This window comes from Coenobita brevimanus, chromosome 69, assembly GCF_032717465.1.
Source record: "Coenobita brevimanus isolate Jiangsu-jjx chromosome 69, ASM3271746v2, whole genome shotgun sequence".
Taxonomy (NCBI): Eukaryota; Metazoa; Arthropoda; class Malacostraca; order Decapoda; family Coenobitidae; genus Coenobita; species Coenobita brevimanus.
The window spans coordinates 3,040,710-3,112,798 of record NC_137022.1 but is presented as its reverse complement, the minus strand read 5'-3'; positions in this window follow the sequence as shown (position 1 = coordinate 3,112,798).

The window sequence follows — 72,089 nt, the reverse complement described above, 5'->3', positions numbered from 1 at the left end:
AAGGGAAAAAGAGGCAAAAAAACAGAACTGAGTTAGAGGAGAGGATAAAAATCACTGCAGATGAAATATTGACGTGCAAATATAAAACTAGGCAAAGAAAGAATAATAAAGAAGTAGAACCAGCTTGGATAAACGAAGAGATACGAAAAGAAATAAAGGAAAGAAAGAAACTAAATAGAAACAGAAATAAATAGTACAAAGGAGAAGGAAAAATGGAAAAACATGTATGAAGAACAGAAGTGTAAAACACAGAAAATTATAAGAAATGAATTATTTAAACATGAAGAAAAACTAACCTGAGAAATCAAGGAAAGCAAAGACAGTGGAAGGAAGATGTGGAAATACATAAATAAATTGAAAGGAAACCGAGAAAAAGAAGATAATGTAAGGATATATGGAGAAGATGGAAAAGAACTGGATAAAGCTGGTATAAGAAAAGAAATAGTACAATTTTGGAGCACAGTATATAGGAAAAATAAAAACAATATAAGTAAGGTATCTATCTATCTATCTATCTATTGCCAGACGCCTCAATCCCGTTTGGGGTGGCCACAAACAAATCGCCTCCAAGTCGCCCTGTCCCCCGCCATTTCACTACCCTGCTCCCAACTCACACCCCCCTCTCTCATATACCTCTCCACCCCATCCCTCCATCTCATCCTCGGTCTCCCCCTCCCTCTTCCACCCTCCACCTCGCTCACATACACTCTCTTCGTCAGTCTTTCACCCTCCATCCTCTCCACATGGCCAAACCACCTCAGTGTGTTCCTCACAACGCTTCCTATCACATCCACATCAACACCACAACGCTCCTTTATATCCTCATTCGTCAGCCTGTCTCTCCACGTGACTCCACAAGCTCCTCTTAAATAACTCATTTCCACTGCTCTCACTCTTGACTTGTGTCCTTCCAACAACGTCCAAGCTTCACTTCCGTACGTTAGAGTTGGTATCACAATACTGTCATGTAGTAACTTTTTTACTTCCATGCTCACTTCCCTGTTTCTTATCACTGCTTTCAAGGAACCAGCAACCTTTCTTCCCTGCTGTACCCTTTCAAGCACTTCACCCTCCAAACCTCCATCCTTACTCATCACACTACCCAAATACTTAAACGTACTCACATTTTCCAATTCCTCACCATCCAACCTCGCTATACATTCACTGACTTCACCTCTCTCAAAGACCATCACTTTACTCTTCCCTACATTCACCTTTAGGTTCCGTTTCTTACACACTCTCTCAAACTCATCCACCAAGCCTTGGTATGGAACAGTAAAAAAAAAGAGGAATATGAAAGAATATGAGGAAGTAAAGAAAAATATACAGATAGGCAGAGAGGTGTGTTTTCAGAGTGAACAAAATGGTAAAGATAAGACCAGAGGTACATATATCAGGAGCTGCAGTGTGATGCAAAGAGAGCATTTTGAAATTATAACAAAAATGGAAAAGGGAATAATTCACATAAATAATAAAATCGTAAGTGAGGACAGAGTGAGAAAATGTTTGAAAAAGATGAGGTGTGGGAAGGCAGCAGGGATGGATGGATTAAAGCCTGAAATGTTCAAAAGCTTAGGGGAAAGCGAGCAGTTGGTAGAAGAAATGATAAGAAGTTTAACAGGGACAATAGCAACAGGAATTATACCAAAAGGATGGAAACAATCACGAACAACTATGATACCAAAAGTAGCAAAACCAAAGGTGCAAGAGCTAAGACCAATTGCATTGACAAACCAAGGATACAGTATAAACTAATGATGGGTGCAGTGAGACTGTATTTAGAAGATCATATAAAAAAGAACGAGCTAGAAAAGGATGTACAAGGAGGGTTCACAGAAAAAGCAAGAATGGAAAATAATTTATTTATACTGAGATACTGTGTGGAAAAGTCTTTTGAAATGAAAAAGCCGTTATTTGTGGTAGCAATTGACTATAAAAAGGCTTATGATAGTATAAAGAGAGAGGAATTGATAAATATACTTAGGAAAAACAAAATGAACCCAAAAATCATTGATCTGTTGGCTGAAATATATAATGAAGATAAAACAATAATTGAAATTGGGGAAGAAAGAGTAGAAATGGAAGTGTCAAGTGGGATACGTCAGGGCTGTACAGTGTCTATGACATTATTCAGACTAGTAACATTTGAAATAATTAAAAAGTTAGAGGAAGTGGACAAAGGGTTTCAGGACGAATACTTTAAGATATCATCTCTTTTCTTTGCAGATGATGGAATGCTGTTGGCAAGTAGTCAAGAGGAGGCAGAAGAGGTGATAGATGAAACGATTAGAGTGAGTAGAAAATATGGATTGGAAATGAATAACACAAAGTGTCAAATATTAATTTATAATTTGAAAGAAAAACCAGACAATATTTGAGGTATAAAAGTTGGAGACAAAATTAAATATCTGGGCCTAATGATAAATGATAGTAAGAATTGTTTTAAACAAAAGAAAGTACTGTTGGACAAGGCACGAAAATTAGCAAATATGACATATCCTGTGATAAAACAAAGCTGCTCAAGATTATTAATAGGGAAAACTTTCTGGAAAAGTATAGCATTACCATCGATATTATACGGAGTCAATGTGATGGATATGACTAAGAAATAGACCAACTACAAAGCGTGGGAAATAGTGTTTTTAGAATGATTTTGGGAGCATCTAGCTACACTCAAACAGCAGCTCTGAGGGGAGAGATTGGTGCAGCATCCATGAAGGCTAGAATACTAGAGGGACAATGGAAATTTTTAAGTTACAGCATGAAAGAAGAAGGAAATGATTTGTTAAGAAGGATAGTAGAGGTCACAAGAGAGGAAAAGAAAAATAGATGGATGAAGGAGCTGGACAAAGAGTTAAAGAAAATAGGAGTGCAGGATCGAGCAATGAAAAATAGTATGGACGAAGAAATAAGAAGAAAAGTGAAGGAATGGGACAGGATAGAATGGAAAAAGATTATGAGAAAGAATGCTTAAGTATTTATAGAGAATGGAGAACAGAATTAGGAAACCAAGAAAGTGCATAAGACAATAGACAGAACTCTGTTTTATTATTTAAATGCAGAACTAACAACTTAAATTTAAATGATAGGAAGAGGTTTAGAGGAGAGGAGACAAAATGTGACCTATGTGACAGTATAAAAGAAGATTTGACTCATTTTATTTTGTGGTGCCCAGCATACTATGGGGAAAGGAGAAAGTGTATTAGATTACAGCAGCCTTATGAAGAAAGTGTGAAAAATGTTATTGGAAAGTTCTTATTTGAAAATGAAAATATAGATGAAACAAAGGAAATTATTTATTCTTTTTGGAAGATAAAGGAAAAGAAAATGGGACATAAACAAGACTAAAGAAAAGTATAACCAGACAGCGACAATAACATCAGGGAGTGCCGTTAAAAAGGCTATACTCTCGAACATTACCTGAAGCCTGAAACCTGAGGAGCAGCCTAACATAAAACAATCAGCCTAATCCATCTCTTATTTTGATGAATAAACATCATTAATAAATAAAATGCATGATTACTTATCCAGTTTACTATTTACAATGTTTCCTCATTTAACCTCACCTTCAGGCCTTCTAAGAACTAAGAATGGCATATATTTTTGATGATTTAAACCAAGATCATCAGTTACATGGCTGATTCCAGATCTTTATTGAAACATTTCACCTTTCAAAATACCCAAAATTACCCTACATCACTTAATATTCCCCAGTCATATTGATCTCTAGCCTTCGTCCATATTCTGCATCACACTCAAATCTTCCATCATGTTAGGATGGAGGATATATGAGAATTCAAATGACACCTGTCTGGTTTAAAGGTAACATTTTGATCACCTAGAAGGCAGGGATCATACACCATCCTTAAGGCCACTAATTATAGGCTATATCAACCAAGTACACGCCTCTGCAATGGCACCAGACACTAAAAACTATATGGACATGTAAGTTACCATGACAATAATGAGACTAACAATGTAAAAAAAGGGATTTACCCTAGGTCAAGAGAATTAATAAGGTCTCTCCTCACGCAGCTTATCCATGACGTCAGCAGAAGTGTGTGTGAGAGAGAGAGAGAGAGCAGAAAACGGGAATGAGAAAATTATAGGCTACAGAGAAAACGAATATGGTGGAGTATGTTTAAGGGACATTGTTTCAATCTGTGTACTGGAAAAGTATGAACTTAGATTTTTTCTTATGTCGGCACAAAACTTTTGATAAGAAATGTCCAGTTGTTTTCTCAAGTTAGCTATAAGTTCTTCACATTTTTTCTTCTCCACAAGAATTCTTTCTTTCTCCTTTTTTTCCTTTTCCAGTTCACACTGTAAATTTCTTATTATGCACTGTAAAGCACCAACATCTTCAGCATCTGTTTGGGGTTGTTCACTTGTCACCACAACATCAATTTCTTCATGGCATCTTTTTGTTCCCCTTTTTTGGCCGCTCAGTGTAACCGTCGATTGGCCTGTGGTAACAGAAAAAAAAAAAAAGTGTTTACCTAATCTCTCACTCTAACTCAAATTATATATATATATATATATATATATATATATATATATATATACAGAGAGAGAGAGAGAGAGAGAGAGAGAGAGAGAGAGAGAAAAAAAAAAATCGCACAAACTGCCAACATAAATATTAACACCGAATTTTTATCTAACTTTACAATATTTTTGGGTGCAAGGAAATTGTATGAAAATGAATACAATAAGAATATGAAGCTCTCACTGGCTGAACATATAAGCCTAAGGATGCAAAGCTTGGATAAATGGGCAAAATATTTCTTCTAAACTTCCAATATTTTTTTGGCAACACTCATTCCCATGAGACGACATTACAGGTGGATTTCCTTAATTACTAAACTTCCACGGTTAGCACCAACATGACTAAGTTCTTTGTGCATCCTCGAATACTAGATTTTCATTTTATGATGTTGCTATTCATATATATATTTCTTACCTCTCTGATCAAAAGAATCTAGTATGTCTCTAGTAACATGGGCCCCCTCCAGTTCTCTCTGGCTACCTTCATTGCTGTTTGCCGCCGCCTCTGGGAGGTCTGCAATATTTGATTTATTTTATTTTCGCCTGAGTTCACCTATATATATATATTCTCACACCAGTTCTACCACACATTAAATAAAATTATTTGGCATGAATCACAGTCACATAATAAAACCGAGGTAGTTACTATGAGGGCTAATAAAGTTTGTATATTGCCCATAGGTATCGGAATTTTTCTTGAACTGAAGAGAAATGTCATAAATAACACCGGTAATATGACTTACCAATTGTAGGTGCATGAAGAGTTGGTACTGCTCCAGGTTTGAACCTTTTCACACATGGAGGTTCAGGTATCCCAAGCAATTCATACTTCAGGTTTCTCTCATATGCAGTTGTTTCAAAGTGCTTACTACATATGTAGGAATTGGCAGGATTAAAACAAGGATCTGTTTTTCTGCAGAACTGGACCCATTTATTTCTGATTTCCACATCCTTAGGAAATCTGTGGAAGCTTATATTAATGCCTTTAACCCGAGAAGTTCTACACCCATTCACTGCACAAAAAGTGGGCATTTTACCCCCCCCAAACAAAAATAATAATAATAATAATAATAATAATAAAATAAATAAATAAAAATAAAAGAGACCCTCCCTCAATATTTCGTGAATTCACAGAAAACGGAGATCCTTCTTGGTGCATGGGTCAGTGGAGATGAACTGACTTCACTCAGGGCTTTACCCGACACTTCTTGTGACGTCATGCGCACAAGGGGTGAAAACTGGTACCTCGATGGGCAGACATTAATTCTCTTGACCTAGGCTTTACCCCCCTCAGCCTCTCCATTGCCATAACAACCGTGAGGCCGTGACGTCACAATACAAGCCTAACATATTTACTTTTCAGTGACAAATTTTTGATACAGAATTTTTTTTTAATTTATCATCAGTTTTTCATTCATTAAATTATGGCCAAATTATAGAAGGAAATAGTTAAGGTATTTCTCATTGCTTGAAATTTCGTAGCATTTCCTAATCAAATTGAATTGAAATATTTATTGTTGTAAAAGGTATACAGATCACTTCTACAACAATCGATTTATTTTCCACTTCAGACACTAGTATATCAATATAAAAATATATGAATGATATGACCACAATGCAAACCACGCAAAATTTATTTTAACAGTTTCTTCACTATAACTTGACATATATTTTCGTCCTATTGCAACTTACTTCATGTAACTCAGTGGCACGAAGACTCACATTTTCCATTTCCTCCTCATCCAGCCTCACTGTACATTCAGTGGCTTTATTTCTCTAAAAAATCATAACTTTTTCTATATTCACCTTTTGATTTTGTTTCTCACACACACACTCCCAGACTCATTCACCAAGCTTTTCAGTTCCCCTTTGTTTTCGCTTAACAACCTGTATCAACTGCAAACAACAGTACAGGCAGTTTCCAAATACTGCCCTCTCTCATTAGGGCCGCTCCAACATCCACTGCCCTACCTTGTATCTCTTTTATAACCCCATCCATATACCAATTGAACAGCCATGGAAACATGACACCCGTTTCAACCCAGCCTCCTAATACGAAAATTCAATGAGTCACTATCCACTTGCACTGCAGCCTTAGCACCCTCATACATACTCTTCATGGTATTCAACAACTTCCCATCTACCCCATATATTCTCAATACTTTCCACAATCCTTGTCTATTTACCCTGTCATATGCATTCTCCAAATCCATGAAGGCTGCATACAACTTCTTTCCCTTTCGAGAAACTCTTCCACTGAAGACCTAAGAATGAATATTTGATCCACACAACCTCTTCCCTTCCTAAAACCCCCCTGTTCTTCAACTAATTCCTCTGTTATTTCCCTAACTCTGTCAATACATATCCTAACATATACTTTTCCTGTTACATTAAGAAGGCAAATGCCCTTATGATTACCACACACTTCTTTTTCCCCTTTTCCTTTGTACAGGGGAATAATTACACCTGACTTCCAATCCTCCAGGACTTTACCTTCCTCCCAGGCCAATCTGCACATCTTCCACATCCATCCCATTACTCTCCCCCAGGGGAGCGCGGTAGCTCAGTGGTAGGGTGTCGGGCTCGTAATCGTGAGGTTGCGAGTTCGTGACCCACCCGGTGGCTGCTGTGCTGGGAGGGGTAGCACTCTCCTGTAACCCTAGCAGGGCTATATGATCTGATGAGGTCTAGCTCGGGGATTAATCAAAAAAAAAAAAAAAAAAAAAAATCTCCCCCATGCTTCAGCATTCCACCACACACTCCATAAATTCCTGGGGCTTTCCCCATTTTGACTTTCTTCATTGCTTCCACAACCTCATCCTACTGATTCCATCCTCTCTTCCCACATCCCTCCTCTTCCTAGCCACTTATACCAGCATTACTTTCATTCTCTATGTTCAGCAATTCCTTATGTGTTCTCTCCATTTGCTCACTTCTTCTCCCTTCTCCACTAGTGAGCTATCATTTTTATCTCTCACTCCCCTACTTACTTCTTCTTCACCCTGTCTAACTCACCTTACCTCATTCCAGAACATATTGTTACATTCCCTCCACCTCATACTCAAATTCCTTCCAAATTCCTCATCCACTCTATTCTTACTAACCTTTTCACCTATCTTCCTCGCTACATATAACTCTCTCTTCTGTCTCTCAACTCCCTCCACATCCCTGTTTCTCATCCACTCACTACATGCTTTCTTCTTTTGTGCCACAGCCTGTCTCACTTCTGCATTCCACCATGCTGTTCCTTGCACCCTCTTTCATCTTCTCTTCACTTCACATGCTGCACAGATCTTCTGTGAATATCTTGCACACATTGTGATAGGTGGGGGCGCCCACCATCCACTCACTCAATGTGCTGCTATCAGGTGTCTGCCCTTTCCTCTCCTCCATCCTTCTTTCCTTCCATCCTCTTCTGTCTTTCCTTCATTCTTTCCTTGTCCTTCTGCCTACAGGTGACTTTACACTTCCCCTTCTGTCTTTCTTTCCTTCATTCTTTCCTTTTCCTTCTGTCTGTGGGTAATTCTGCACTGAGTGACAAGCCAAATGGTTTCCTGTACACCAGGAAACCATTTACTATGCTGGGTGGTAACCATATACGATAACCAAATTTTGGCGCCTGATGGTTTAGTGGGTAATTACTGCGTTCCAATCAGATTGAGCCAGTGAAGGTTTATATCCAGGGATGGTTGGGGTTGATTGCTCATGTAATGCCACTCAGGGATGAGTGAGGCTGGTCACTCTCATCTAAATGTCAAGAACAACCTTCCTATGCTTCTCATGGGGCAACATAGGATTGGATGATGGTTGGAGGGATGGATGAATAATAAAAATAATAATAATAATAATAATAATAATAATAATGACAATAATAATAATTCATTCACTCATTCATTCATCATCTAATCCTATGTTGCCCCATGAGATGCAGAGCAGCCTAGGGCTAGGCAAGTTGGTCCTGACATTTAAGATGAGAGTAACCAGCCTCACTCATCCTTGAGTGATATTACATGAGCAATAAACCCTAACCACCCCTAGGATATGAACCTGTACCAGCTCAATCCAATTGGAGCGCCTTAATTACCCACTAAACCACCAGGCGCCATAGTATGGTTATATGGTTACCACCCAGTGTGGTAAATGGTTTCCTGGTGTACAAGAAACCATTTGGCTTGTCACTCATTGTACAGTCACCTGCAGACAGAAGAGGAAAGAAGGAAAGAAAGATAGACAGGAGAAGAGAAGGAAGGAAAAAAGGAAAGGGCAGGCACTCATGAGCAGCACTACATCGAGTGAGAGGATGGTTAGCATCCCCACAATCTCATTAACTCTCCTCCTCTTACTGACTCCCTTTAACCCCTGTCTCTTCATTGCACTGTTGCCTCTTTATCTCTTTTCTATCGCTACTTCAATGATCACTGCTCAACTGTCTGCTTGCATCCCTCCACAACTATGATGGGCGCACAGCACCCGTCTAGCAGCAAACTCTCTTTCCTTTTCTGTCCATCTCTCTAATGCAAGAGTTAACCGTTACTCCCAGTCCTTCATGTATGCAACAGGTCAACTCTGGAACTATCTCCCTCTGTCTGTATTTCCTGCTGCCTATGATCTCCAGTCTTTCAAAAACAGTGTATACAGGCATCTCGAAGTGAACAAATCTTTTTTTGTTTTTTTCTTGGAGGATACAATTCATGGGCTTCTGGCTTTTGGTTTCTTCTTCCTTGCATTAAAAAAAAAAAAAAAAAAAAAAAAAAATTCAACCCTCTAAAGCAAGAGTTAATCATTGTTCCAAGTCCTTTGTGTATGCTACAGGTCAAATCTGGAACTGTCTTCCTCTGTCTGTATTTCCTACAGCCTATGACCTCAAGTCTTCTAAATGCAATGTGTCCAGGCATCTCAAAAGGTATGGATTTTTAATCAGGCTCTCTAATATGTTTTTTTTATTATTTCTTAGAGGGAACAGTTTGTGGGCTTCTAGCCTTTGGTTCCTTCTTCCTTGTATAAAATAAGCTAGTGTAAAAATAAAATAAATAAATAAACAAATGGAAAGTTCAATACCTGCACCCATTTATTAGTCTAAGTTCTGTAACCTTGACTTTTTACTGACTGCTTTCAAAATCAAATACTTCATTCTTGTCTAACCCTTAACACTTCCACCAAGTCTGGTCCAGATCACATCAAACCTTTTGAAGTTAACCTTACCCTGTGATGCTGGCCTTTGAGTGATCATTCTCAAAACTGAGTCTCTTTATCTTTCTGTTACTCAGAACCTTCCCATAAAGTCTGCTTTGAATGGGATAGTCAGAAGACAATAATACCACCTGACGTTGACCTTTGGCCCAACATTCTCAAAACCAGTAGATCAACCCCATGGATGATCCTAAACATTTCTAGCAAGTTTGGCACATATCAAATTGAAACTGTTTTGGCAATATTATTCACACACAAAGGTCAAACCCTTACCTTGTCCTGTGACCTTGACCTCTGACTGACTGTTCTCAAAATGAAAGTCCTTTGTTTTTTTCTTACCCTCAACACTTCCACAAAGTTTGGTCTAAACTGGATAAAAACTGTTCAAGTTAATTTTTCTAGGTTAAACTTGACTTATCCATGACCCTGACATTTGGTCAATTGTTCTACCAAATAAAGAGGTCAAACCCTTCACTATCCCTCTGAACTTCTCCCCAAATCTGGTTATTATGGGAAAAAAAAATCTTACAGATTTTGTTCACACACACACACACACACACACACACACACACAGCAAAACATAAAATCCATGTGCATGTAAAAAAACAAAAAACATGAAAGAGGAAGACCTGAATAGCAGCAAGACCAATAAAATGGGCCCAATTTCATTAAACAATATCAACACTTCACAATGAACAAAACAATACTCAATGCTTTATCTATGGCAATTACATATCAATAGTAGCAAGCTTGAGTGGTTATGTAATTTTTGGTTTAATCAGTTTGTTTCCAATTCATAAAGGCTCATTTATGGTAAATACATTGCCTAAATGTTGCACAGACATAATCATCATCATCATCATCATCAACAGTACAGTACTCATTTATCTATGGAAGTTACAAATTAGGAGTTACATCATGAAAGCACATGATGTATTTAATACACATGGTGTCCCCCCCCCCCTTTTTTTAACAGAATCTCAGGAGGCTATTCTTTGACTAATTTAAAAAGCTATACCAACATAGTTTTAACTCACCTGTTACAGGGCTACAGTCACTGATGACCTTATGGGTAAAAATGAAAAATGCTCTCTCATAATTCACCCACAGGGTCATCTGTAGTTATACAGTAGTTTGGTAATGGTTGAGAAGTGGACCCATGGATTTTTTTTTTTTTTTTTTTTTAATAGCTCAAAATTAGCCCTTGAAAAACTCCTTGAAAGTTTCTCAAAAACCTTGCAGGACACCCTGTATTCTTGCTGCTACAAAAATTTTTTTAATCAACTTCGGAAAAGCCTCTCGTACTGAAGGGGCTTATTATGGACTACTATATGTGTCACCTCTCCAGTTCAAAGAATCCATCCTAAGCTAAATAAAGCTATCAGGAGATGGCATGAATACAATTATATATATATAAAAAAAAAAAAAAGTCATCAGGCTCAATAGGTTGACACTGTATAGTGGAAGTGTAATCTTTTGTACCCATACTGTACAATGTACTCTGTTCACTTTAACAAGGCATGTGATTTTTATCTCCCCATCTTGAATTTTGGGATGGAACAAGAGATTAACACTGAAATATGGTGAGATTAACACTAGAACACATCGTAGAAAGGATGTTGAGCCACAGTACAGTCTGGCCTCAGTATGTCACTTTGGTACGCAATAAATTGACAGAATGATAAACTAAGCTATACCCAGTTTCATGATAACAATGGTGAAATTTACTTGGATGATAATAGTGGTGGCCATGTATGACAAACCCGTGTACACGGTGCCTCCCACACGAGCTGACAATCAGACATTTGAGAAAAAAAGACCATCCAGTGTCTACACTTGATGTGATTGTCTCCTTTTCCTTCTGTTTCATGTGTGCAAGGCCACTGGAACACCACTGCTATTGCCAAATAAATGTCTATCTATCTATCTATTGCCAGACGCCTCAATCCCGTTTGGGGTGGCCACAAACAAATCGCCTCCACGTCGTCTTGTCCCCCGACATCTCACTGCCCTGCTCCCAACTCACACCCCCCTCTTTCATATACCTATCCACCCCATCCCTCCATCTCATCCTCGGCCTCCCCCTCCCTCTTCCCCCCTCCACCTCACTCACATACACTCTCTTTGTCAGTCTTTCACTCTCCATCCTCTCCACATGGCCAAACAACCTCAGTGTGTTCCTCATAATGCTTCCTATCACATCCACATCCACACCACAACGCTCCTTTATATCCTCATTCGTCAGCCTGTCTCTCCATGTGACTCCACAGGCTCCTCTTAAATAACTCATTTCCACTGCTCTCACTCTTGACTTGTGTCCTTCCAACAACGTCCAAGCTTCACTTCCGTACGTTAGAGTTGGTATCACAATACTGTCATGTAGTAACTTTTTCACTTCCATGCTCACTTCCCTGTTTCTTATCGCTGCTTTCAAAGAACCAGCAACCTTTCTTCCCTGCTGTACCCTTTCAAGCACTTCACCCTCCAAACCTCCAACCTTACTCATCACACTACCCAAGTACTTAAACGTACTCACATTTTCCAATTCCTCACCATCCAACCTCGCTGTACATTCACTGACTTCACCTCTCTCAAAGACCATCACTTTACTCTTCCCTACATTCACCTTTAGATTCCGTTTCTTACACACTCTCCCAAACTCATCCACCAAGCCTTGCAGCTCCCCTTCGTCTTCACTCAACAACACAGTATCATCTGCAAACAACAGTACAGGGAGTTTCCAAACACTATCCTCTCTCACCAGGGCCACTCCAACATCCACTACCCTACCTTGTACCTCTTTTATTACCCCATCCATGTACAGATTGAACAACCATGGAGACATGACACATCCCTGCTTCAACCCAACTTTCAAAGAGAAAAATTCACTTAGTTCACCATCCACACGCACTGCAGCCTTCGCACCATCGTACATACTCTTCACAGCATTCAACAACTTCCCATCTACTCCATATATTCTTAACACTTTCCACAATCCTTGTCTATCCACCCTGTCATATGCTTTCTCCAAATCCATGAAAGCCGCATACAACTTTCCCTTCTCTAGAAACTTTTCCACTAAAGATCTAAGAATGAATATCTGATCTACACAACCTCTTCCCTTCCTAAAGCCTCCCTGTTCTTCTCCAACTAATTTCTCTGTTCTTTCTCTAACTCTGTCAATAAGTATCCTACCATACACCTTTCCTATTATACTAAGAAGACAAATGCCCCTATGATTACCACATACTTCTTTTTCCCCTTTTCCTTTGTACAAGGGAATAATTATACCTGACTTCCAATCCTCCGGGACTCTACCTTCCTCCCAGGCCAATCTGCACATCTTCCACATCCATTCTACTACTATCTCTCCCCCATGCTTCAGCATTTCACCACACACTCCATCAATTCCTGGGGCTTTCCCTGATTTAACTTTCTTCATTGCTTCCACAACTTCTATCCTACTAAATGTAAGTGCACAATATTAAGTGACAATTTTTTTGTGAGAAATACTAAAACTTATGACTTGAGAATCATGTCTAGCAAGGATGCTGCCCCAGTGGAAAGCATCGTGCTTCTGAGGATGATGAGGGCAAGCCTGAAAGGTAAAGTTTTTGAGATTTTATGTTAAGCAGCCCTTGGCCCCTTCCCTACCTCCAGTGAACCAACATTATATTAACCATGGTACAACAAGCGCTCACATAACATGCATTCACAGAGCGCGAAGCTCGCATAACACGGGAGGTGCCATTTTGTGTCCTAAAAATGTTTCAATACGGAAAAAAAATAAAGCGGTCGGAGGAAGCTACTCATTTTTTACAGCACTCAACTATGCAGTGACGATGGACATAACGCAGTAGGAGGCCCCAATTTATGTTTCAAAGTCATACTACATGGCCAGTGATAGATAGAATGTGACACAAGACATAAAGTTACAGCTGGAATTAACACAACATAGCAGATGATAAACAGAGCGTGGATTGCATCAGCCTATGACATACTGCTATCAATAGTCTGTGCAGGGTGCCATCATGATCCACTGAGCTTTCCTGCCCCAGCTGGCTGCATACGATACGTGCTCTGTGTTATCTTTGTGACCAGCAAGAGTCCTGCCATTCCTCGGAACCCCACTCCACTTCCCCCCAGCAAGCCCACACCCTCTTCCACTCAAGGTGAGGAATCCTCCACTGTTTGTATGTAATGAAGTCTTTATAAGGTAGGTAAGTGTCCTGGGGAAAAAAAAAAAAAAAAATTTGCCTCAAAGTCTGAACATCAGGCTGGCTTAGGTACCATGAAACCTTTTAACATGTAAACATAAGGCCCTATAATGCAGAATTCCCATAAAGCAGGGGCTTCGGGGAACAATGTTCCCATGTTATGAGCGCGCTCGCTGTATATGAGAAATCGCTATGCGATAAGTTTTCACTTGACATAACCCCACCACATAACGTGACCTGACTGTAGCTTCTTTCTGCCACTGAGCTGCAAAAGAACAAAAAATCTCCGCATAACTAAAAATTAATGAACTTTAAGTGTCCTGAGCTTAGAAGTTATTTAGGGATCTATATAACCATTCCAGTTCAAACAGTTAACTCAAAACTAAATATAAAGGTGTGAAGGCAACAAGATCACAACCACCACCACCATCACCATCATCATCAAGGCAAACTATATATAAATCCACCAGTTCAAATGGTCTCCCCTAAGCTGAATACAACTGTCTGAAGGTAGCAAGAAAAAAATATAGAATCATTCTTAGGCTTTGGAAATTAAAGATGAGTGCTATACATATTTTTTATCCTTGGCACTTACAAATTAAATCTTACAAGCTAGAGTGGTAGAGTTATCTTTGGCTTAATCAGTTTATTCCCACTCTTAACTGGGTTGCCTGAGTTAAGTAATTCCCTCTGCCTCTGAATTTCATAATCATTGTAGAAATAAACCAGGTTGTTTGAGTGAGGGCTAACTAGTTTAAACACATCCCTGGCTGTTCGAACCGTGTTGACGCCTTTAGCGTTGATGGTGTCGCATATCAACTGAGTAATGCTGTTCCCTACAGTTTCAGCCACGCCGATCCCAGGGCCATGTCCAGGTTCGGAAAATATACACTTAACCTCTATATCATTTTTTAAGCCAAACTTGCGAATGCCAGCAACGTGCATTTGTGGACTGGTGACGAGGGTAATTGTTTTGACTCCCTGTTTGATGAGCTTATTAAGGATGGTCTCCAGACTTGCACAGACGCCTGGTGCAGTTCGATCCACAGAATTTGATATGGCTACAAAACCGGATGACTCCTTCTGTGACCACATATACCCACAGTTTAAGCTTACAACTCTTTGTGGCTCTGGTACCCCATTTTTTCCCAAAAGGTGCAGAATTATCAATGGAGACCATTCTGTTTGTATGACTGCATAGTGTGGGGACATTTGTGCCTCACATTTAGCCTTATATGTGGCTTCGTACTGTTCATACGTGCGTTTTAGATGCTCGGCAAGTAACAGCATTTCATTTTCCAAAGCACACACAACATCACCTAAAGATTTCGTGTACGACATTTTCTGTGGGACCTGTGTATTGTTGGTACCTGCGCTTATACACCACTCTGTGTATGTTAAAGGTGTTCGGCGGGATTTCAGTGGTTTCAGGGTGTTCATAAACGATATGATTCCCTGTGAGCTTAGTATTAAGTTCTCTATATTAGTCCTTATGCTCAGAAATCTCTGCTTGACCATGCTGTTGATTTTTAGCTCTGGGTTATGACAAACCATACAAACACAAACATCCATTTCTTCTGCCTTGCATTTTTTAACATTTTGTGGGATATGGCTAATGAATGTCTCCAATGAACACAACTGGCAGCAGTCAGCAATGAATCTCTTGTGTAAAACTGGAAGATAGTGAAGCCTGCATCTAACTGGGCCATCATCAGTAGAGTCAGGTGTCTTATCAACAAACACTGAAACATCATCCTGCATCACGAATTTATGAATGAAAGTCTTCAATTCCTCTTCCTTGTTGCTACACGATGAAATGTCCATATTTTCGCATGGGTTTTGAAGAAGTTTTTCAAAGTCACATGCAGCACTTACATTATTTGCACTGCAGGCTTCTCTATCATTTGTGCACTGTCTCTTTACACGATCCTGAAAGTCACTCTCAAAATTCTGAATACGTCTCATTGACCTAGTTTGCACTCTCTTCATAGATCTAGTTGTAATGAAGTTACATTTACTATTTAAACTTATATTAGTCTGATTCCCAGTATCACAGGTCTCTTGACTACTAATAACAGTACCAGTACTCTTATACCTCCTATTTAAACTAAAATTTGTTTGCCTCACAATATCAGAATCTCCTTTCCTAGTAATAACAGCATTCTTATACTTTTTCTTTTGAATTTGACTGTCTTTCGATTTGGAGAGCATGTACTGCAGTCTTCTATTCTTACTCTGTTCAAAATGCAGCCGTTTCCACAATTTTCTTATGGTTTTCTTTTGCGATGCCACCAGATATCTCAACCTCTGCATCTCTCTCTGCTCTGCGTCTCTAAGTCTCTTTTGATCCCTTTGTGTGCACGAGATATGATTCTGATTTTTTGGCCTGGCAGACTTGTTTTGGTGTACCAATAAGAATGTTAGATTTCCTCCATGCTGGATGGTACTACTTTGATGAATGGTTTCATTGGCCTCTCCTAAATTCTGATTCTGAAAATGAAGGATGTAGGTTAACATCTAGTACTATAACTGATTTATAGTAAATCATCATCACCATCATTCAGCGTATGAAAAAGAAATGAAAGCTCATGTGCAACTATCGTATCTCCTTTTCACTTTAATTTGGCCTAAAAATGGCATCTCTCCATCTTGAATGTTGAGCAGTAACAATAAATTAACAACATAATATGGTGCTAATCATGTAGAAGACCTTTGAAAGGATGTAGAATTGTGGCACTGTCGTTTTTATTTTACTGAGCTACATGAAATATGCTACAGAGGGATGAAAAGCTGGGACTATTTAATGTAAAAGTTTTCCAACACATTCATCATCATCATCATCCAGACTTCTTTTCCCATCTAAAGACAGGGTCCACAGAGCAATAAAAAGCCTGCTAGAAAGACAGTCGGCAAGTCTACTCAATGAAATGGACCACACTCTCATTAACTTACCACTCAAGTCCAAAGAATCCTGACTGGGGGCAATAGTGTATTTTATAGGGGGTCCATGGGGTAATCTTAAGCACACTATTTGGATTCAATGCAGAATGAACTTTATAATAATTTTCCTGAGGAAAGTTTTGTGACAAATTCCATTCTGTCAAAAATTTTATGCAAACCATTTCTGGAGGCAATGCATGATAAATTATTATACCTTATTCAATCTCATCTGAGAAGAGATGAGCCTTAAGCTTTTGAAAACTGGCAGCTGACTGGTCGTTACTTGGTTACAACAACCATTAGATGATAAGATTGTTCAAATAAGATACAATATTATATAGTTATTTGCTTAGATTAATTTAAAAATGAGGTCTTACAAAGTTTATTGGATAGTCTAGATATGTGTGAAATTTTGAATTCTCAAAAAAAAAAAAAAAAAAAAAAAAAAAAAAAAAAGACAAGGCTCATCTCTTCTCAGAACAGATAAAATAAACTATAGGCTGAAGTTGCTCATGCACCACAGAACAATCTAAGAGAAGATCTTGGTGAAGTCTGGGATGAAAATAGGATGCTGGCCTATTCTCAGGATACTGGCTGCCTAAGTGTTTCTGTTGGTTTTGTTTACCTGCCTTTACAAAGTTTTACAAGTTGCTAAGTATCACTCTGAAAGACTGTACCTGTACTCAGTTCCCCATGAAAGATGACTTCTTCTGTACCCTTACTGATTTTCTCAACAAAAACCTGCTGGAAGCAAATACCTTGTAATGTATGCAATTTGAACAGTTAACTGTTATTTTCATTTCACTTCCTGAGTACCGTATTTTTTAAGTGCAGGCATCTCTGTTTAATTACCTGAATAAATAACAGTTTATATCAAATGTGCTCATTCAAGCAATGTTGCTTTGTTCCTTCAAATAAAGATGTAGATGGGGGCCAAGAATATTATCACTTTGTCAGGAGGGCACAGAGGGGAACAAAAGTCTGGGAACAACTGGACTTCAAAATGTGCAGGCAAATGCGATCATGACGTGAAATATACTTGATGGTTCATGATTTAGTGCTTAAAACTGTCTATCAATCTATCTATCTACTGCCAGATGCCTTAATCATGTAAGGGGTCACTACAGACAAATCGCCTCCATGTCGCCCTGCCGCCTCCATGTTGCCCTGCCCCCACCATTTCACTGCCCTCCCCCCAGCTCACACCCCACTCTCTCATATATATACCTCTCCACTCCATCCCTCCATCTCATCCTCAGCCTCCCCCTCCTTCTCCCCCCTTCCACTTCACTCACATTCACCTTCCTTGCTTGTCCCTCGTTCTCCATCCTCTCCACATGGACAAACGACCTCAGTATATTTCTCCTAATGCACATCCACACCACATGCACTCCTTCACTTCCTCATTTGCCAGTCTTTCCTCCATATAACTCCACAGGCTCCTCTCAAATAACTCATTTCTGCTGCTCTCACTTGTGTCCTTGCAACACGGTCCCAGCTTCACTTCCATACGTTAGAGTTGGTATCACAATACTATCATGCAGCGACTTTTTTACTTCCATGCTCACTTCCCTATTTCTTATCACTGCCTTCAAAGAGATAGCCATTTTTCTTCCTTACTGTACCTTCTCAATCACTCCATCCTTACTCATCACACTTCCCAAGTACGTAAATGCACTCACATTATCCATTTCTTCATCATCCAATTTCCCTGTACATTCAGTGACTGCATTTCTCTCAAAAACCATAACTTTACTTTTCCCTACATTCACCTTTAGATTCCTTTTCTTTTGTACAGGGGAATAATTATACCCGATTTCCAATCCTCTGTGACTTTACCTTCCTCCCAGGCCTACATGCACATTTTCCACATCCATTCCACTGCTATCTTTCCGCCATGATTCATCATTTCACCAGCTTTCCCCACTTTGACTTTCTTCACTGCTTCTACAAATTCCATCCTACTGATCTCTTCCTCCCTTCTGATCACCCTCCTTCTCCCAGCCATTCCCCAGCCACTTATGCTCGCATTTCTTTAATTCTCTAAGTTTAACAGTTCCTTAAAGTGTTCTCTCCATCTGCTCACTTTTTCTTCCTTCTCCACTGTCAATCTACCATTTTTATCATTCACTCCCCTACTAACTTTATCACCCTGTCTAACTCTCTTTACCTCCCTCCAGAACATTTTCTTACATTCGCTCTATTTTACACTCAAATTCTTACCATATTCCTCATCCTCTCTCTTCTTAATGTTCTTTTCACTCCTCTCTTCCTCTTCATATATAACTCTCTCATCTGTCTCTCAAAATTTCCTCCATGCCTCTGCTTCACATCCACTCACTAATGCTTTATTCTCTTGTGCCACAGCTTGCCTCACCTCTTCATTCCACCATGCTGTTCCTTGCATTCCCTTAAGAGTCAATCCCATTCTACTCCCTTTGGGAATAAGACACCTGAGGCTACGTTACAACAGTCCAGAATACTATATTTAAGGGCAGGAGGCCAGACGATGCCCCTGGTAACATTTCACATAGCAAAAAAAACCTCCTGCCATCTCTAGGATTCAACACAAAGCAGTAAGACATAATTACCATCCATCCATGAGCTCTACCACCAGACCTCCAGGCATCTGTAACTGTAATCTTGTAAAATATGAAAAGAAGTTTGAGAGTACTGTGGTGTTGATGTGGATGTGTTGCTAAGCGTTAGGAGTAAAATCATGAGATGGTCTGGTCATGTAAAGAGAATGGAGAATGAAAGGCTGCCTTGGTGAGTGTATGTGAGTGAGGTGGAGGGGGAGATCAAAGATGAAATGCATGGATGGGGTTGAGAGGTATATGAATGAGGGTGGTGTGGGATGAAAAGATGGCACCCTAATGGCAGAGGAGAGGGTGACGTGGAGGTAATTTGTCAATAACCACCCCCTCTACAATTATGGTAAGGCATTTTGCTAAAGATGTAGATAGATAGGTGTGTGTGTGTGTGTGTGTGTGTGTGTGTGTGTGTGTGTGTGTGTGTGTGTGTGTGTGTGTGTGTGTGTGTGTGTGTGTGTGTGTGTGTGTGTGTGTGTGTGTGTGTGTGTGTGTGTGTGTGTGTGTGTGTGTGTGTGTGTGTGTGTGTGTGTGTGTGTGTGTGTGTGTGTGTGTGTGTGTGTGTGTGTGTGTGTGTGTGTGTGTGTGTGTGTGTGTGTGTGTGTGTGTGTGTGTGTGTGTGTGTGTGTGTGTGTGTGTGTGTGTGTGTGTGTGTGTGTGTGTGTGTGTGTGTGTGTGTGTGTGTGTGTGTGTGTGTGTGTGTGTGTGTGTGTGTGTGTGTGTGTGTGTGTGTGTGTGTGTGTGTGTGTGTGTGTGTGTGTGTGTGTGTGTGTGTGTGTGTGTGTGTGTGTGTGTGTGTGTGTGTGTGTGTGTGTGTGTGTGTGTGTGTGTGTGTGTGTGTGTGTGTGTGTGTGTGTGTGTGTGTGTGTGTGTGTGTGTGTGTGTGTGTGTGTGTGTGTGTGTGTGTGCATTCATGCGTGCGTGTGCGTGTGTGTGTGTGTGCACATGCGTTTATGCGTGCGTGTGTGTGTGTGCATGTGCGCACATGTGTGCATGCATGTGTGTTACATACCTGCCGAGTGTGAAGCTGGTTGGTTGTGGGGGACATCTCAAGTTTGACTCTCTCGTTCTGCGGCTGCATACTTGCGTCACTTTCATCGACAGTCTCAGGCGCAAGGACAGACACCCTAGAACACAAATTTCCTCTCCCATCACTGGGGGTGAGGCTAGGATAGGGCAAAGCTGGGATGGCAGATGTTGCAACTGTAGTAGTAGTGGTAGCAGCAGAAGTGGTAGTAGGAGTGAAGTCTTGAATGCTGCTGAATGTTGTCAAGTTTCCAGAACTGCCATTCTCATTTCCAGTTTTATGAACATCATTAGCAATTCCACAAACTTCACAAATATTTCTACTACTAACTTTGTTCCCCTTTCCACAATGAACTTCACCCTCTTTTCTACAGCTACTGTCAATCACTTCTCCACAATGAATGTCACTCCTATTTCTACAGTAAAATTCATTCTCATTTTGACAAAGTACTTCTGCGGCATACCCACAATCTTGATGCACATGTCCACAACAAATTTCACTCATAGTTTCACAGTCTTCCTTCTCATTTACAATGTGAAATTTATTTACATTTCCAAAACCATCACTGATATTTTCGAAACCACCGCTCACATTGTCAAAGCTGTCATTCACGTCCTCGATCTTAATTTCATCTTCACTGATAACACTGACAGTCACTTTGGAATTCTGTTCTTGGGAAGAACACGAATTATTGGAACAAGAAGATGCAAGTGGGGTATTAAGAGTTTGAAGGCATATCTGGGAGTTTTCCAATGAGCTGGATGTCATGGCAGCTGTTTGTGGGCATGTCAGTATTTTTTTAATCTGATGGCATGGTTTTTGTGAGTCCATGGCAGAGTTAGAGGCTATAGTGTCTGACTGTGAGCAAGTCAGTACTTTATCAACCCCACAGGAGGACGTTTGTGAATCATTTGGAGAACTAGAAGTAATGGAGTCCGTGTGTGTCAATTCTTCATCAGTCTGAATACATGACATCTGCGAATCTCCAGAAGAGCCAGATGTAATAGAGGCTGTTTGTGAGTGTGTTGGTACTTTAGAAGTTTGAATGCACCATGTCTGTATGTCATCAGATGAGTTTGATATGATGGAGTCTGTTTGTGAATGCACCAACACTGTCTCACAATCACTGCTCACATGGGTCTGTGCTGCTGCTGCTCCTGCTACAGTTGCTGTTGCAGTTATTGTTCTTGTGGTGATGGTGGTCCCAGGGTTATCTGCATGTGAACTCACAAAGCTGCAAGTTGATGCTTCCCTTCTGCAGTCCACCATCGTCCTTTCAGGGAAAACAGAGGGAGATGAGAAAGCTATATCTGATTCACTGCTTGCACTAAGAGATGGAAGATTACCAATGCTTCTTGATATGCATACTCTTTCAACTGTTTCCTCAGAGTCAGTGCAAACAATAGGCATGTCTACGTTTGTGCACGTATGTGTCTGAGTATTCTTCAATTTACTGTTTTTATCTACGTTTGTGTCTAAGTGTGCTTTAACACTCTCCAATTTGCTGTTCTCAAAAGATATATGGATGGCTTTGAGAATGTCCTTGGTATCATGAATATTCTCTAATTTACTGGTATTCTCTGAGTTACTGGTCTCATCTACATTTGTGTTTGACTGCATATGAACCCTTTCTAATTCACAGTTTTCCAAAGATGTATGGATGGCTCTTAAAATATCCTTGGTGTACGCCATGTCTACATTTGTGTTGGAACAAGTCTGAATATTTTCCAGTTCACTGTGTCCCTGAAAAGTATGGCTGGTTTCAGTAAACTCCTTACCATCTGGGACATCCTGCAACTCACAACTAGGTTCCTCTTTGGTACTCTTAGAGAGAGGCCTAACTTTTTCTTCCAAGAATTCAGTGCTCTTAGAGAGAGGTTCCATTTTTTCTTCCAAGAATTCCACGTCATCAACAAAATCACCACTCTCCTGTTTTATCTCAAATGTGTTTTCCTGAGGCTCAGAGTTAAAAGGATTAGAAATAATGTCTCTTTTAGATAATGTTCTTGTACTTGAATGTGCTCCTTCATGCTTTGTACCTGAATCTAGCAACTTCTGAAGAGTTTCAGGACCCTGAGTTTCCCCAGTATTCTCTGTTAGTTCTCTACTACTGTTCTCTTCAGGTAAATAATTTGTACTTAAAGGAGCTCCATCATGTTTTGCATCTGAATTTGGCAACTCCACAATAGTTTTAGGCCCTTTCAAAACGGTTTCCAAATCTTGGATTTTTCCTATATTCTCTGTAAGTTCCTGATAACTGTCTCCTTTTGTTAAATAATTTGAACTATGATGTGCTTCTTCATATTTGGTCTCCAAATGCGCGGAATTCAGATTAGTTTCAAGACCCGGAGTTTCGCTGATATCCACCAGTTCTTGTGGTAACTTCAGGCTAATTTCAGGAACATGAGTTTTGCCAACATTCTTAATTTCTTTGTTCGCACTTCCATTAGGGCTGGCATAATTCACACTCGAGAAAGCCACAAGTTTGTTTAGGCCTACATCTCTTAACTCTGCACCACACAACAAACTAGTCTCAGGACCCTGAATTTTGCTGATATCTTCTGCAACTTCTTGATTTACACTTCCATTAGGGCTAACACAATTCACACTTGAGGATGCAGTAGCAGGTCTGTTTACATCTCTTACTTCCACATCAAAAGGTTGACTAGTTTCAAGACCTTGAGTTTTGCTGGTACACTCCATTTCTTGATCCACAATTCCACCAGGATCAACAAAATTCACATCTGTGGAAATGTCAAGTCTGTTTCCATCTCTTACTTCAACATTGCAAGACAGACTAGTTTCAGGACCATTAGTTTTGCCAATATCTTCTGCAAGTTCTTTGGCTATACTTTCATTAGGGTTGGCATTTGCACTAGCAATGTCCACAGGTCTGCTTACATCTCTCATTTCTGCTAGTCTGTTTACATTTCTTAATTCTGCATGTACATTTATGTCTTCCTGTCTTATTTCCATGTCACAAGCTGAAACAACACAAGCAGCAGTGGCATCACTGGGTGACACCAAGTGTGGGAATGTGCTAGCTTCCCCTGGAATGGAAGATACAGTAACTTTCTGTTCAATAGGGGAGAAGGTATGAATAGTATCCTGATCCTGGGAGGAAGTGGTAGCTGCAGTCTGATCACAGGACACTGTTTTGTGTATCAAGCTAGAGGCGTTTAGTTTCTGTTCAATAGGAGAGGAGGTGTTGCTTGCATTCTGATTGCAGGAAACTGTTTTGTGACTCAGGCCAGAGGTGTTCAGTTCTAGAACAGGGATAAACATTGTTGTCTGGCTTGGCAATTCATCCACTGACTTACTAAGGGGTATAAATATGGTCGTGCAAGGCTCACTGGTGTTGGTAGTAGCGGTGGTAATGCTGGTAGAGGAAACAGTGTCAAGTTGTAGCTTACTAGTGTTGGTAGTGATGGGGGTAAGGTTGGCAGAGGCTAGAGAGGGGTCTTGTAGCTTACTGGTGTTAATAATAGTGGCAGTACTGTCACCAGGGGCAACAGTGTGAAGCTGTAGCCTACTCGTGTCAGTAGTGGTGGTGGTAATATTGCTGGAGGCTGGAGGGAGGGTTTGTAGCTTGCTGGTGTTGGTAGTGGTGGTAGAAATGCTGACAGTACTGTTTGTAATATTGTCAGTTGTAGTGGTAATGTTGTTAGAGACAACACTGTGGAGTTGCAGCCTACTGTCATCTGTTGTGGTGGTGGTAATGTTGGCAGCAGTGGTAGTAACTAGTTGTGGCCTACTGGTGTTGGCAGTAGTGGTGGTGGCAATGTTGGTAGTGGAGGTAATAGGGTGGAGTTGTAACTTGCTTCTGTTGGCAGTACTGGTGGTTATGTTGGCAGAGTTGGCCTCAGATGTCATTTTCTCAACACAAAGCTTTTTCCCATTCTTGCTCATTGACCGTGTTACACGTCGAGGTGGAATTTTTCCCCCTTTGACTGGGAATACAGTAACTTCCTTCTGAGGTGAATCTAAAACTTGAGTTGAATCCAAACCTTGTGATGTGGGCAAATTCATATGCTGGTTATCTGACGCCCTCTTTACGGCGTAAGACAAGAGAGAGCCCACCTTTGCCATTGTTACTGAGTCTTTTTTGTTGATTGGTGTAAGTGTTGGAGAGATAAACAAATTTTTTTCATGGACATATGTACACTTTCTTGAAGGGTAAGACGTCACAGATCCAATCTTAATCAATGGTTTCCTCCTCCTTGCAGAATGCAGCGACAGATTCTGTTGCAAATGTCGCAGTTTCATCTTTGTAACTGATCGCCTATTGACTGGCTGCACTGGAATCCTCAATGCCTTCTTGCCTGGTACTGATTCATGGATTTGTATTGGTAATGTGGTGCTGATTTTACCAATTTGCAGTTCTGTTTGTGAAGTGTGGATTTTACTTGGTGATAGAACAGAGTTGGAATTACTCTGATTAACACTATACAGTTGTTGGGTTGCATTTTGGTCACAACTGGCATTATTCTGCAAGGACTGGGCATGCTCCTCGGTAATGTTTTGCTTACTTGATGGGACCAGTTCAAATGCTGGAAATACTTGTTCATGGCTCTCTAATTCTGCCTGCTGTTGTGGAATGACTGTTGAGGCAGAACTAACAGAGTTTAGTGATGGAAGGGACATGATCTGCTGTGAACTTGTAGCTAAATGAGAGGTTAGAGAATGCTGATGAGCTATTGAGGTCTGTTGAGTTTCCTGGGTAACAGACTCTTGCATTTCTTGGACAGGACTTTTTGACTCTTGTTGACTGTTAGACAGAACTGTATCTACTGACTGTATGGACAATGCTTGGGTCTGTGTAACCTGCTGAATGGAGAGCTTCTGTGGCACACTGTCTGTTGTCGAAACTGTGTGGATCTGAGTCAAGCTTGTGTTCTGGCAGGTACTACCAGGCGGTATGCTGCAAACAGGCTGCACTGAAATTATATGATGTGACCCAGGTGGTACAGTTTGTAGAGACTGTACTGACACAGAATGATTTGGTACACTTTGTACTGGTTGTAGCGGAAATGTCTGACTTTGTAATGGCTGTGCAGGAACCACCTGACTTTCTACTGGTTGTACTGGAACTGTTTTATTTTGTACTGTTTGTACTGGAGCCATATGGTTTGAGCTTGCAGGCTGAATCATTGTCTGCAAATGTTGAACAGATGCAATGTTGTTTTCTGATCCTGAAATCACTTTTTGGGACTGCTGAACTGGTACTGGGGATAAGGATCCTACAGGTGATATTACATGTGACTGACAATGAGGTACTGACTGTGTTGTTATAGGAATCATTTGCCTGGGGGCTGACTGTTTAACCAAGGGACTTTGTAGTGGCTGAAGAACAATATTTTGCTGTCCACTTACTGAGCTAATATTCTGAATTTGCTGTCCATTTGCTGAACTGATATTCTTAATCTGCTGACCAGGTACTGACTTCATATTTTGAATGTGTTGTCCACTTACTGAGGTTATACTTTGAATCTGCTGTCCATTTACTGACTTAATGTTCTGAATCTGCACACCATTTACTGAGCTAATATTCTGAATTTGTTGTACTGGGATGGTATGAGCAGTGGTGGCTTGACACATGTTCTGTATCTGGTGAATAGGTAAGGTGTTCTGTGCAGATGAAGTGGATATGCCCTGAATTTGGTGAATGGAAGTGGAAATTGACTGAATCTGGTGAAGGGAAACTGTTTGCGCAACAGTTGATGGAGTGAGAGGCTGAAGCTGGGACAGGGGAAGGGCAGCTTGATGTTGTGAATGAATAATAACTCCAGATGGTCTGATTATAGCCTTGTGCGGTCTTGGGAGAAGTTTACGTCCTTGGGCAATGTTATTCCCCTGCTTCTGCTGCATATGCCCGCTGTTTTTTGTGAATGCGGGAGCTGATGGATGTAACAATGAAATTCTTGGAGAGGACACCGGTAATTTTTGCTGCAGATGAGGTAAAGGAGTGGATTTCCTTGCCTGTAAAGTTAGCAAAGGCTTTTGCTGTGATAAAGGCATAGTCTGGTTGCTGTATGTAGATGCTGCAGGCTTCAGTTGAGTGACAGGCATGGTTGATGGCATGGGATGTATAGGCAGAATACTACAATTGCTACCTGGACTGATCGACTGGAGCTGGCTGAGCGGAATTGCCTGACTCTGTGCTGGTTTCCCAGAACAACTTATAGACTGCAGCTGATTCAGACTGACAGTTTGGGATGGCTTTCCTGAGGTGATAGGCTGAAGATGATGTATAGTGGGAACTGTTTGTTGCTGGGGCCTTATGAGAGTTGATGAGAGTTGTGGCCTTACCAGTGCAGTGGGCAGCTGCAGCCTTGGGAGGATTTTGCGGGTTGTATTTCCCCCTGCCACAGTTGCTGGTGATTTAGGTGATGATCTAAGGGTCACTATGTTTGAAGCACATGATTGCTGTACGACTGTTGGACATTTCACTTGCTTCCCTGAGGCTTCTGACACACTTTGAAGTGGGGGGAGGGTTACAGGAGATGCAATCTTGTAATTGGGGGCCTGGACCTGGGGTCTAGGGAGGATCTTGCGCGCCGGTGTTGCAGCACTGGTATCTGATCGGTTACTCTGAAGTACACGACGTTTTCTCCCGCGTCGAGAGGGTTGATTGTGACCTTCATCTCTAACACCATCTACCATGACCTTCTCTATGGTACCATCTCTTGGCTGAAAAAATGAAAGACATTAGCTCTCTTATGGTTGGAACACCTCTAATGATGGTACAAACAGCCATGGAGAATACTTCAGGGTATAGAAACCAAGAAAGAGTGGATAGCAATGAATGATGAAATGAAAAGGTGGTAGGCCACAACAGCTGCAACCCAAAGCTCATCTGGATGTGAACCCAGTAAACTGCAGGCTGAACCTGTTCTGCAGTAGTTCACCATCCTCCTTTTGCATGCTGGGGAAGTTACTACGGCAAATATGTGTGCTTGATGCTAAGAAAACCACAGAATATGCTTTTATGGGATAATAACAAAGGAAGAGTGGACAGGTAAGAATAATGCATAGTTCATTAATTTTAACAAGGCAGAGACTTTGGTCCTCTTGCAGCTTATTTCCTGTAGCCCAGTGACAAAATATGACAACACCACGACTCCATATCCTTTTGCCACCACTCCTTCGTGACTAGCATCATATTTTTGTGTTAATCTCTTTAGATAATTCAGCATTCAAGATGGTGAGATGGCAATTTTGAGCCTCATTAAAGTGAATGGAGTAAATACAGTACTGTATAGTGAAAAGGTATACTATATGTGTGTTTGAGGGTAGCAGGAGGCATGGTAGATCAAGACCACAGTTGGATATGCTAAAAGTATGTGTGAGAAAGCTACAGTTTGTTTGTTTTTGCTGACAGAAATGGACCACTTTCAAAACATGATTACTAAGTCGTGGGCGCATTAAATTTGATGAGCCTCAGTTCTGAGGTAAGAATAGGTTTCTTTGGTTATGAATCGAGTTAACCTTTCAATCTGACTACACCTGGCCATCCACCAAGCTGAAAGGGGTTAGGGATGCCTGTCAGATGAAAGTAAATGTGCTATAGGTATGAAAGTTGAGGAAGCAAGCAAATTTACAAAGAATGGAAAAGGACAGATAAAGTACGTATTCCGCTGCACACTGCACGGACGGCAGATACCAGACGTTGTCTAACTTTTTTCTACTACTGTATGTACTTCATGAATACGGATCTGCTTGATGTAACTCTTGCATTCACACCACATGCACTACATTCACAAATATCAGGCAACACCCCAGTACGTGGTTATGTGCCAGGTACATTACAACGCACCCACAAACACTGTCACTCCAAACACATTTACCCTCATCCTCTCTTACAACCCCCCTACTCACACAACCACTGCCACCACAACTCAGCCCTGTGCACAAACATTACACCTACAACACAACTGGCACTAGACAAACATCATCTTTAAACATGCACCATAAATATATCAGAGTACAATACACTAAGATGGTTTGAACATGTGGAGAGAATGGAGAATGAAAGACTGACTAAGAGGGTGTATGTAAGTGAGATGGAGGGAGGGAGAGGGAGGGGAAGACCTAGGATGAGGTGGAGGGATGGAGCTGAGAGGTATATGAGAGAGGGGGGAGTGAGTTGGGGGGAGGGTAGTCAAATGGTGGATGATAGAGCAACTTGGAGGCGTTTTGTCAGCGGCAACCCTTTGCAGGATTAAGGTGTCGGGCTATAGATAGATAGATAGACAATTAAATGTCAACGGCCTCCACATCAAAGCACCACACACTGACAACATTCTTCACAAACACAACAAACACATTGCACTCATACATTAAACAAAGCTCATATGCACACAAAAAACTCCACACATCAGACTCTACTCACACATCCGCACAAACAGAAACGATAATCATGGAGACCTCATCACTTACATTCACATTTCTATCCTCTATAATGACACAACAAAGAGAACACAATCAATTATCTAGAATGACACTACTGTACATTACAAATACAGCTGCTATTGTGTCAGACTGGTCACAAACAAGAAAACAATGCTTTTAATATCTACAGTACATTCCCCAACACCTCCCACACCATACTTGTGAACCACAACACTCAGCTCCTCCCCCCTGACACAAACACCTACTTATATATCTGCTGGGGACTTAATACTAAAAGCATTGCCTGGTACGCACACAATGAAAACAACTGCCATGGCCTTGACAATCCATCACAAGTCAACAACATGTTGCTACATAATCAATGACACCACACAATACACCTACATCCCACACCAAACACACCACTCCTCCTCTTCCCCAGATTCACATTCTGTTTCTCTACACTTTCACTTGCCACCACATGGCAGATGTAACCCAAACTCCCTTCAGATCACTTCAGCATCATAATCATTATAGGAATACACTCCAGACCAGACCAAGCACACATCACTTACACAAACCACAAAAAAGCACACCAGACAAAACTCAGCAAAGAAACAAATAATACATCCGCACACTATAAAACTTACCCATCACCAACACCGACAAGCACATTACGAACTTTAACAAAATCATACTCAATACAGACAAACACCATATTCCACAAGGCAACAAATGACAGTACAACAAACTTCACAGCAGAGACTGCTCACCTTATATAACAACACGACTCACTCAAACACAGCTCCCCTTTCTCACACACACACACATAACATCATCACAAGGCTCCAGCAAAAAAAAAAATAATAATACTAATAAATAAATAAGTAAATAAATAAATAAAGGACAGTTTTTGTAACATTATTCAGTCATCCCACAGACTCCTCACGGCTCTGCAAAACGGTAAACAGTATTACAGTACTAAATTACAAACAGGCATCTACAAGACCCATGCCACCATCACCTCCAACACCAAACACATTGCTTCTCACAAAGAACTATCAGACATAAGTGTGAACCACTATGCAAAAATGTCACCTTACACCAACATGCAGTAAGTCTGAAAAACAATCTTCTCTGCACAGGCAGTCCACCTTCAACTGGACTACAATGTATCCCCCTTCACTCCAGAACAGACATGTACTGGTAACATTATCAAAGAAACAAAGAAACATGTAAGCACAGGGCTAGCATCAGCAACTACACCTGAAATATTTAGGACCACAAGGCATCCAGTCCCTCACAAACATCAGCACCTACCCATATGCAAAACTGTAGCATTATGAACATTTAAAATCATGGAACAATCATCACCATTCTTAAAACAGTGATGGATCAAACACACTGCAAACCTAACTTGATGCTCTTTAGTAACATAAATATTATATCTGCAAAATATGGGTGCATAAATGTGTTATACAATTATGAAAGATAATCCCCATCAAAATTTTTTCATAATTTACTAATGGGAGCTCTCCTGCAGTTTGTCCCAGTGCTATGGTGTTACACATGAGAGCACAGGAAAACTGATGCTCAGTGATGCCACACACAAACAAATGTTTTCATTGGCTGCAGCACTTCTCCTGCCCAATGCATGTTCTCAATGGCTGCAGAACCTCTCTCAGGACTTCCCAGAATAATGGACCCCCCAAAACACCTCGAATTTCGTAAATGTTCCATACCAAACTCATTTCTTTTTTACTCAATATTTTGAGTGTCTACCATATTGAAGGTGATTAGTACTAAAAGAAATGCAAGTTTGAAATGAGGCCACTGTACTGCTGGTGTGTCTTCATTCCTAGTGTACGAATGTCTGGTGGTGAGATATTTTTGAAAAGGGTTTGGTAATAATTTGCTGCTGATTGTTTTATGTATCTTGTTGTGTTGTGTGGCTCTGTAAAAATGACAGTGGTACTGTGAGCTGGTTCAGGCTGCCACACAGAACTATGTGCCCCTCATGTCTAAATATTCTCTGACAAGAAGGACTTTAGTTTCATTGTGTGAGTGAGCAGTCAATGATGATGCATAGGGCACTGTTCTGTATGGTCTGCAAGGTGCTGTAGTGGGTGTTTGATGGAATGGACACCGATGCCAGGAAGCCATAGGATATCACTAATCTGATTGACTGTGTTTAACATTAGGAAAAGTGAGTCTTTTTGTTGCCCAAAGTCTGTCCCTCTAAGTGCCCTGAGTGGATTGAGTCTGGGGGTGCACTGCCACTTGATGTCTAGTATATAGTCCTTGAAGGTGAGTCCAGTGCCATGTGTCACTGCACAGCATGTTAAATGTGATGTTCAGACAGTACCTGTTCTCAGGCTTACTGCTGCTGACGACTGTGATGGTGGATTTAGTTGGAGCATAAATCAGCCCATCGTCCTTGATGCATGCCTGAAGTGTGTCAAGGTAGTCTTCTTGCAGTATCCGGGCTGTGTTTGCACTGTGACTCTTGTTTCCTTACACCAACCACATTTCCCCATAAGGCTTATTGTCTGTTCAGTAAAAAATTAGTCCCCTATCATAGTGCTGTCTGATCTCATTACAGTACTGTACTGGACGTGAGGTCACTGTACACAGACTGTACTCACTTCACATACATGACAATACAACACCTCAAACACAACACTATACACCAGGCGAAGCTTAGATAGGGACATCACCCATCCCTCCTAAGCTAACAAATTCAGGTTGGACAGAATCAAAGATGACATGCCCTGCTAGTAGAATAGACCCAAACAACCTAACACACATGATGGAGCACTGCACAGCACCTGCCACACCAAAATGCAGATACAACATCAGTGGTATAAGGAACCTATGGAACAATCCCATGGGGGCAGTTGCTTACCTGCGTTCGAAATATCTGCTCAGCCAAGCAAACTGGGGTTAAGCACCACCACCAACAACTGTACATGCATGACATTCCCACAGTCCAACCTCCAACAAAAACTGCCTCATATGCTGATGACATTACCATAACAACCACACACCACACCACAGACAATGCCTGCACAACACTGTGACAAGAATACGACAACACACTTCAGACGTGGGTCAAGGAAAACAAGCTGACAAGTACTCCGGGTAAATCCACCAGTACAGTCATTATCAGCAGCAGTCATAAGCACAGGTACACATCTAACATCATAAATGAGACTGTACCAATGCCACACACACTCTCCATTAAGATCACAGAAGTGGCATAATTCTGACACTGGACTCGCCTTCAAGGACCACATACAAGACGTTAATAGGCAGTGCACCCCTAGAATCAACCCATTCAGGAAAATTACAAGGGCAGACTTTGGCCAACAAACATAAACACTTCCCTTACTCTAAAAACAATACATCAGAGCAATGGTGGCCTATGCCTACTCAGCATAGTGCCCCATCTAATCTACCACCCACTATAACACCTTGCACACCATACAGAACAACACTCTACTCATCATTACTGCCACACCACTAAACCCCAACAGCTCACTTACACTTTGACACCAAAGTCCTCCCTGTCAGAGAATATCTACATATGAGAGAGACACAGTTTAATCTGACAGCCTGTACTGGCACACAATATCCCTGCCACTATATGATAGAGCAACACAACACAACTAGACACATAAAACAACCATCACATAAATATTACCAGACCCTGTTCAACAACATCTCACCTCCAGAACTAGAACATTATCACTGAAGAAACATCTACTGTAGGTACTCATTGCACATGCATGGCAATATGGCACCTCCATCACAACTGTATACTACAAGCTCTCCCCTCCTGGTATCCACCCATGAGGTACCTATAAATAGAGGTGATCCAATTCAACTAGCCAGGCTTAGATCAAGACATCACCCAGCCCTCCAGCAGCCATCTCAGTGGATTATTTGGACTGAAATTTCACTAGTCTGGAACATCCGGTACAATTATAGTACCGGTATTTATATGCTGAAGGAGACTACTTTCTGGTTCTGGTATCACTGTTAATAAACTGTAAAACAACACACAAAAGTAACCACTAAATCTGATTTAAATTTGTTCATTAATAACAGATATACTGAAATTATCCTGCAGCTTCAGAGTATTAAATTATCTGTATTATGAAATTTTTTAAAAGCACTGATTTAAATGGTGAGTGCATGATATTGTGGTGTAGTTCATTCAAATTACTTTAAATTTAATTGGTTTCTTCTTCTATCAGGCTTTTTTCTTGGTGTCTGAACCCTAACTCACCCCAACCTTAGGTGGCACAAGAGTTGTGAATGATTACGATACCAACAACAACAACAACTATCATACATACATACATAAATCATCTAAACCTGTGTTGCCCTATGAGAAGCACAGGAGCCTGGGGCTAGGCAAGTTGGTCTTGACATTTAAGATGAAAGTGATCAGCCTCACTCATCCCTGCGTGGCATTACATGAGCAATAAACCCCAACCACCCTCTGAATATGAACCAACACAGGCTCCATCTGGTTGGGGTGCCTTAACTACCCAATAAACCACCAGGCACAATAGTCTGGTTACATGGTTACCACCCAGGGTAGTAAAATTTCCCTGGAGTACAGGAAACCATTTGACTTGTCACTCAGTGTTGAGTCCCTCGTAGACAGAAGGAAGAGGAAAGCATGGAGGAAAGAACGACATCAGAGGAAGGATGGAAAGCAGGAAGGGAGGAAAGGGCAGCCACCCAAGAGCAGCACTACATCAAGTGAGTGGCTGGTGAATGCTCCCACCTACCACCACCAACAACTATAACTATTAATACTGCCACAACTACTACCACTATGTCAAAATAATAATAATAATAATAATTAACAACAATAACAATAATAATCCATCCATCCATCATCCAATCCCATGCTGCCCCAAGCCGAGTGTAGGAGCCTGGGCTAGGCAGAGGTGTATGGTATGTAGGAGGACTACTGGGCCTTGAGAGCAGGCTGTGAAGCCTATGCCCAGAGTTGGACACACACACACACACCCACACACAAAAAGGGCAAGTTGGTCTTAATGTCTAAGATGAGAGTGACCAGCCTCACTTATCCCTGAGTGGCATTATATGAGCAATAAACCCCAACCATCCCTACAATATAAACCTACACAGGCTTAATCCGACTGGAGCGCATCAATTACCCACTAAACCACCAGGTGCCAAAGTTTGGTTATATGGTTACCAACTAGCATAGTAAATGATTTCCTGGTGTGCAGGAAACCATTTGGCTTGTCACTCAGTGTAGTCACCCACTGGCTGAAGGAAGAGGAAAGAGTGAAGGAAAGAAAGAGAGAAGAGGGAGTGTAAAGTCATCTGTATGCAGAAGTAAGAGGAAAGAATGAAAGAAAGAAAGACAGAAGAGGAAGGAAGGAAGAGAGGAAAGGGCAGACACCCACAGCAGCACTACACTGAGCGAGTGGATGGTAAGTGTCCCCACCTACCACCAGCAATACTAATACTAATAATAAAAAGCACAAACCTTACCAATATCAAGTAATCTTCATTCACTTCCAGTTTAACTCGACAGACCTGAAATATATAAATTAATACATATTACAAACATATATAACCTGCCTGTTCCATAAATGGTTACAGACAGCTTAATATTCTTTACTAATTTATGTTGCTTATTATACTGTACAGTAGTGCACCAACTTTCGCTACAGCAGGATTCGCGGAATCCACTTTCACGGCATGCACAAAATATTCCCTAACTTCCACTTTCGCTTGAAAAAAATCGATTTTCGCACACAAATTTTGGGTTTGGGACAATATTTTGAACTTTGAATTTCCTGCACCGCCCGCCCGCAACCCACAGCCATCTTGAATGACGTCATGTCAACACTCTGTCCACCCATTCCTGCCATTGTGTACGAGCGTGCTAGCTCCATTGTGTTGGATTCTCACGGTTCAATGGCCTCTACTATACCTGGTAGTGTGGGGAAAGGGCCTGGTGGTGTGGGGGGAGAGCCTGGTGGTGTGGGGGGAGGGCCGGGAGGCAGTGGTGGTGATAAAAAGTGGCCGGGACATTCAAAGTCGGGAGGAAAGGCCAAGGCCAAGGCCATAGAGGAGCTTAACCTGGATGAAGATTTCGATGGATTTGTTCAAGAGAACCTAGCACAAAGGGAAATTCAGCACAGAGTGGAAGTGTTGCATCAAGTTGCATCTGAGGAGGCAGAGAGAGTGGTAGCGCGGCAGCAAGAGGTGGCGCCAATACGTCTGGCGTGGCTAAATAAGCCCGCCACGTGCCTCGGATACTTACCCCCAACATCCATTAAACACCTCAACCTGGTCTCTGTGGTATGTTTCTCCTCATATAATGTGTACTGTACAGTTTTTATTGTTTGTATCTCACAATGCAATGTACAAGAGTGATTTGATGTACTGTATTGCAAGTGAAAATGAAAATCTGATGTTACTTTAGGATAACCGGGAACCAATTAGCCTTTTTGCCATAAAGACAATGCCCCAACTTTCGCTAATTCCACTTTCGCGCATTATTTTTGGACCCAATTAGGCGCGAAAATTGGTGCCTCACTGTACTGCAAAATTTTCTTGTATACTAATCTATTTTATTAACATAAACAACATCTACTACAAAAGGTGCTGGTGGGATGGCTTCACACTGTCACAACAATATGACTGGGCACTGGAGCCGACTGGTTATACAAATCTTCATTCCCCCTCCCTATCCTCCAAATGGAAGATGGTGAACTGCAGGAGTAAGGCAACTTCAGTCTGCAGTCCGCTGGGTTCATATCCAGACAGGCCTTCAGAGGGAAGAGAAAAAACTCGAGTATGCGGCCGGGTAGGAGGGAGGGCGAACGGGGAGGGAGGGAAAACGGGAGGGTTCTGCTGGCTGAAGAGGGGTCAGACCTTGAGTTTGTGTCACATGCTTTTGTTTAGCAATTTTCTTTCCACCACAACTGGTAAGTGTGGGAGCCATTGCTACTTTGTTGTAGTGACTTGTTGGTCCAAAACTCGAGTGGAATTATTGGAAGAGTGTCAGACTGGGCACAGGTACAAACTGAAAATGGCCGTCCTCCCTGCCACTAGCAGGATTTCAGTGTCATCTCAAGAATTTCGAAGTATTGGGATAATTGGATTACTGGTCATCGGATGAAGGACTTTTACTGTGTACATATATATATACTGTGTATATATATATATATATATATATATATATATATATGGAGCCTTTGTGGTACAGTGGTAGAGTGTGTGTTTCGTACACGGGTGAACCAGGGTTCGCGCCCTGCCACGGTAATAAACTTTGGGAGTGTTCATCCGGCCACGTACTGCATTGGCGGACACAAGGGGTGCTGAGGTTGAACCAGTGTCGCTTACTATAACGTATGCTTGCACCCAGTCAGCTTGCATGGGCTGGTTACATTTGGTTCCCTTACTACACACACACATCCAAAGCCACTCCAACACTACAGGTACACTTACAAGCACTTCTCACCCTACATACAATCTTTACAAGACAACCTAGGCCTGTGCCACTTGGTAGAGATACATTGGCTATATCGTCCCGACTTCGGTCGGGATAGGCCGGTCCTGCAGTGGACACTCAAATGGCTGATGATGATGATGATACTGATATATATATATATATATATATATATATATATACACAGTAAAGTCCTCTCATTTGGCATCTGGTCTTACGGTATTTCTAGTCTTTCGGTGGTTTTCATAAACAGTCCCATTATGAAAGTTCTCTGCTCTTCTGGCACATATGCTGAGCTGATCGGCACCTGCGACGAGGTTGCAGTCACTGCTGGTATCCGTGCGCCAATACTTGCCAATTTGGCGCTGTTGGTGCTAGATCTAGCACTTTTCATAATACAGGTAATTTAGCACTTTTCATAATAATTTAGCACCAATAAATATTCTTCTTCTAAATCTAGCTCATTTTCAAGTCCAATTTTGCGCAAAAATTTGAGCAGTTCACTTACAGCTTAGTGTGTTTTTAAGTTGAGCTTAGTGCTTTTGAAGATTTCTGCTTGCCAACACCATTGGCCTTCATGATTCATGAGTGTCTGGCTTTACGAGTGGGGCTTTTCAAAAGTTTGTAAACTTTTTTGTGTTATTTTATGCTGTACATATGTATACACACCTAGGTTAACGTAAGTTCATGTGTATTGTATCATTAAATACATTAAACAGAAGTTGCTTATTAAAAACTAAGTGCTTAGGGTAGACCAATAATACAGTACACTCACTATTTTCACGATATATTTATCTATCTATTGCCAGACGCCTCAATCCCGTTTGGGGTGGCCACAAACAAATCGCCTCCAAGTCGCCCTGTCCCCCGCCATCTCACTGCCCTGCTCCCAACTCACACCCCCCTCTCTCATATACCTCTCCACCCCATCCCTCCATCTCATCCTCGGCCTCCCCCTCCCTCTTCCCCCCTCCACCTCACTCACACACACTCTTCGTCGGTCTTTCACCCTCCATTCTCTCCACATGGCCAAACCACCTCAGTGTGTTCCTCATAACGCTTCCTATCACATCCACATCCACACCACAATGCTCCTTTATATCCTCATTCGTCAGCCTGTCTCTCCATGTGACTCCACAGGCTCCTCTTAAATAACTCATTTCCACTGCTCTCACTCTTGACTTGTGTCCTTCCAACAACGTCCAAGCTTCACTTCCGTACGTTAGAGTTGGTATCACAATACTGTCATGTAGTAACTTTTTCACTTCCATGCTCACTTCCCTGTTTCTTATCGCTGCTTTCAAAGAACCAGCAACCTTTCTTCCCTGCTGTACCCTTTCACGCACTTTACCCTCCAAACCTCCATCCTTACTCATCACACTACCCAAGTACTTAAACGTACTCACATTTTCCAATTCCTCACCATCCAACCTCGCTGTACATTCACTGACTTCACCTCTCTCAAAGACCATCACTTTACTTTTCCATACATTCACCTTTAGATTCCGTTTCTTACACACTCTCCCAAACTCATCCACCAAGCCTTGCACTAGGCCTAAAACTGCCATCCCTTCACCTTCAATGCTGAGCTATAGATATCAACATTAGAATATGATACTAGTCACAATGAAATGTTAGCAAAAGGATTGAGAAAGGCAGTACAGTCAACCCCCGTATTCGCAGGTTCACATATTCGCAGATTTTTCTGGGACATTATTTTAAAAATTTACAGGAAGATATTGCCTGCTTTTCCCACACTATCAGCTGTTCCTAGTGGTTCAATAGTTATTTTTTTGCATGTTTTCCGTAAAAAATACTGTCATCCTGCCATGCAGTACAGAACATTCACTATTCATTGTCCATCATGCACTGCATGGCATGGCTAACTTGTCGTCATTATTGTACAGGTGAGTACAGTGCACTGTACCCAGAGAGGCTTGTGTATCATCTTGTACTGTCTTTTTAGGAAGTATTAATATGCCACAAAATGCATTTAGAAGTCTCACAGTGGCTCTGTAGGTAATGAGAAAAATAAAAACAGTGAAATCTGTGATTTCTGAAGAAGGTACGGATTATTTGCAGATTTCACTCATTTGCGGGGGATCTGGTATGTAATCCCAGCAAATAACAGAGGTCTATTGAACTGTACTGTCTTATTTTGCAACTGAGCTACAGGAAACAGCAGCAAAAAAAAAAAAAAAAAAATCCCAGTTAGGTAAATGTGAATGAATTAAGAGTATACAGTATATACTTACAGATTCATCAACATAAATACCATCTGGCTCTTCCTTCACTTCCATCTTAATTTTGGTTTCCCCACATGCCATGGTTCACCTTCTGGAAAAAAAATAAAAATAAATAAAAAATAAAAAGAAAATAATAATTATTATCAACATCCCATTTCCCAACCATGAATGGGGTGAGATGATGATGATGATGATGATAATAATAATAATAACAATACTGTAATAATAAACTCCCGATCATCCATCTCAGCACCACCCAGCATATGATATTACGGTATCTGGCATAGCCAATGACTGAATTAAAATGGCAGCTACCCGGTAGTAAGCATAAAATCACTGACACTATCCGGCATGAAGGACCCTTTCTTCTGGTTGAAAATACATTATTATCCTGTATGAGACAGTCATTGTCATCAATCATCCTGCAATAATCACAAAAAAATAAAAAGAAAGGCAGTACAGGTATACCCCAGTTTAACAATGCAACTGGTTAGGTAAAAACCCATCATTAGGGGGGGTATCATATATCAGGATAGATTTAACATGTAATGGGATGTGTTTTTTTGCTTTCCCCCACTACCAAGACCAAAAACTACCCAAATGAGCCAAAAAGCAAGTTTAAAGCCAATCTAAAAGGCCTAACAGCTGTAAAAGAAGCTAACCTAAGCCTAACACCTGTAAATAACACGCTAAAACCAACAAATAAAGTATAAAAATAATTAAATGTCTGGAAAAAATCCATCCATCCATCGTCCAATCCTACGTTGCCCCATGAGGAGCACAGGAGCCCGGGGTTAGGCAAATTAGTCCTGACATTTAAGACTTCTTCTAAAACACTTCTGTCATAAATGAATAGGCTAATAAAAGAATCATTATTTAATGCACTAATTTATGGTTGTTGTGTGCATGTTACTACAATCTCCTCCAAACAATGAGGTTTTACAAGGACCTGGGGACTAATTTACAAATTCACAGGTATGAAGTTAAAATATAAGCATAGAGGGAGGCTTGGGTGGGCAAAAACCCCAGTTTGGCTATCATGCATGACTGGTGTAAGGTCTCTCGTTTCACTGCACGGTCTAGGAGTTGAATGGAATCTTGGTTGGTGAACGACTAAACATCTTGTTAGGAATGCCAGGAAACTTAACGATTTCAGCAATGAAATTGAACTTGTCAAAAAGGCTGGATTCCTACTGCAAATCACTCAGTTTCTCACCACCACCATCCCACAGATAAGGGGGAACATTACTGTAAAGTGAATGATTTCTGATAGAAAAAAAAAACTATAAAAATCGAATAAATGACAGAAAAGACAAATAAATATACCGTAATTCCTGAAATCGGGTTGTGGCTTTGGCTATGATAAATACCAACACTTTTGCCTTATCGAGTATAGGCCGGAGATAATTACTGGCAACTATACACCTAATTACAGTGAATAACGTACAGAGGAGCTGAGATGGCACTTTTCTGTTAAGTTGAAGTGAACAATGTATCGAACAAAGATATCCTGCCTCACCTTCGCTTTGTCAATTCTCTGTTACTGATGCAGGCGATATTCAACCACCCTTGATGCCTACTAAACCTTCAAATACGCTTCAGATCTTCATTAAAGGAGCCGTGTGTCCTTTTTTATACACATGCTTAAAAAAAAACGTCATTTTCACCACCAAGGACACTTAAAATCTCAAAGAACCTCAAATACACTACGATCCAAACAGCTGAGAGGCATAAACAACTCAAACAACGCCTTCGGATTTGACAGCTTCGGCTCCACTGCCTTCTTCTTTGACGACAAGTGTTCCTTTTATCATATGTCTCCATTTCTCCAAAATATATTAATGTATTTAATTTTCTCTTCAAAATATGTAAAGTAGAAGCACTGGGCATATCTTTCGGCTCTAACATGTTTTCTTTTTCGGATTTTATGCTAATGACGCCTGTTCAATTATTCACTATATTATCATTACTGAGGTGGTTTGGCCATGCGGAGAGGATGGAGGGTGAGAGACTGACGAGGAGAGTATGTGAGTGAGGTGGAGGGTGGGAGAGGGAGGAAGAGGCCGAGGATGAGATAGAGGGATTGGGTGGAGAGGTATGTGAGAAAGGGGGGGGGGGTTGGGAGCAGGGCAGTGAAATGGCGGGGGAAAGGGCGACGTGGAGGCGATTTGTTTGTGGCCACCCAGTACAGGATTGAAGCGTCTGGCAATAGATAGATAGATAGATTATCAATAGTTATTTAATTATTCTCATCCTGTTATTTTTACTGCCGAGTCGTTGTAATCACATATTTGGCGCCATCCGTAGTTTCGTTGACACGTTGAGAACGACACGTGGATATGCCAGGTGTTTAGTCTAGGCAGATGAAAGCTTCAGAGTGCTATTCCTTCTACGCACAGCTTAGGTACCTGTACACTTGCAATACACTGATTTCTCTCTCACGTTAACTCTGTTCTTCTCTTACATCTCGTGCACTGTTTGACTAACTCACTGGCTCTCCGTCTAACTACCCCGGCCTTCACTGATTACTCTCACTATTTGACCCACTAACTCTGCCACAGATTCACTGAAATTCACTGACGAAAGAACGGAATCCTGCACACAACTTAGTTCACCTGTCACTCCTGGCTATCAAATACAGGCAAGAGATAAAAGATAATCAGAGCATTACAGTATTGTACTTAAGGAACTACAACCTGGTTTTCTGTATTATGTGTACAGTAAATGCATTAGCGACTTACGTACTCTGGTCGACCCTTTTTTCTTATTACATTAAAGATAAAAGATAAGAATTAGTGTTATTAAGTGAATGATAGTTCCATCCATTCTTCTAATTTACTTAATCACTTGGTACAGTGGGGGCAAAAGTTATCTTAATATTTCAACTCTCGCTCATAACCTACTCTGAAGGCCAATATTTTGAAGGTGAGGTTGGACTGCTACGTTTTCTGTCCATAGATTATTTTCTGTGATATGATACGTCAGAAAGGAAAGTGATGGAGATGCCTCAAGTGGGAGGTATATGCAGTGGGGCAGAAGGCAAACTTTTGATTCTGGGTATACAGCCGTTAGCAAAAGTTAAGCCGATAATACTCTGCAAAAATAGTCTCTGCCTTCCATATAATTTTCCCATTCTTCAAACAGCAAAGGGTATCCTCCCTCCTCATACTCCTTGGTGTGTGCTCATCTCCGGTATCACGTAAAAACAAACCTTGTGGCAGATTCCCCTGGTACAGCCGGGGGAGAAGTATCGGTGGATTTTGCTCATGGCTGTACACATGTAAGTCAACCGCACTGCGCGCACTCTGACGCGGCCACAAGTTTATGGTGATGGTGGTTGGCGCTACAGTCGTTTGATCTCAACTTGACCATGATTTTCGTCCTTTGCCAGCTTATTTCATGTAGCTCAGTGGCACAATACGATAATACTCTGGCTCTAAATCCTTTCCATAGCACTTCTTCATGACTTAACACCCTATGAGCTTTCTAGTGCTAATCCACTGGTACAGCTCAGCATTCAAGACGGAGAGAGGGCAGTTTTAAGCCAATATAGAGTAAAAAGGATACAGTTATTCAGTTCATCGCCTGTGTGGCAATGTAAGTGTAAGTGCAGGTTATAGTGATATCTTTCAGGAGTACACACGCTCCACAAATTTATCTTCCAGTACGTGAGTCATCCCTTCACAGAGCGTTGTTGTTGTTTTTTTTCTTATGGCAAGTACACAGTGGCTCAAATATAACCCCTCCTCCATCACTCGTGTCTACTGGGGACGGCTCAGTTTTATCAGTATCTATCCTGGATCATTTAATAATTTCCTATAGTCAGTGCCACAAACACCCACATTAGCCGGCGAGGCCGTCCTGACAACATATACTGCGACGTGAGTTCCAGTGGAGTGTTATTTATGATCCAACCTGTAATTTCTGAATATACAGTACAGTTAATGTTCTGTGTACTGTAACTCCCCCTTTTATGTTGTAATGGTAAAAACAGCAAGCAGGCACATTCGTCACAGTCACAGATGATTATATTCAAACGTTTTGGATACTTTTCTATCCGTGTACCTTTAATGAGTACCACAGAGAGAATGGCGGCAGGAGTTTTATGGTTGTTTGTGGGAGGGGCAGCAGTGATTATAGCGGCGGTAAGAATTAATGATTATAGCATCGTGCCTTGGAGTACAGTAAGGGGAAAAGGTTCGGCTACTGTTTCACCTTTCTTCCTCATTTCCTCCGCATCTCACACAACTCGGCTGGCTACTATTCCTATGCTAAGGTAGCCCTGGTATGTTTCTCCTCCCATACGCGATGCTTTTAGATATAATGCGTCGGGGAGGAGAGTTACCAACTGTGTGAAGTAGTGCAACTGTAAGCAAACTTCTGAGACCGACTGTACTTTGAAGGGAAGGCTGTAAAATATGACAGTTGTTAAAATGTTATTAATGGAAGCGTTTAGAAGTGAAAAAGTCTGTAGCAGAGATTAACTCGAGAACCAAATTAAATAAATGTTCCTTGAGAGTCAGTGTGGTGCTTTTGGTGAGAGAGAGAGAGAGAGTGAGAGAGAGAGAGAGAGAGTTATGGAGGTGTTATTAATTGTTACGGGGAGCAATATTCTCTTACGCTCTACATTTTAACTCCACCTATTCTCTCTCTCTCTCTCTCTCTCTCTCTCTCTCTCTCTCTCTCATAGTCAAGGTAACCTGCACGGACAAACAACATTCATTTTACACAGCCAATTAACCCTTTCAGCTTTGGGGTTATTTTTTTTACGTGCTTGCTTCCTCAGTTTAATCCTTTCTCTCCTGTGACGTATTTCCTAAACTTATTCGTGTTGTTCTCGTTTTCCTTTGCTTGACCTGACACTGCCATCTCTCCATCATGACTCCTGGCTTGTAACAGCTGACTGACACTAGGAAGAGGTGTCAGGGAGCCTCCTAAAGCGACGACACTACAGACCATACTCGTGTCATTCCAACTTGGTCCAGATTTTTGTTCATTTGTACCCTGCAGTGCAATGGCGGGAGACAGGGCGACATGGAGGCGATCTGTTTGTGGCCACCCCTTACGGGATTAAGGCGTCTGGGAATAGATGGATAATAGCTTACCTCACATTGCTCAGTGCTAGAAAATGACAACACTGTGGCTCTGCATCGCTTCCATAGCACTTCTTCCTGACTAGCAGCGTATAGCATTAGTCTCTTATTACAGCTGAACATTCAGTAGAGATACATGACAGATTTAAGCCAAGTTAGTGTGAAAAGAGTACAGTTAATTGGATGCATCAGGTCTTTACGAATTAACATGTAACTACTTCCACTGCATTCAAACCACTGATGACAAGAGAAGAGGTATGGAATTATCTGAAATTAATATTGATATAGTTTACCATTTGCCCCAGAGGATCGCCCTCTTGTGGGATCAATATCGCTAGTGGAGGAGTCAAATCTGATATCTGATTTATGAGACCCGTAACCTCTTATGGGTCGGAGGTAGAGAACAGAGTCATTGGTGTTGAGGAAATATATGGGCGACACGTGAGGGGGATGACAGTGTGTGTGTGTGTGTGTGTGTGTGTGTGTGTGTGTGTGTGTGTGTGTGTGTGTGTGTGTGTGTGTGTGAGAGAGAGAGAGAGAGAGTTTTCTTCCCTTTGCAACCTATTTCCCGTAGCTCACTAAGTAAAACAGAACACCACTACACCTCTCTATCTTAACCAGCACATCTCAACTACCATCACATCCCAGAGTTAATCTACTGGGTTCAAGATGGAGAGATGGCAATTCTTTGTATTTGTATGCCTGTCTGTCTGTCTGTCTGTCTGTCTGTCTCTCTCTCTCTCTCTCTCTCTCTCTCTCTCTCTCTCTCTCTCTCAACCCAGTTTTACTTTAACTTGGCCTAGATTTTCGTCACTTTCGCAGCACATGTCACAGAGCTTTGTAGCAGGGAACACAAAGCTACGGCTCTACATATTAGCACTTCTTCGTGACTGGCAAATCTCCTGTTATAACTCGGCATTCGGAGATGGCAATTTTGGGCCAAGTTAGAGGAAATGGCGTATAGGAGAGAGAGAGAGAGAGAGAGAGAGAGAGAGAGAAAGAGAAAGGTTGACAATCTCTCTCTCTCTCTATGTCAGAACGAAGAACAACATGGCAGAACAAAAATAACTATTGTTCATTCACTTAACCTGTGTGTCATTTCAGTTCGGTTAGTGGCCAAGTGTAGTCAGATTAGAGGGCTGATTTGACTAGTAACCAAGGAGACTCATGCCTACCTCTCAGTGAATTTCCTGCCTCCACGCCTAATTGTTCAAACTGTGGGAATTAACCACAACACAAACCTATTACAAAACATCACCATAAGGGCGTTAACATCATTGGCATTGACATCATTACCGCCCTTATTACCTTCCAGCGTCCCCTCCCCCCTGGCGTAAATAGGACAGTCCTTAACGAGAGAGAGAGAGAGAGAGAGAGAGAGAGAGAGAGAGAGAGAGAGAGAGAGAGAGAGAGAGAGAGAGAGAGAGAGAGAGAGAGAGAGGTTATCGGGCTGGTTTTTTGTAATTTTTTAGTTGAGAGAGAGAGAGAGAGAGAGAGAGAGAGAGAGAGAAAGAGATGGGGTGTCTGGGATTAGGGGAGGTGGGGGAGTCTGGGAAGGGTATGTTGGGGGGGGAGGAAATGCAGGAATGGGCCGGGGTTGGTGTGGGGAAGGTGGTGTGTGTGTGTGTGTGTGTGTGTGTGTGTGTGTGTGTGTGTGTGTGTGTATTAGTCTCATGCTGTGACGGTAATTCCATGGACTACCTGTTTAACGAAGTACCCCCCTTCCCCTCCCGCTTCTCTCTCTCTCTCTCTCTCTCTCCACTTTATTGGTTTTACTCTGGGATTTTGGCTGATTTTCTTGTCTTTTTCTTTTGTCTTACCTATTACTTGTCGTGGTGGTTCGTGTGTGTGTGTGTGTGTGTGTGTGTGTGTGTGTGTGTGTGTGTGTGTGTGTGTGTGTGTGTGTGTGTGTGTGTGTGTGTGTGTGTGTGAGAGAGAGAGAGAGAGAGAGAGAGAGAGAGAGAGAGAAATATAGTCATTAATCTATTTTCTCGCCAGCCTGTTTTATAATTCTCTAGAGACACGTGAGTTACCCAACGCTTCATCCTGTGAGTGGTGGAGGTGGATGAAGGTACAGCACCACCAGTACCTTCTGTCCCTCCTCATTAATACCTCTGGCCCTTACGACTCACTCACATTAGGGTCAATTTGCCTTGTGTTAGGTTGGCTACGGTACTAAACTTACCTTTGCTGATTCCACATTACTATCTCCGTATTACCTAAATCATTTGATTATCGCCGTACTCTGCATGTTAACGTCTGTCTGTCTATCTGTCTATCTATTCCCAGTCGCCTTAATACCGTACGGGGTGCCACAAACAAATCGCCTCCAAGTCGCCCTGTCCCCCGCCATTTCATTGCCCTGCTCCCAGCTCACACACCCCTCTCTCATATACCTCTCCACTCCATCCCTCCATCTCATCCTTGGTCTCCCCCTCCCTCTTTCCCCCCTCCACCTCACTCACATACACTCTCCTCGTCAGTCTCTCGCTCTCCATCCTCTCCACATGGCCAAACCACCTCAGTGTGTTTAACGTACAAAAGGATATCAACCAGATATATCCAAAAATAAGTCGCTGAGGAAGAGGTGCCACGGAGCTCCCTTATCCAGCGAGAACTCTTACCTTACCCTCAAGTGACTATTATCCCTTCTGGAATACTATGCTAGAGTTACTCCAGTCATAAAGGGGTTAATCATATATGCATCCTATCCACTTACCATCTTACTGATCTCTTCATATGTCTATAAATTTTTGCTTAACTTATCTGTATTATTTTCTCTGTTTTGATTTTTAATATGTGCATGAGGAACTTTGGATGCACAGAGGGGGCTCGGTAAGGGTTGTAATTATCGATGTTTATATAGTTTAATGAAGGCCTGAACACTGGATACCATATATATTCTTCCTGGGCTTCCTTCAATACACGGCGCAGGCTTCATCTTACCCACCCAACCACAAGATCACTTATTTATTTATTTATTCATTTCAAGCCTGGAAGAAGCCCTAATTGCGAATACGGTAATGAAGGCTTTAACCGACTTTCCAATTCGAAACGTCTCTTGGGAGCTAAATGACTTGTCTGGGGGTAAAAAAGTAAATAAATGAAAAATAAACGTTGTCTGCAGCAGGGATGTATAGTTAACGATGTTTGAACGAGGGTTGGAGACTGCACTAGGCCGCCTGCGAGTTTTGGGCCGTATAGAGGTTGAAAATATCGACATCAATAATATTCCTTGTATCCGAACAAATCACGTTTTCTAGTGGGAAAAAAATCGTGTGAAAATAGCTATGTCAAAATCAAGTACTTGCTGAACAATGTTATGTTTCTATTGAGTCGTACAAAAGGAAAGTACAATGTCGGAGATCGTCCATCTTGCCACAGTGTTTGAAAAATTGCTTAGTATTGTTCTAACAATCGACTAAATCGAAGCATAACATTGTTCACCAAGTAATGTCGAAGGTATTGCCACACGATATTTATCTGTTTCAACGCCATTTGTGTTGATGCTACCAAAATCATCAATGTCGATATTTTCAACCTCCTACTAGCCCTAAGCTAGCAAGTGGCCGATTCACAAGCAAGAACCAGCTGAACATTATCCTTTACCTCATTTAGTGAGAGACTGACGAGAAGAGTGTGTGCGAGTGAGGTGGAGGGAGCGGGGACAAGGAGGGGAAGCCAAGGATGAGATGGAAGGATGGAGCGGAGAGGTATATGAGAGAGGGGGATGTGAGCTGGGAGCAGGGCAATGAAATGGCCGGGGACAGGGTGACATGGAGGCGATTTGTTTGTGGCCACCCCTTACGGGATCAAGGCGTCTGGCAATAGATAAACAGACCTCAATTAGCCTCAGGACTTGACTAATTTTACTTACGCCACTGCCAGATTATAGTCAGGTTCTGAATGATGTCTTGCAGTTCCAGACGCCCTTCCCAAGCTGGACAGACCCACACAAACCAGCAAGGAATAAAATGAAAAAGACACCGATGCAGTGGAGAATATAATTTTTTGAATACGGAACTTTTATTCATTATCATAATTTCTTCACTTCTTTGTCATTTTCAATATTACTACCCCGAGGCGATTTTATTCATTTTTGGGCAAACTTAGAGATGGAGTTAGTCTGACAGCCTCGCTACTACAGATCTGTCTTAATTAAAATCATTTGTAGGCAAAAGGCATAAGCTAAATTAGTACACCAGTGGATGGAACGGGTTAATGCTTTGAGGAAGATTTGTCTATCTATCTATCTATTGCCAGACACCCTAATCCCGTAAGGGGTGCCCGCAAACGAATCGCCTCTTAGTCGACCTGTCCCCCGCCATTTCACTGCCCTGCTTCCAGCTCACACACCCCTCTTTCATATACCTCTCCACTCCATCCCTCCATCTCATCCTTGGCCTCCCTCTCCCATTGTAGGCTTTGTAATATATCGAAATTACTCTCTTCAATTTTAATGCTAATCTGTAACAAAGGAGTAGCACTAGAATATGATGCTAGTCACGAAAAAGTGCGATGGGGAGGATGTAGAGTCGTAACACCTATATCTTTTTCTCTGTGCTACGTGAAATAAGTTGCAAAAGGACGAAAATCCGGCCCAAGTTACCGGAATCAGGTATACAGATGCTTATAAAGGTTAATGAAGGGATGAACGATGTAATTAAGTGCCAGGTGAGAATGAGGATTTTATGTGAATTTATTTTGAGGGTGATAGTCAAGCCCAATTAGTGTTCTATTCTCTCTCTCTCTCTCTCTCTCTCTCTCTCTCTCTCTCTCTCTCTCTCTTTACGAGGGGAGATGAAAAATGGGATAGGGAGTAGGAGTGTGTGTGTGTGTGTGTGTGTGTGTGTGTGTGTGTGTGTGTGTGTGTGTGTGTGTGTGTGTGTGTGTGTGTGTGTGTGTGTGTGAGAGAGAGAGAGAGAGAGAGAGAGAGAGAGTATTAATTTTTGAGCTACACACGTACACACAGATCACACACACCTTAAGTTTTTAACGAAGGGTCCGATAGCGTTCTTCTCCATCTTGTGTTTGGTGTTTATGGACAGTTTCATTAATTTTAGTCAGCGGAGGAGAAAATTGCCGAAATGAAGGTGTTATAGGCTTTCATTATCCCCAAAACTATCTATCTATCTATTGCCAGACGCCTTAATCCCGTATGGGTTGGCCACAAACAAATCGTCTCCATGTCGCCCTGTCCTCTGCCATTTCATTGCCCTGCACCCAGCTCACAGCCCCCTCCCTCATATACCTCTCCACTCCATCCCTCCATCTCATCCTTGGTCTTCCCCTCCCTCTCCTCCCTCCACCTCACTCACATACACTCTCCTCGTCAGTCTCTCACTCTCCATCCTCTCCACATGGCCAAACCACCTCAATGTGTTTCACCTAACGCTACATCGTCATACTGAAGGAGTTTATATTATTTTTTTTTAATTTTCAGAAATATATGAACAGGAAAGCAAATTTTTTTTTAAAGAGACAATGAATGCAGGAAGGAAAAACAAAGAAAAAAAAATAAGATGACCTAAAGAATGGGCTAGAAGAAATATGAATCAGCCCTTTCAGTACGAGAGGTGTTTGAGATAATATTAATAACTGTCAATATTAATGTTTTGGCCCAGACTTTAAAAGAAGAAAACAAAAACTTCGTACTTTCATGCAACTAGTGACGTACAACTTGAGCACATTCTCCACAAGTCATCACAGCGAAAGTCTGACAGGAATTTAGGCATCTCTGTAAGTGTTGCTGTATTTACGTCTTCATTTATTGGATTTTGCAATTTCCTTTTTTATTATTATTATTATTTTGGACTTATCATGTGCAGCGAGGATTCCGTGGGCTTGAATGGTGAGTGGACGGGAGTGTGGCTCATTTAACTGGGCAAACTTTGGTTAGGAGTGCATTCTTTCTTTCTTTCTTTTTCTAGTTTCCTGGGCCCTTCTTCATCCCTCCTTAGGGTGGGAAACGAGGTCTGGATGATGATGATGATGATGATAATGATGGTAATGATGATGGTGATGATGACGATGGTGATGATTATGATGACGATGGTGATGATGATGATGAAAATTCTTTTATCTCATCACCTTTTTTCTTTATATACGGTACCTTCTCTCTCTCCTCCAATATTATATTTCTGTGTCCATTTATTCTTTATTTTTCATTCTCGTACCTCATCTCGTACCTGTGTTTACCTTCTCTCTCCGCTCCTTTATTTTTCCATGCCCCGCCATCCACATCAGCCTAATGATACTCCATATTACCTTGATGCTAATTAAAAAGGTATGCCCGTCATCGTGTATTAAGAGGAAAGAATACAATGGACAATTATTAGATACTTTATGACTCAGTTAAGGTAATTAATTCACCAATCTTCTTGTCGTGGGTCATTACAAGATTGCAACAAGGGATTTGAGTGTCTCGTCTTTGGTGCTTGCAAATTGGAGGCAGCTTGCTTGCCTACTTCTTCTCTTACACACACACACACACACACACACACACACACACACACACACACACACACACACACACACACACACACACACACACACACACACACAACTATCTTCCTTCAGCACTGTCCTGCCTCAGATCCACCCCTTCCCACATCGCTCACCATCCCACACCCATGTTCCCATCCAAGACATTTCTCACGTCGTTTCCCTGTTCTGTCCACACCCTCTTCTACTAATAACCACTTTCTTACATTCGATTCTACCTACGCCTTCTACTTTCACCCTTTTCCTCCCACACTTCTCTTCTGTCCCACACCCATTTCTCCTGTCCAAACGTTCCCTTCAAATCTTTCCCTACCTCCACTTTCCCCCCATCAGTTCCTCTTACATACAGTTTCTCCTACCGACCCCTCTCTCTCACCCCAAACTCTTCTCTCACCCCACACTCTTCCCTCACCCCACACCCTTGTCAAATCTCACACTTTTCTTACCTCACACTCCTCTCCCACCCATACCTCCTCATCCTTCTGTATATAATCTCATATCTACATTCTGTCCTGCCTACGTTCATCTCCCACATCTTTTTTCTTCTCACACCCTCTATTACCTCACACACCCGTCGCACATCATCCCTTTGTGCCATACCTCTGTCCTTCCAACGCCCCTTTCCTAACCACACCACCCATACTCCCACCCCACATCCTTCCCTTGTCTCCTTACTGTCCTTACCACACCACTTTCATACCGATAGTCCCACAGCCCTCTCCCACGCCACACGCCTGCCCCATTTCACCTCTCTGTTGTCCTTACATTCCCTCAGTCCCACGTCCTTTTCCTACCTCTCTCCTCGGTATCCTTACCATGATTTCCACTCCACAACCTGTGTCTCATCTCACCCTTTCCCTACCTCACCCTCATATCACCTTTCCTCTCTTCAGAACCTCTTATCTTCATTCTATCCTACCTATACCTAGATCATATCCACACCCTTGTTCCCTCTCACACTCCTTACCCTTTCCTCACCCTCTACCACCCTTCTTCCCTTCCCCCAGGCGCTGACGAGAAGCCTACACGCGGTGCCGCTGTGTACTCTGGGTGGACTGCAGCAGCTGTGACGTTCACCCAGGAGCCAAGCCTCCCTATATTTTGCTGCAGCTTGCCGTGGGGAAGGACCCTGGTCCGACCCTGATGAGGCGCTGCGTGCCACAAGGGGCACCCATTCCCTACACAGTGTATGTACTGCACTGTGTCTGTGGGACGATACCACACATGCAACTGCTAATCTGTGGTCGACGGGTCTGCTCGGCCAGACAGACCTAAGTTAAGCAACAATAACAGCACCAACCCTTACCTCATCGCATCTTAATTCTGTCCTTCATCAGCAGGACAAGAGCCACAGCCAGACAGATCAATTAAATCATTAGAACATCATGTTTTGCGTCTCCCGTGGCGACTCCCTCATTACCCCGCTAATTGCCTTGTTTGTCATTATAAACCACAGGCTCTCTGGTCAGCACCCCGCCGCCTTCTTCTCTTCCCCCACCCTCACCCTCCCACCATCCTTACCCACGCCCCTACCTACAACCCTCCACCCCCCGTCCCTCCTCACGCCCCAACCATCACAGTCCTTGCCTCTCCATTCCCCATCCCCGTCACAACCCCCACTGCTGCCCCTCCGCCCCATACTCCCCATACCCCCCCCCACCTCCCAACCCCCCGCCGACCACCACCACCATCCTTAGGTCAATATTCATGAAGAATATTAGCCAATATTTACGAAAAGCAGTTCTCCACGGCAGCTACTGGCATATCCGGAATGATTTTGCTTTGTCGCATTTTTTCATCTCCATATTCCACTCCTGCTTGCATGTGAAGTGTTCAGGACGAGTGAAAATTAAAGCATAAACAGTCATAGGCCCGTATCCACCCTAGCTTCTCTTCCTAAGCGATTTATTTTTGGACCCGGCTGTATCATTTGGTACCTTCGTTATGCACACTATGACGATATTAGAATGATTTGAGCCACACCAGACGAGAGTAACGAATAATTAGCAACATAAATCGGTTAGGAAGAGGCGTTAGGGGCCTTCCTTTACCGAGCAGCACCCGGGCCTTCCACACAGCTCAGCACAAGGGTTAATGAATATGGATGCTGAGTGAATGGGTGGGTAGCCGTGAGTGGTGGTGGGCTGGTGATGGTATTAGTGGAGTGGTGAGTGGTCTGGCGGCCCTGGCAGGCTTGTTAAGGTTCGATGGAAATGGAAAATAGATAGTTTGCAGGTCGGTGGATAATTAACGTAGGTGGGAGAGGCGATGGGAGGCGGAGGGGTGGAAGAGAGGGTGGAGGGGTGGACGAGAGGGTGGAGGGGTGGAAGAGACGGGATAGAGGAGGGAATACAGGAAGGAGTGGAGTCCCTTTTTTCTTAGTTATTATTTCAGCATATGCACTTTAACCTCTGCGACCTCATAACGTGTTCTTTACTCAGATAATCTTATTTTCTCTGAAGACATTTTCCTTTGTTTTTCTTTATCTTGGCTATGGAAGGATGTTTAACTTCTGAACAGGACGAACCTCTGCCGCTACTGAAGGGCTTTATTTAACCTCCATTTCGGAAACTCGGTCCGGGGCTTAAAATCGTCTGGAGATAGCAAAGATAAACTAAAAAAAAAAGCTCATTCCTTCCCTACGCCATTAATATTCCCTGATTCTTCTCTCGCTCCTTTCTTTCCTTCCTTCCTTCGCTCCTTCAAAGATATTCCCTGATTCTTCTCTCGCTCCCTCCTTCCTTTGCTCCTTCACAGATATTCCTTGACTCTACTCTCGCTTCTTCCTTCCTTCCCTCCTTCATAAATATTCCTCAGACTCATTACGCGTCCAGCTGAGAGCTTGATGGGTGTTGTTTGTGAGAGAGAGAGAGAGAGAGAGAGAGAGAGAGAGAGAGAGAGAGAGAGAGAGAGAGAGAGAGAGAGAGAGAGAGAGAGAGAGAAAGTATCAGTGAATAGGGAGGAGGAGAGTGAGGAGAAAGGGAGGGGAAAGATAGGGATATGGATGATGGTGCAGGGTGAGGGTAGAGATATGGATGATGGTGCAGGGTGAGGGTAGAGATATGGATGATGGTGCAGGGTGAGGGTAGAGATATGGATGATGGTGCAGGGTGAGGGGAGAGATATGGATGATGGTGCAGGGTGAGGGTAGAGATATGGATGATGGTGCAGGGTGAGGGGAGAGATATGGATGATGGTGCAGGGTGAGGGGAGAGATATGGATGATGGTGCAGGGTGAGGGGAGAGATATGGATGATGGTGCAGGGTGAGGGGAGAGATAGGGATGATGGTGCAGGGTGAGGGGAGAGATAGGGATGAGTTAGAGACGAGGAAGGCAGAGAAAATGAAGAAAATGAGTTACGTTAATGAAGAGAATAAAGAATGAGAGACGGAAGTGAGTTGGGGTTAGGGGAAGGAGGAAAGAAGGAGAGGGGAGGGGGGTGGTGATGAGGAAAGGAGGAGAGAGGGGAGGGGGGTGGTGATGAGGAAAGGAGGAGAGAGGAGAGGGGAGGGGAAAAGGATGAGGCAAGGTGAAAGTGAGGTAGGGACGAGAAGGACATGAGGTGAAGATGACGCAGGGACGAAGCGGAGAGATGAGACATAGTATGAAGCCTTGAGATATTTTTCTGACGATATTTTCATTTTTTCACCCCCGTAGATCTGAACAAACTTAAAAAAACAGACCATCGTATTCAAATAATTTATGAAGGCGACACCCAACTCCTCTGGTTCTTAAAGTCATCCCTGGCCTAAAGAAAATGAAAAAATCGAATGTCCGTAGCAGGGAAGGAATCAAAACAGCGTCCACGGGCTAAAAAAAAAAATAACCCTTAGATGACAGGCTTCGCAAAGCTTGAATAAAATTTCTCTTTAAGTTTAAAAAAAAATAATGCAACTGTGTTTAACTTAGGAGAGGATATTCTAAGGACAGGAATATTCTAAGGACAGGAATATTCTAAGGACAGGAATATTCTAAGGACAGGAATATTCTAAGGACAGGAATATTCAAGGAAGTGGATATTCTAAGAACAGGAATATTCAAGGAAGTGGATATTCTAAGAATAGGAATATTCAAGGAAGTGGATATTCTAAGAACAGGAATATTCAAACAAGAGCAATATTCTAAGGAAAGGATATTCTAAGGAGTGGATATTCTAAGGAGAGGAATATTCTAAGGAGAGGAATATTCTGAGAAGAGGAATATTCTAAGGAGTGAATATTCTAAGGAGAGGAATATTCTAAGGACAGGAATATTCTAAGGACAGGAATATTCTAAGAAGAGGAATATTCTAAGGACAGGAATATTCTAAGGACAGGAATATTCTAAGAAGAGGAATATTCTAAGGACAGGAATATTCTAAGGACAGGAATATTCTAAGGACAGGAATATTCTGAGGAGTGGATATTCTAAGGAGAGGAATATTCTGAGGAGTGGATATTCTGGGAGGAATATTCTAAGAGGAATATTCTAAGGGGAGGAATATTCTACAGAAAGGAGTATTCTAAGGAGTGGATATTCTCAGGAGAGGAATATTCTAAGGAGTGGATATTCTCAGGAGAGGAATATTCTAAGGAGTGGATATTCTAAGGAGAGGAATATTCTAAGTGGAAGAATATTCTAAGGAGGAATATTCTAAGGAGAGGAATATTCTAAGTGGAGGAATATTCTAAGGAGAGGAATATTCTAAGGAGAGGAATATTCTAAGGAGAGGAATATTCTAAGGAGAGGAATATTCTAAGGAGAGGAATATTCTAAGGAGTGGATATTCTAAGGAGAGGAATATTCTAAGTGGAAGAATATTCTAAGGAGGAATATTCTAAGGAGAGGAATATTCTAAGTGGAGGAATATTCTAAGGAGAGGAATATTCTAAGGAGAGGAATATTCTAAGGGGAGGAATATTCTAAGTGGAGGAATATTCTAAGGAGAGGATATTCTAAGGAGAGGAATATTCTAAGTGAAGGCATATTCTAAGGAGAGGAATATTCTGAGAAGAGGAATATTCTAAGGGGAGGAATATTCTAAGGAGAGGAATATTCTACGGAAAGGATATTCTAAGGAGAGGAATATTGTGAGAAGAGGAATATTCTAAAGAGAGGAATATTCTAAGGAGAGGAATATTCTAAGTGGAGGAATATTCTATGGAGAGGAATATTCTAAGGAGTGGATATTCTCAGGAGAGGAATATTCTGAAAAGAGGAATATTATAAGAAGTGGATATTCTAAGGAGAGGAATATTGTGAGAAGAGGAATATTAAAGGAGAGGAATATTCTAAGGAGAGGAATATTCTAAGGAGAGAAATATTCTAAGGGGAGGAATATTCTAAGGGGAGGAATATTCTAAGTGGAGGAATATTCTAAGCGGGCAGGGTTCGACACAGCTTCCATCAACCACTTTACGTAACTCTTTTAAGCTGAATAAAATACCGAGGCAAAAATAAAATGATGATACGAGCCTGGGAATATTTAAGAGGCTTGAAGTATAAGGACTGGAATTAGTAAAGACACTTAATTTGTTTCGTGGTATTATTTTCTGGTATATTTGTGGTATTTTACGGTTCTGATGTCCAGCCTGGTGTGGGTGCGAGGCGCCTGGTACCCACATAGACGAAAGCACACTCATAAACAAGGCTTTAAAATGTTTGTGAATACGACTCCAAAGTACTTGCTACTGGTGTTTGGTCTCTCTCTCTCTCTCTCTCTCTCTCTCTCTCTCTCTCTGTCTCTCTCATAACAGGTTTCAGACTAAGAGGCGTACTGAAGTGTCACTGTCATATATTTCTCTGTAAACCCCTCCTTCTCTCCCTTTGCCTCCCTCCTTCTCTCCCTTTGCCTCCCTCCTTCTCTCCCTTTGCCTCCCTCCTTCTCTCCCTTTGCCTCCCTCCTTCTCTCCCTTTGCCTCCCTCCTTCTCTCCCTTTGCCTCCCTCCTTCTCTCCCTTTGCCTCCCTCCTTCTCTCCCTTTGCCTCTCTCCTTCTCTCCCTTTGCCTCTCTCCTTCTCCCCCGTTGTCTCACTCCTTCTCCCTCTTTCTTTCCTTCTCGTCCTGTGCGCCTGTCTCCTTCCCTCCCTAATACTGCACTGTTGCTGTTACTAGTGCATGTCAACCCCGTGAACTGCACACGCTGCCCCTCTCTCGCACCCCAACATCCTCCTTTTGGGGGATAGGAAGCTGAGGGGAGTTTATAACCGGGCAACAGAATCTCCCGTCTTAGTTGGTGCGACCGCGTGAAGGCGTCCGTCTATCACCTAATATACCTCTAATAAAAAAAAATGCCTGAGAGAGAGAGAGAGAGAGAGAGAGAGAGAGAGAGAGAGAGAGAGAGAGGCGGTACAAAAAGCCCAAAGACCAGTAGCAAGAAGGAACCGGGTGGAATGCTGTAAATGAGACCAAGAAAAATGCATGAAGAATTTAGCAGTGTGTCCAATGAATAAAGAGATGAAATGATGTAGAGTGGGAAGACACGCGAAACAGGATGAATAATGAGATGGCAGAATAAGTAGGTTGATAGTGATGCTTATTAACTTCTAAAGGGTCATTAACACAAAGTAGTGATGCTTATTAACTTCTAAAGGGTCATTAACACAAAATAGTGATGCTTATTAACTTCTAAAATCATTAACACAAACTCATTCTTTCGTTGGTCTCATTTTCCCCAAAACGCGACCCGCAATAGTTGATGTTAATTTAATGTCCCTAATTTTAATACTCGGGGAACAGAGGGAAAATCAGAGGAAGGACATAAGGAAAAATATATAACCACAAATAGAAGGACTGAGAAAGTAACAGGAGAGGAAGTTAATGGAGAAGAGAGAAGAATCCAGTAAAAACTAGAAGAGTAAGAGAGAGATAACGATCAAGGAGCCGACAGGATGGTAGGTGAGGGAGGAAGGGGTGAGGCAGGAGCGGTGAGGGGAGTGTGGGGGTGGCGTGCGTTGGGGAGAAATGGGAAGGTGCAAAGATGAGGGAAGGCGGAGAGGTGAGCCAGGCAGTGTGTGGGGTGAGGATGTACGTAGGAACAGGTGTGTGGGGAGGTTAGGTAAGGGGATAATGTGGGGAGATGGAGGGGTGTGGGGAGGGATGAAGGGCGGAAGAAACGAGGAAGAGACAGAGGGAAGAAATGTGGGTGAAGAAGAGCTGTAACTGAGAGGTGGAAGAGAGAGGGGTGAAGGTGTGTGAGAGAGGGGAGGAAATATGTGCATGAAGTGAGGAAAGAAGTGGGGAAGAGAAAGAGGGGGAATATGGAGAGGGGAGAGAAGCATAGAGAGGGAAAAAGAGGGCACTGGCAGGAAGAAACTAGAGGTGCAGGAGGGAGAAAAACGAAGATGTGAAGGATGAGAAGGTAAGGCAAGGGGGAGCAAGGAGGTGCGTGGAGATGGATGTAATTATGTGAGAGGAGGTGAGGCAGTGGTGAGGCTGGGTAGGGGTGTAGGTATCAGGCAGTATCAGTAATTGCCAACGATGAGCCGACACTCCTGGTAACCGAGGCGCAGAGAGACCAGGTAAGGCAGCTGGGTTAGGCAAGGTGAGGTAGAGCTGGGTGAGGCAGGGTGGGTGGGTACAAGGAAAGTGGATGAAGTGGGAGGCTAGTGAGTAGTAGGTGGCTATGAGAAAGGTAGGTGAGAGGCAGGAAGGAGAGGCAAAGTAAAATGGGAGTGAGAAGATGGGGGAGGTAAAGAGGTGGGTAAAGCAGGGGAGGCAGTGAGGCAGAGGTAGGCAATTATGACAGATGGAGAATTAAAATGGAGACTAAAAGTAAGGCACCAACTGAACTATGCTGAGGCAGGTGTGAGGTGTGAGTATGGATGGTGCGTCTGTGAGAGAGGTGAGGGAAAACGATGATGACCCTGAGACTGAGATGGGTGTAAACAACGTGCGACAAAAAGTGACTTACTGCCATAAATTAACTGATATGTACGATTGATTAGTTCTGTGCTGCCAGGATTCCAAAGGCTTCAGTGATGTGTAAATGATTATGTGACCCATTTCACTGGATATGTTGCTGATAGTTCTCCCATTCCTTCCATTACTTCCTCCTATCCTGTTTTCGAATCGTACCTCAACCTGGGTGGGAAAGAGAGCTAAACAATATTCTGCATAAATAACGTACAAAAGAATATTAACCAGCCATATCCAAAAATAAATCGCTAAGGATGAGGTGTTAGGGAGCCTCCTTACCCGAAGAGTATACGAGCAAAGCCTCCTACGTCATTTCGTTTACGACCACTTCAGCGTCTTGTGTGCTGGGGAGACGGCTTGTTCAGCGTTATCAGTCTCCTACTCTCACTACCACACCCACGCCCACACCAGCACACTGAGCCGTACTCACAACACAATATATCGCCCAATGAGTTTCCAGTGAGGCGCCATTTACCGAGCACCCTGAACATAAGGCAGGATGGAGAGAGAGAGAGAGAGAGAGAGAGAGTCTAGGACCGTAATAAAATGCATCATAGCACAAAAAGCACTGAAGAAAAAAAAGATTCATGATTACAGGTACGAAGCCAAGGAGGAAAATGATAAGACCAACGTTTCCAAAGAGCAAAATTACCCTCCACGAGTCTATAATAATAAAATCTCAGAAGGAAAAAAAAATGCAAATCGTGCCTGGCTGCGTGTAAGGGAGCCGCTGGTAGCCGAGAGATCTGACAGCCGAATTAGCCAGCTGAGAGTTTTAGAAAGCTGAAAATATTGACAATGACACTTTTCGTAGTATTAGCACAGACCGCGTTGAAAACAGGGAAATATCGTGTGAAAAACAGCTTTGGCAAAATATCACGTACTTCCTGAACAATGTCATGGTTCAATTTAGCTGCAAGGAGTATAATAAACAATTTCTCAAAAACTGTGGAAAGATGCACCGTCTTCGATACTGTACTTTCCAGATTTACGGCAAGGCCAAGCATAACACTGTCCAGCAAGCACTTGGTATGACGGCAGAGCTACTGTCACACGAAAGGTCTCTATCTTAAATGCAGTTTGTACTAATCCTACGAAATTATTAGGTCGATATTTTAAACTTGGAGTGGGATTGGGTTCCCGTGGCGCCCTGACACTGCTATGTTTGAAACTCTCTTTTCTTGATACGGTTGTTAGTTTTGTTGTTGTTACTCTTTGGTATGTCCTTTTTCTTTTTTTAAGCTCCGGGAAGACTTTATAGTATACTTGATTTGAGCTATTGTTGGCTTAGGAGCAGTCCCCCTCCCCCACCCCCCAAAAAAATTAAAAATGAAAAAAAAAAAAATAGCGACTCGCCTTGCTTCATACAACCAGTCACTACGATGATATCTTTTTGTAGTTTATCCCTGTTATCTCTAGGCTATAGTTTATGCACTTCTGACCGTCGCATCATCATCATCATCATCATCATCATCATCATCATCATCATCATCATCATCACATCACCACCACCACCATCACCGTCATCATCATCATCATCAACATCATCATCACCACAACCACCACCACCACCACCACCATCACCGTCATCATCATCATCATCAACATCACCACCACCATCACCGTCATAATCAACATCATCATCAACCCTAACCCTACCTCATAAGCGCCTAGACACTGGTCATTACTGGTCCTAACCCGGTGTGTCTGGCATACGGGAGTGACATGAGTCCGATCCCCGCCTCTTGCATAAATAATCCTCACTTTCGAAGCTCCCATGCAGTTACGTCCTGTCCAGCCCCCTTATCGCGTTATCAGCAGCATCTGTGTATCTTGCTGCCTCGATATCTTTGCTTATCTCCCCAATCTTGCCTATGGGGGGTGCGGGTCGGCGGGAGAAGGCGCTCGTGTAAATACCCAGATAAATTGCTGGTCTTCATGCAAATCCGGCGCCCATGTTGCTCCCCCTTCCCCGCTGGACCTTCACACACACAGCCGTATCCTCCTCACTTTCGGACGCTCCCTTACACCTTTTTCTTAAGCGATTTATTTTACTTATTATACCTTACTGTCCTACTCAGTGCCATATAAATCCTTCCTGTTCTGTATCGCGATTTATTTTACTTACTACACCTTACTGTCCTTCTCTGTGCCATATAAATCCTTCCAATACAGTATCACCACACTGCATAAATGACGTACAAAAGGATATTAACCAGCCATATCTAAAAATAAATCGCTAAGAAAAAGGTGTTAGGGAGTTTCCTTAAAAGCATGATTTTCGTCCTTATGTAGTATCTTAATGGTTTCCTGTAAGCCAAAAAACCATTTACAACGCTGGGTGGTAACCATATAACCAAACCATACGTGCTCCCTACGTGTCAACAAGTGGGTTGGTGGAGGGTTAGTGCCCCTCCCTGTAAAACAAATAATTCAGAGTCAAATGGCCACCCCGGACGGGATTATGGCGTCTGGCAATAGATAGATAGATAGATAGACTCTTTCGTAGCTAGTTAGTGGCGGAATATCACAATACTGCGATTCTACGTTCTTTTCATTGCATTGCTTCGTGACTAGCACCGTATTCTAGTGTAAAGCTCTGGTTACAGCTTAGCATTTAAGGAAGTAATAGCAGTTTTAGGCCAAGTTAAAATGGACAGAGTATAGGACGCTGTGAATCATATACGCCGCAGCCTCTCTCATCTCTCCAATAATCGGTATTTATTTTTTATCCTAATCTAGCTTTTGGTGTGATGAAAGGATGATTAGCATAGTGGTGGTGGTGGTGGTGGTGGTGGTGGTAGTGGTGGTGATGGTGGTGATTCCCTACTGACTCGGCAATTCTCGATATGCCGCATTTTCCACGCTCTTCTTCGCCGACGCCCTCAGTGACCTGTTAGTCGTACTCCTCTGATGCAGCGTTACGCCTGGGACACTCCTCTTGTTTACGATCAGTTTCCATTTGCTTTTCTCCCCTTTCCACTCCACGCCCCTACCTCCGTCTGAATGACTGTGTCTTTTACTCTGAACAAGGGCGATGAAAAAAATATATCAAAGACTGAAAGGCTACAGAGCATTTTTCACTCCTTGAAATGAAAGAACAAAAAGGGAGCGAAATCAAGAGAGGTATATTTCGATATGTCCTAACACATTGCCATTAAAAGGCTGGAGGTCATAGGCAAAGAGACACAGGGGTTGAAAAGACAATCCCAGAGTTAGCCAGTTATATACATAAAGGACTGAGAATTAAACAGAAAACAGTGAGAATGGGTTGCCAGACGGGTGCTGAGCGGCCGCGTTAATGAGGTGGGGATGCAAGGAGGTAGTTCAGAAAAGGTGACCATTGAAACAGAGAGAGAGAGAGAGAGAGGGGGGGGGACACTGTGAAAAAGAATGATAGGCTGAATGGAGTGAGCAGAGCGGCGGGGAGTTAATGATATCCAGTGCATGTAACTCGACTCTGTTTGTAGGCAGTGCATGAGGTAAGTCAAGCCTTCCAACACATGAGAACTGACACTTGCACACCACATGGGGGCGAATAGGACCCTGTACAACGTTAACTTGCTGCTTTATTAGACTGGGAAGGCAATTTTCGTTGTGGATATGATTTCCTGTATAATTAACCCTTGCTAATTTCAAAGCATTTTATTCAGCTTAGGAGAGACCTTTATCTGTGAAGGTCTTTGCAATATCTACATTGCTCCCTCAAGTATGTCATCATAAAATTAATACTTGTAGAAGATTTTACTCAGCATAATCAGGCTTCTAACTATGAAGGGAATTAACAACAGTCCGCAGTAACTCCTTCAGTGGGTTAATAATAGAGGATGTTAAGAAATACCTTCAGTAGTGGCTGTGTTACTTGCATCTTTGTCTCAGTAAAACCTTGGCTCTCTTTACTAAGGATTATTGCTTATTTTTAAGATTAACAGGTCGGCATATAAACTGATTACACCAGCGCTCGCGAAACGAAAGCGGGTGTTTTGTTTGTGCGGCGTGTGTGTGTGTGTGTGTGTGTGTGTGTGTGTGTGTGTGTGTGTGTGTGTGTGTGTGTGTGTGTGTGTGTGTGTGTGTGTGTGTGTGTTCCACTGCCCATATTTTCCAGTCTTTCAAATGCAGTGTGTCGAGGCATCTCGAAATTAACGAATTGGATTTTTTCTTGTTTAGCTTCCTTTACAAAGCTAAGAACGAGTTTTGGTGCCTTTAAGCCTTAGGTTCTTTCTTTTCTGCGAAACACACACACACACACACACACACACACACACACTCTCTCTCTCTCTCTCTCTCTCTCTCTCTCTCTCTCTCTCTCTCTCTCTCTCAAATGACTTACAAATCAGACTCATTTAAACATCATTCTACATCTGACACACACACACACACACACACACACACACACACACACACACACACACACACACACATACACACACACACACTCTTTCTCTCTCTCTCTCTCTCTCTCTCTCTGAAGTGACTTACAAAAGACTCAGTTAAACATCATTCTGCATCTGATATTTCGATTAAAAACGACTAATTTCAAGGTCACGCTATATTCACACACTGTACAGTTTGTGGAACCCTTTACAGTTAATGACTCCACCATCCCCTTCGGTCAGACCACTGGGGGGGGGAAGGTCTGAAAACATTGTAAGTAAATAGATGAATAAAAAATAAAAAATAAAATAAAAATAAACGTAGAGAATTTTTTCTTTTTTTGGCCACTCTTCACGGGATTAAAGTGTCTGCCTCTGAGATGGAATTTTTTTTTTAACTTGTTTAAAATTTTTCAGACCAAAAGTAGATGCTCCGTAGCAGGTCAGACTCGCCCCATTCTACGATACTATTTTTTGTTTTTTCTGCCTCCAGACGATTTTATACATCTCAGGGGAAAAAAAAGGGGTCATTGAAGGCTATGTCAACCCCCCCACCTCCCCAGTTCCCTACGCCTCTCCGAAGTTGAGGAAAATCGTCAGGAGGCAGCAAGATAAAGCCGAAAAGCATACAAACTGGTGTGATGATAGCACGGGGAGTTTGATGACACGCGGCTAAGATCAGACACGCAATACGATTAAATGCATCAGCCGAGGAAAAAAATAAAAAATAAAAAGACAGGCAGAAAGAACTCTCAGTATTTTTTTTCTCTCTTCGCTATTACGAGTAAGTACAGAGACCAAATTCCCCCACCAACTTAATAACATCCCACGATAGAAACTTAGCCTTTAGGAGCGAAACACAAACAAACGAATTCATTGCCCCTTCGGGATTTTTGAACAGAAATGAAAATAATCCGTTCTACACTCGCACACAGTAGCGCCAACCATCCTCTTAACAGGGAGTGATCTACCCAGCCTCAAAAAGCAGTGTCATGTATAGGTATTCGAGTTTTATTCATGTTAAGAGTAGCCAAGGACAAATAAATACAGCGGAGGCAATAAATAAATAAATAAAATCCTTGCAGTATCCATCCTACTTAGGAATTATGTTATATACTGAAAAATGTGCTATCAATATTTTACAGGAGGATACTCATTGCTCAGGACCGTAAACACAGGTAGACAAGGAAGCAGGTCTTATTAAAACACGTTCAACTCCTCCAGAATTTCAAGTAAAAACATATAAATAAAAAACATGGCACACACATATACCAAACCTGGACCCTACCCCGCTTCAAAACCAGTATGATGTATCAGCACCGGGATTATAATTACCCACTGGAGGCCAAGCTACGCATTAGCCTCGAACCGATTTATGGCGGGCATCAGGAAAGCACAGATTTAGGGGAATATCGGGCAGGGCGGAGGGCAGCTGATGGGACATACTGCCTGGAGAGGAAATTTATTGCAACTTGGGTAGCCATCCTTTCCACCTAACAACGCTTACGAATTGAATACCTTTGCCCTCCTTCTTCTATACTGCAGGTCACCCCCTCCTCTCCCTTCCATCGCCCCTCCTTCCTTCCCCCACTTCTTCCCCCCCTTCTGCCTCTCCACCCTTTTACCTCCACTTACTCTACTCTCTTTTTCTCCATTTTCTTTCCCCTCGAAGGCAGGTGGAAGACGTAGAATATCCAATCCTCAAATCTCACACCTGTAGTGGTTATGTGGCTTAATTTTCCTTGCACAATTAATAGGTATAAACTCATTTAAACTAATTTCTCGTCGCATTTTGTCTAGTCTCTCCCTGTCAGGTTATAGCAACGTTTAGGATATGAACGTCTCTTCCATCCTCTCCTTAAACCACTGTACACCTCCCTCCTTCCATCCCTTCATGTTCTTCCTCCTCTCTCCCTGTCTCGCGTCGTCTCATCTCATCTCGTCATATTATAACAACACTTAAGAGATGAACACCTTTGCCCAGCTTTACAATTACATCTCACCCCCTCTCCCTCCATTTTTTTTTTCTTCTCGCCTCGTCGCGTCTCCCTCTCATGTTGTAAATTTTCAGTTTTACCATCATCTCATATTTTTTGGCTTCCCTCCAATTAAGTGGGAGAGGAGATCGATACCGGTTGAAGCAGGACGACTTGAGGGGCAAATATTATGAAAACACTGTACACCGATAGTCAACACAATCCACGACTATTAAAACACCCTCTTAATGGCCTTATACACACCGATAGTCAACACAGTCCTTCATAAAAACACCCTGCCAATGGCCGTACATACACGGATAGTCAGCAGAATCCACGACTGTTAAAACACCCCGCCAATGGCCCTACATACACGGATAGTCAACACAATCCACGAGCATAAAAACACACTGCTAATGGCTTTACATGGGGACCGGTGGTGTGGTGGCTAACACGACCGGCTCATAACGTATACATTTATTTACCTCAGAAGTGCATGAAAATAAGAGGCCAAACTGTTCCCTTGTCGAAGCTCCCGAGAGAAAAATGAGATTAGTTACAGTAGGATCTTTTTTTCACCCCAGCATGAAAATATTGTAGATCTTTTAAGACATCATCTCTTATGCGTTTATCATACGGTTGGCTTAACTTTGCGTGGCAGGCTTCGTGTCAACTGGTACATCGATTTCATTTTGCAGTCAATCCAGTACGTTAAGGAAGCTCCCTAATTCCTCCTAAGCGATTTATTTTGCTTGTTTCACCTTACTGTCCTATTCTGTGTTACATAAATCCGTACAACATCGCCATACTCTGCATAAATAACGTACACAAGGGAATTAACCAGCCATATTCAAGAATAAATAGCTAAGGAAGAGGTGTTAAGAGTGTCTCCTTACCCGGTGTGAGGAGGCCTATGTGTATCTTCTTAATTCCTTTCCCTCGAGGATTTATTATTTTTGTTACTTTACTCTCGCTGCGACATCACGGTTTTACTTACCCTGATTCTCTCTCTCTCTCTCTCTCTCTCTCTCTCTCTCTCTCTCTCTCTCTCTCTCTCAGTTTATAATATTTCACTCTCGCTGCGACATCACGGTTTTATTCACCCCGGGAGACCAGCAGGAAGGACCACACACATAGGGTTATTATACACTTTCTTTGCCTCGTTTTTCCTACATAATACAGATATAACTTAGGATGAATTTTCTCTCGTGGCTCAGGTTTATTTATTTACTTATTTATTTATTTTTTGTAGGAGGAACGGGAGATATGGGAAGACTTGGCCCTCTCCTTTCCTCCTCCCTCCTACGAAAAGAAGTCCAAGTTATGACAGAGAATCCATTGAAAAAAAAAAAATGTTCTAGAGTTGCACCTCCTCTTATGGTCAATTCCTTGCCGTGACGCAGGATTCTTTTGGCATGACGAACGAGAAACTATCTATCTGTCTATCTATAGCCCGACGCCCTAATCCTGAAAAAAGGTGGGCGCAGACAAAACGCCTCCACGTCGTTCTGTCACCCACCATCTGACTGCCCTGCCCCCAGCTCACTTCCCCCTCCCTCACATACGAGAGACACGGAAGGAATTTACACTTTCACCTCTGCGTTCTTCCTGCTTAATCAAAGTTACACAATATCTCTTCGTTTCGTAACTAAGACCTGTGTATGGAGGAAGGAAGAAAGACAAAGGGAGATTCTGCACTTTCTTTGTCCTTCCTACGCCATCAGTAAACGTAAGCAACAGCACGAAGTCAGCTGCTAGAAGGGTGTCTACCTATCTACTGCCAGACGCCTTAATCCCGTAAGGGGTGGCCACAAACAAATCGCCTCTATGTCGCCCGGTCCCCATCCATTTCACTGCGGGTGTCATTTCAGAAGGGTGTCATATATATATATATATATATATATATATATATATATATATATATATATATATATATATATATATATATATATATATATATATATAAACAATAAGCAAGAGACACTGTAGGCTTTTTACTCCAACTTGGCCTAGATGTCTGTCCTCTTGCAGATTATTTAACTTACCTCCGTGTCAGACAAATTCAGTGCTATGGATCTACTATCTTTCCACAGCATTTTTTCACAACTAGCATCAGATTCCTTTTTTTAATTTCTTGTTACAAATCAGTAATCAAGGTGGAGAGATGGAATTCTAGGCCAGATTAGAGTAAAAGCAGTTTGGACGAACTCCTAGGCTTTCAAGAATACGAACTTGTAATGCCTAGTTCTTCAAACCTTTCAATACTAGGAAGATGCCTGTGTTTTGTACTTGCAGGGGTGTGGAAGTGAGGGGATGGGGAGGCGGATAGGAGGAGGACTGGAAAGAGGAAGACAAGGAGGAGGCAGGAGGGAGAGAAAGAGAGAGGGGAAGATTGTGGGAGGGGGTATGAAATGGGTACCGGTATTTGGGGGAGTGCGTTGGGGAGTGAAGGCTAGGGGAAGGAATGGGGAGATGGATGGAGGAAGGGACAGGAGGAAGAGGAGGGATAGGAGGTGGGGGAGAGGGGTAGTGTTAGAGAAGTGCAGAACACAGGAAGGACTGGGGATGCAGAATGGGGAGTGGATGTTAGAGGGAGGAATGGAGGTTGTGTGGGGCAGGGGGTAGCAGGACAGGGTAAGTGTGAAGATGGTGTGTGTGTGGGTGGGGAGGGAAGGAGTGAAGAGATTGTGTGTGTGTGTGTGTGTGTGTGTGTGTGTGTGTGTGTGTGTGTGTGTGTGTGTGTGTGTGTGTGTGTGTGTGTGTGTGTGTGTGTGTGTGTGTGTGAAGAAATCGTGTCGTAACGTGTGGGAGGAGGGCGCTATGTGAAGGGTGAATGACGAGTACCATGTTAGGGAAGGATTGTGTGTGTCGGGTGGGGGTGAGGGGTGTGGGTTTGGAGAGGGAGTGGGTGCTGTCTGGCGTGGAGGGGAAGGTGTGGTAGCCTCGGTGTGGTGGTGACGTTATTGATGGCGTAAATGACGGTGATTCAGGATTGTTTATCGCACGCCACTCCACACTTCCTCGTCATAACCCTCCGTACCTTACACTGGCTCCCATGCCTTACGTGCCTGCCTAGTTTTTGCCTAGTAGCTCCTCTCTCCCCACGTAAATTTCCACTAACTATGAACTTAGATATTTCATGACATTTTTCAGATTAACTTCTGTGAGAGATAATTTTTCTTTCTTCCTTTTTTCCTTTCTTTATTTACTTATTAATTTACTTTCATCCTTAAACAGCTAAGACTTCTCCCAGCTGAACATTATTATCTTGCGTCTGCCAAGACATCATTCCTACATCCATCAGTAACAGAGAAAGTACACGAGATGATTTTTTTAAAGTCCTTGAATGCTACGATCTTTCTCAGCTGAAGTGTTAGTGTAGATTCTGGTTTTGCCTTCAATATTATAATATCCGCTCGCAGCAAAGAATATTAAACTTTGACATTCTTTCATACCAATCATTCCCCGTTCAAAGGAAGGTGAATAACGACATGAAAACAACGCAACAGCAGTTTGACAATATTTCATTATTTTGGAGTTCCGTTTCTCGCATAACCTATTCCTTCTTTCATCTTAATTGGCCCAGATTTTCCTCCTTTGGCAGCAAATTTCACGTAGCTCAGTGGCAATATAAGACAATACTACGGCTCTTCATTCTTTTCATAGCACTTCTATGTGACTAGCACCACATTCTGTTGTTAATCTATTGCCACATTCAGCATTCAAGATGGAGACAGGTCAATTTAGGACAAAGTTAGAGTAAAATAAGAATGGTTCAGATCTTCGTAAATACAGCCCCTGGTGGATGCCTTTTCCCTCTGTTTTGGTAGCTTAAGTTTTACCAAGTGTGTATCGAGACTACAAAGGCCGCACCAACAAAAGATTATAGCCAGTTTCTACAATTAATATTCTCCATAACAATTATTTCTTATAACCGATGCTATCATCTTGTATATTCACTCTAATACTCACTCTGTTTTGGTTGTGAAGAGTTGGAGAGTGACATAATAATTAACGACAAAAGCAATTTTAAACACAACGTACGTGCAAGAAGGTTTAAGACTATGTACACTGAAGGATAGTTCTTCCTGGACTTATTTATTTATTTATTTATTTTTTCTAGAACCCCTATGATCGACGAGTTTTGATCTGAACAATATATATACATTTTTTTCACGCCATATTGCGGTGCGTCTGATCCTGGGCAGCTGTGAATTCAAACTGACGAAGGAGAACAGGATACGAAAAACATACATTACAGGTGCTTTCAATCTCTTTCGTCCCATCTTTCAAAATGGCAAGTACGCACAGGGACGCGATATATATTTTTTAAGATTAACCTTTTGTTTTTCTTCCTTTTCCTGTTGACTCAAGGCGCCTGGATATTATCTTTATATGAAGGTAATTTACGCAGGATGCCTTGGCTTATTTCGCACGACCTAATTGCTACCAGCCTGAAGAAATATGAGATAAAGAGTGATAACAGTAGCCGCCCTTCTCACACTCAGGCTATCTTTTTGTTTAGAGAGAGAGAGAGAGGTGGGGGCTTAGACAGGTAGACGTTATAGCGATGTGTGAATCAGAGGACGGATGTAGCGTAGAAACCATCTGATATACATTACAGTTGTGATATAGTAAAGTGTTCCATAATCCCAACCCTAACACGTACACGAAGGTCCTGCGTTCTCAAAGCCTTATAGGAAGTTAGCTACCATTTCTCTCGTCCACACTCTCACTTTGTTTTCGTTTTATTTTATTTTCTGTAAATAGGTGAATCTGGGATGTTTGTGTTATACCCCTTACTGTTTATTATTAGAGTGTTCGTGGGCTTAGTAGGTTCCCTGGTACTTTCATTATCCCCCCCAACGAAGGTGAAGGAGGCTATGTATTTTTAGTGTCTGTCTGAATGATTGTGTACAGGATATCACAAAAAGCTATTATCAGATTTCAAGGATATCTGGCAGGTAGGTTGGCATTGGATTAAGGAGGAGTTGATTAGGTTTTGTGGCGGATCTTGAACCGGACACAGGATTAAATCGTAAATCGGGGAAGGTATGTGATCTCTGCCATTCAGTAACAAGACGGATTAAGACTGTAGTATTGACTGACTGACTGCCTGAGACCGTAAAAGTACTGGTCTGATAGGAAAGAGAAATTACAGCGATAAATCTTCTATTCTATTGACGCTGGAGGAGGCATGCGCTGTCTGTGAGCTTTCTAATTTTTCTGTGCTATCTTCTGCATATAATACTTACTGCAAATGTGGGACTTTTTGGGGTGGTGCTGAGTACAGCTTCCATTAATTCTTGCAGTACCAGATGCCTGTCTCAAACTTAAAATCATCTGGCGGCAGGAGGCACAATACTACAGGATATCTTTGCCACGTGAGTCCCTTTCCGTAGCAGATGCCTCATATTCGCTTACGTGGAATATATACAAAATGATGTTAATATTCACTTTATTATAATCTGCTGTTAATAATGTGCCACTATTAAACAGTTTATTTTACTTAATATTCCTCACTCCCCTCTTCTGTGTCGTTTAAATCATTTCAGTACCACCATACTCAGCATAATAACACCCAAATTGATATTAACCAGCCGTATCCAAAACTAAATCGCTGAGGAAGAGGTGTTAGACAGCTTCCCAGAGCAGAGGCCAAGAAAACGCCGCTGACCTTTTTTTTTTCTTTTTCTTTCTTTCTTTTCTTTATTTTTTTTTTTTTTTTTTTAGCGAACCCTTCACCCCTCCAGTGAAACCTTTGCTCAACTGACGTCTTTTGTATGATACTGTTGCTGCTTTTCTGACCTGGAGAAGTTTAACCTATCATTTATCAGCCACTGCAGCACTGGAGGTTTTTCCTAGTTGATTATAATCTTCTGAAACCATCTATCTATCTACTACCAGACGCCTTAATCCCGTTCTTCTCCTAGATCTATCAACAGTGGTGTTCCTCAGGGCTCTGTCCGATCACCAACTCTCTTCCTTTTATTCATCAATGATCTTCTAAGCTGTACATCTAACCCTATCCACTCATACGCTGATGACTCCACCCTTCACCTTTCCATTCGATTCCCGCAACGCCCATCTCAGTAGTTACTTCAACAAACAAGGGATGAGGCTATGGCACACCTAATGTCTGACTTGGCTCATATCTCTGACTGGGGTAAAAATAATGTGGTTGTTTTTAATGCATCTAAGACTCAGTTCTTACACCTATCAACCCGTCAAAATCTTCCACAGGTATACCCACTAATGTTTAATAATATTCAGCTTAATCCTGCATCATCCTTGAACATGCTTGGGGTTTCATTTACTCGGGACATATCTTGGAAAGATCATATTACATCTCTTGTAAAATCTGCTTCCAAGAGATTGGGTGTGCTAAGCCGACTCCGCTCTTTCTTTACCCCTGCACAATTGTTGACTCTGTACAGGGGTTTTATCCGCCTCTGTGTGGAGTACAACTCTTATGTGTGGGGAGGCTCCCCACATACAGCTCTTCTCAATAGGGCGGAGTCAAAGGCTTTTCGTCTCATTAACTCTCCTCCTCTTACTGACTCCCTTCAACCTCTGTCTCTTTGCCGCACTGTTGCATCTTTATCTCTTTTCTATCGCTGCTTTAATGGTCACTGCTCCTCTGAACTGTCTGCTTGCATTCCTCCACCACTAAGACGTGCGCGTAGCACCCGTCTGGCAGCAAACTCTCATCCCTTTTCTGTCCAACTCTCTAATGCAAGAGTTAACCGTTACTCCCAGTCTTTCATTTATGCAACAGGTCAGCTCTGGAACTGTCTCCCTCTGTCTGTATTTCCTGCTGCCTATGATCTCCAGTCTTTCAAACGCAGTGTGTCCAGGCATCTCAAAATGATCGGATCTTGAATTTGGCTCTCTATTGTATTTTGTTTTTCTCTTGGAGGGAACTGTTACTGCGGGCTCATGGCCTTTGGTTCCTTCTTCCTCGCATAAAAAAAAGGGGGTGGCCACAAACAAATCGCCTCCATGTCACCCAGTCCCCCGCCATTTCACTGCCCTGCTCCCAGCTCACACACCCCCCCGTCTCATATACCTCTCCACTCCATCCCTCCATCTCATCCTTGGCCTCCCCCTCCCTATCCCCCCCTTCACCTCACTCACTCCTCGTCAGTCTTTCACCCTCCATCCTCTCCACATGGCCAAATCACCTCAAACGACCTCAAACTAGCACTAATAGGGAAAAAAAAAAAGGATATATTGAAGTGAGAAGGCTAATTATTCCACTTAAGATTCCTCCTCCTCCAGCCCCTCCTTTGCCTCCACCGGTGCCTTTCTACCTCCCTGTGGCCGGGTTTGCCTGCCTGATGCCCGCCACCGTCAGGAATCGCCCCGGGTGTGCCTGCGTCGGGAAAGGTATGATGGAAGGCGCGGGTAAAATATCGGGGGATCGCGGGGTTATCTCGTGGTGAAGGCGAAGGTGGATTGAATTGAAATGAGTGGCCGACCCTCCCTCTGGTTTATGTCAGGCTGGGTGGCTGGGGGTTGGGTTAGGAGGAGGACAAAGGAAAGAAAATAGCAGTATATCTATTAGTTCTATCGAGGCTGTTTGCTATT